The sequence below is a fragment of the Rattus norvegicus genome, chromosome 5 (assembly GCF_021556685.1).
Source record: "Rattus norvegicus strain SHRSP/BbbUtx chromosome 5, alternate assembly SHRSP_T2T, whole genome shotgun sequence".
Classification (NCBI taxonomy): domain Eukaryota; kingdom Metazoa; phylum Chordata; class Mammalia; order Rodentia; family Muridae; genus Rattus; species Rattus norvegicus.
In genome coordinates this window covers 153,601,301-153,671,766 of record NC_141538.1, presented here as the reverse complement: position 1 = coordinate 153,671,766, position 70,466 = coordinate 153,601,301, and the positions used below count along the sequence as shown (strand labels likewise).

General features: G+C 48.9%; 3 protein-coding genes and 1 long non-coding RNA gene across 70 annotated transcripts in view; all 4 read left to right on the top strand.

Annotated features, from left to right (window-relative positions):
• The window catches only part of Rcan3 (regulator of calcineurin 3), a 20,979-nt gene extending 12,579 nt beyond the window's left edge, over positions 1-8,400 (top strand). For 4 of the 15 annotated variants that reach the window (XR_015619909.1, XR_015619910.1, XR_015619907.1 and 1 more), the window contains 5 exons: positions 292-465; positions 2,535-2,706; positions 4,070-4,435; positions 6,111-6,357; positions 7,318-8,400. Coding sequence is in view for 4 of the 15 variants with exons in the window: in NM_001437117.1 (NP_001424046.1) it covers positions 292-465; positions 2,535-2,706; positions 4,070-4,248 (525 nt within the window). In the remaining 11 variants the exon portion in view is untranslated. 15 annotated transcript variants of the gene reach the window in all.
• A 13,241-nt stretch (positions 8,401-21,641) lies between these two features.
• LOC148006100 (uncharacterized) lies at positions 21,642-40,850 on the top strand. Its single transcript, XR_015621225.1, has 3 exons — positions 21,642-21,846; positions 22,017-22,180; positions 40,762-40,850. It is a non-coding gene; the product is annotated as an uncharacterized LOC148006100 (long non-coding RNA).
• On the top strand, positions 40,795-50,061 carry Ncmap (noncompact myelin associated protein). 4 transcript variants are annotated; one of them, NM_001253918.1, is given in 4 exon segments: positions 40,795-40,945; positions 44,099-44,181; positions 47,721-47,805; positions 48,736-48,926. In NM_001253918.1, coding segments are annotated over 3 exon segments (303 nt in total). In that variant the 5' UTR covers positions 40,795-40,945; positions 44,099-44,105; the 3' UTR covers positions 48,878-48,926.
• A 17,640-nt stretch (positions 50,062-67,701) lies between these two features.
• The window catches only part of Srrm1 (serine and arginine repetitive matrix 1), a 32,225-nt gene continuing 29,460 nt past the window's right edge, over positions 67,702-70,466 (top strand). For 20 of the 50 annotated variants that reach the window (XM_087549358.1, XM_087549356.1, XM_087549351.1 and 17 more), the window contains exon 1: positions 67,702-67,756. In XM_087549358.1, coding sequence (XP_087405484.1) covers positions 67,736-67,756 — 21 coding nt within the window. In that variant the 5' untranslated portion in view covers positions 67,702-67,735. Of the gene's footprint in view, positions 68,031-70,466 lie in introns of all 50 variants that reach the window. The other 30 variants (XM_087549370.1, XM_087549365.1, XM_087549362.1 and 27 more) reach the window with 4 other exon arrangements.

The window sequence follows — 70,466 nt, the reverse complement described above, 5'->3', positions numbered from 1 at the left end:
CCTTGACAACAGTCATGCCCCTGTTCTGTGTGCAGCTGTGTGGGTGCTGTCTTAGCCATCATAAATACTTCATCACCTTTGGGCCTGCAGTATCTATCAAGGCTAGCCATTGCAGACCGTAAGTGTGAGCACGTGAGTCACAGGGTATCAACTCTGAACTCGTGAGAACGGAGGAACCGCAGCGTATGACAGACGGGGTTTCTCCCAGCCTCGACTCCTTACCAGGTCACCCGTTAATAGGGATATTCTGTCTTCCCTCCCACTCTCTCGGCCATGCTGCTCACCGTGCAGGAGAGGTTCGAAGCCCTGTTCACCCTCTATGATGACCAGGTCACATTCCAGCTGTTCAAGAGCTTTCGCAGAGTGAGGATCAACTTCAGCAAGCCTGAGGCTGCGGCGAGAGCACGGATCGAGCTCCATGAGAGTGAATTCCATGGCCGGAAGCTGAAGCTTTACTTCGCACAGGCGAGTTCTGTGGCTGCACCCCCACGGCTGCCCCTCCATTCACAGCCTGTTACAGTTCCCCTTCCAACATGGGGTCAGAGGCTTGTAAAACCAGCAGTCAGGTGAGACAGGGATGCAATGCTTTTTTTTTCTTTTTTTTAGATTTATTTATTTAATGTATATGAGCACACTGTAGCTATCTTCAGACACACCAGAAGAGGCATCAGATCCCATTGCAGATGGTTGTGAGCCACCATGTGGTTGCTGGGAATTGAACTCAGGACCTCTGGAAGAGCAGTCAGTGCTCTTAACCACTGAGCCGTCTCTCCAGCCCGCAGTGTTTTGTTTTTTTGTTTGTTTGGGTTTTTTTGTTTTTTGTTTTTTGTTTTTTTTTTTACTTTACACGTATGTAATTTTGTTTTAGGAGCATACTACGCCTTCTGTCTTTGTTTCTCTGAGACTAATAGCTAAGGAATTCTTTTTTCTAGCAGTTTTGCTCAGCTAGGACTCTGCAGAGAAGGGCTGAACTTGGAGGTGGGTGGGTCACACATTCTGTGCATCTAAAATGGCACTGAGGGTGTGACATCCATGGGAAAGCAGAGAACAAACCCTTCAAGGGCCATCAAGATGGCCCAGAGGGTAAAGGTGCTTGCCACCAAACCTGAGGGCCTGAGTTGATCCCTGAAACTCATCCATGGTGGAAAGAAAGAACCTATCTGCGTCCTCTGACAACCACATACACAATTTTCTCTCTTCTGAGACAGGAGCTTGGCGGTGGGTGTGTTAGTCAGCCATTCCCAGTGAACTAGTTAGGGTCCCCATTACTGTGATGAAACTCCGTGACCAAAAGCACCCAGGAGACAAAAAGTTTATGTAGTTCATGTATCTTGAATCGCCATTCATTGTGGGAAGCCAAGGCAAGAACTCAACCTGGACAGGAACCTGGAGGCAGGAACTGATGCAGGGACCTGGAGGCGGGAGCTGATGCAGGGACCTGGAGGCGGGAGCTGATGCAGGGACCTGGAGGCGGGAGCTGATGCAGGGACCTGGAGGCGGGAGCTGATGCAGAGGCCATGGAGGGTGCTGCTTACTGGTTTGCTCCCCATGGCTTGCTCATCCTGCTTTCTTACAGCCCCCAGGACCAGCACCCAGGTTGGTATCATCACAGTGGGCAGGGCCCTCCCACAGCAGTCACTAAGAGAATGTTGTACAGGCCTGCCTGCAGTCAGATCTCCTGGAGGCATTTCCTCAGCTGAGGTCCCCGTCTCCTGATGACCAAAGCTAGCAGTAGGTTGACATGCACTAGCCAGTGCGCCCACTGTAACAACACCTGAGAGTCAAGTGTAAAGGACAGAGGTCTTGGCTCGTGGTTTGGAGGTTTCAGTCTGCATGCGACTGGGCCTGCAGTGGAGCAGCAGTGGGGGCAGAGCAAAGCTCTTCACCTCATTCATGGGAAACAGGAAGAGTAAGGGGCTAGGGTCCCACTGTCCCTTAGGGTGTGTCTCCATGACTAAAGGCCTCCCTGACTCCCAAAGGCTCCCAGTTTGACCTCTCAGGGAGCAAGCCTCTATCTACTATGTCGAGCCTGAGGGTCACTTAGAGCCCAGACCACTGCCGTCATCACTGCTATGTTTCTCTGTCCATCTGTCTATAATTTGTTCTTTCATTCACTTCACGATATCAAGAGTCCAGGACCTGTGGCCACTTCCAGTCCACCTGCTGGGAGATCACAGACAGTTTGAGAGACAGTTTTAGTCAGCACTCCAAGAACATAACAATTACCATAAAGTTGGAAATGAAAGCCCTGTGGTACACGCCTTTCATCCCAGACTCTGGAGGCAGAGAGAGCAGATCTGTGAGGTTGGTCTACAGTGAGTTCAGGACAGCCAGGGCTACACAGAGAAACTCTGCCTTAAAAAAAGCAAACCCAGGGGTTGGGGATTTAGCTCAGTGGTAGAGCGCTTGCCTAGCAAGCGCAAGGCCCTGAGTTCGGTCCCCAGCTCCGAAAAAAAGAAAAAGAAAAAAAAAAAAAAAAAAAAAAGCAAACCCAGAGAAAAGATGGATGCTCACAGGCCTGTCTTTCCCTGCAGGTGCAGGTGTCCGGGGAGGCTCGGGACAAGTCCTACTTACTGCCACCACAGCCCACCAAGCAGTTCCTCATCTCCCCTCCCGCCTCACCCCCCGTGGGGTGGAAGCAGAGTGAAGATGCCACGCCAGTGATCAACTATGACCTCCTCTGTGCCGTCTCCAAGCTGGGGCCAGGTAACGCATGCTTTAGCTCTCAGCGTCCCTGGACATCGCCGTTTTGAGTGCTGGAGACCGTGTTCAGTAGGGGTTATAGCACTGTCCAGTGGATGGTGTGGCCACACCAGTCTGGGTTCACACCGTGCATTTTCCAGCACTGTGGTCCTCAGCCAGAGCCTGGGTTATCTGAGTATGTTGGAAGGGTTGAACGCTCTCTGCAGTGTGACAATTTTAGCCGTTCAGCTAGGAGTTAATGCGGAGCAAACATACTCCCAGCTTTCTCTCCGCAAGCCAGCTCTGTGTCAGTGGCTGCTGCTTTGGGTTACAGTGATGACGACCTATCGCCCTTCTAATGTTCTTTCCTTTTTTCTTTTGTTCATTCCTCGCTTTCCCTTTCTTCTTGCTGTCTCTCTCATCTTAATAATTCCAGAAGCTGATTCCCCGCTGCTGAGGTCAGGGCATGTCTTCTAGGGCACTTCGGAGGCTTTTGAGAGGAGCGCTATGCTCCTGGACGTGAGAGGCCCTACACTAGACACTGCGCCCAGAGCCTAGCCAGTGCCTCCCATGGCCACGTAAAACCACTCTGAATGTAACTAACCCACCTTAGTTATTTGTACAACAGCAGTTAGCATTTATATTACGTTTTAATTAGTATTTATGCAATCTAATCAATGGGTTCTCATCTTAGCACAAAGCCAGATGAACGTAAGAGATAGGAAAGGTTTATCACCTACACAGGAGCTATTTCCAAAGCAAGGCCTCCCCAGTGAAGGAAGTGTGTATTCATGTAGTGGCAGGTGCATTCCTGAGCATGCTCAGTTGAAAGTCATGGAGACGGACATGGTGGGCAGGGCGTGCTTGTGCTCAGCTTGCACCATGATGTTTTATCTAAAAATAGGGAAAGGATAGTTTTAAGGTGTGTGCTAACAGGAGTCTGTCCTGAAGGTGCCTGCTGTGCTTGGGTTTAACTCCCAGGGCCCAGGACACAAGGGGCAGTGTCATTACAAATGGAATTTCTGAGGGCATGGTGGCACTCAACTTTAACAGCACTTGGGAGGCAGAGGCTGGCCACTCCCTGGGAGTTCCCGGGCCAGCCTGGGCTACATAGACTCCAGGGAGAGTTTTTGTTGTTGTTATTGTTGTTGGGGTTTTTTTTCCTTTTAATGCCAGCATTTGGGAGATAGAAGCAGACGAATCAGAGTTCAAGGTCAGCCTCAGCTACAGCAGCAAGCTTCTGACTGGCCCAGATTTCATGAGATACAGTCCAAAAAAGAGAGGGGGAAAAAAAATCGGCTACTAAATGACGTAGTAGAAGAGGAAGTTGGGAGATAGAAGAAATTAATTTCTTCCCCTGCAGTAAGGCTCCTTCCTGTGCTTGCAGGGGAGAAATACGAACTGCACGCAGGAACCGAGTCCACCCCCAGTGTGGTGGTGCACGTCTGTGAGAGCGAAACCGAAGAGGAAGAAGACACAAAAAATCCAAAACAGAAAATCACGCAGACGCGGCGCCCGGAAGCTCCCACGGCAGCACTGAGTGAGCGGCTGGACTGTGCACTGTGAGCGGCTGCTGCGCCTGCGCCTACCACTGCTACAGCCGCGCCTGCCTTGGAGCGCAGCCCAGCGATGCTGATGCATCCGTCCAGCTGCTGGGCCAGCCTCCCCGGGCCGGAACGTGGAATGAAGTGGCAGATTCAGCCAGCCGGTTCAGATTTCGAACAGTATTCTAAATGGCACTTTAAGTGACAAGGTTAGCCCTGACCGTGAGGCACCTGTCTCCTCCCCCAGAAATATTAGTTCCCTTGAACCTGTAGAGCATTGGGTACCGGAGGCCAGAGCCAGCGTCACCCAGTGCACTGCCATTTCTACAGACTTAAACGTTAGTCTCACTTCGGTGTGGGTATTTTTGTACAGGTGTGGCGGTGTCTAACAGATTGAGCAAAGGCTGAATGTAATTATTCAGTAGACATGACCTTTCTTTTTGCACGAGAAGAAACCTGAGATACAAAATCATTTGTAGAAGTCATTTTTTTTTTTCAAGTATTTTTTCACTAGCTTTAGGGATGAAAGGCCAAGTGACTGAGATTGTCAGGTCCAGATGGCGTGGGCAGATGCGCCCTTGGCTCTCCTGGCTGTCCATCTTACTTGGCAGTCAGTGAAAGTGGCGTGCAGAACCCTGCTCCCAGCGCAGCCCTCCCCAGCCTCAGCTCTCTGCAGGAGCCTTGCCTTTGCCAGCAGCCTGTGTCCCGGGAAGCCTGGCTGATGGCTTTATGGAGCTGGAGCCCCGGGCAGCTCTTCTGTTACTCTCTTGACCCTCCTAGTGCTGGCTGCTACTGCCTGAGGTTCCCTATGCTGTGTGCGTCGGCACGGATGTAGGTCGCTCTTAACTTCAGACGATAATGATGACTGTGCAGACCGATTTAAATTGGGGGAGCAGGTTCGTTTTGTTTTCTTTGAAGACAGGGTTTCACTTGGTAGCTCCCGGGCCTCAAATCCTCTGTGTTCCTCCTGCCTCAGCTTCCCAAGTGCTGGACTTACAGGGGAGCACCATGTACTTGAAAGTTCTCCGTTCAAGTATTTTAGCTGTTTGGAAAGAAAAATCACCTGCACTTTTCCCCTGCAGATTAGGGAGAGGAGTCATTCTTTTGGGGGTGGTTGAGCTTTTTTCTTTGTTTGTTTTTGTTGTTTTGAGACAAGGTTTCACACTGTAGCTCAGGCTAGCCTGTGACTCATTATGTAGCCCAAGCTGGCCTTGAGCCCAAGACCATTCTCTTTCCTTAGCCTCCTGAGTGTTGGGATTGCAGGCATGGGCATGCAGTTCATGCTTTCCTTTTTAGTGAACATTTCCACCTTCACTTGCAGTTGGTGTCCAGATAGAATTGCTTCTTACTCTTTTTTTGTTTTTTTGGTTTGTTTTGGTTTGGGTTTTTTTTTTTTTTTTTTTTTTTTTTTTTTTTTTCCGGAGCTGGGGACCAAACCCAGGGCCTTGCGCTCGCTAGGCAAGCGCTCTACCGCTGAGCTAAATCCCCAGCCCTGCTTCTTACTCTTGGCGTGTTGTTCCGTGGGTCACTCTGCATCTCTGGTGTGCTGAGCTGCAGTCCCTTGCTGAAGGCTGGCTCTCCTGCCTCGGGGTGCTGTGTTACAGACGCTCGAGTGGCTCCACTCATCCGACTGTTCTGTCGCACAAGCGTTCAGAACTGGCAGGAAGATGTGAAGGGGCACAGAACAGAAAGTAGCATAGCTGCTACTGCAAAGGAAGGAGCTTAGAGAAGTGACGCCATGAGAGCCGTCATGGGTGACATGTCAGGGCTGAGTCCCTTTTGTGGTAGAACTGATTTCATGAGCGCACACACAGAAACACACACACACACACACACAGAGACACACACACACACACACACCTGTTTTCTGTCTTATTAAAACAGGGTCTCACGTAGTCCAGGTTGATCTCAAACTTGCTGTGTCCCAAGGATGACTTTGAACTCCTGGTCCTCCTGCCTCTGTCTCCTAAGTGCTGGGACTGGAGGTGTGTGCCACCATCCCTATCAACAACAGAAGAGTGTCCCTTGCCTTCAGACACTGTCAGATGCTGAAGTCTGCATTTGCCATTGGGAAGCCTCGGTGCAGATTCAGTTGAAGATAACCATTCCATCCACACAAGTCATCTGCCAGGTAAAGGGATTATATGCATATATTTTGTTTTGAGGTGATGTCTCACAGTGTGGCCCAGGTTGGTCTCAAACTCCAGGCCTGTGGGTCTTCCAACTTGACTGGATCCAGGCACACGCCCTTGTCATCCTGGGACTTTAGAGTTGGATGCAGTAGATCAGGAATTCAAGGCCATCCTTGGCTACACTGTGCTTGGCCCTGCCAAGCTCAGCAGTTTGCTACTTCTGGTTGTAGGATAGACCCTAGCTGTCAGCAAGCATGTTTTCAACTGGGGAGGTTTTGTGTTCCTCATTATACAGTACATGCTCTGATTTTCTAAGTGATCATAACCCAGTTTTTAAATTTGTCTTGGCTTTCATTTTCTACCCACCAATTAAAGAACATCTATTGCTCTTTTTTAAGTCGAGACACTCAAATCTGTGTGCATCCTGTTACCTTGGTCACCAGCAGTTGTGTCAGCACCTTACGTGGGGTTCCCTGGATACTCACATTCATGGAATTAAAATGTAAACAGTGGTAACGGGGACCCAGGCTCAAAGAATGCATGGAGTTAAAGGTTTGCTGTGGGATGTCCCTCTCCCTCTGCTTAGAAAATCAGGTTCTATTCAAGACTCGTGGTGGGCCTGGGCTATATATTTTATGTAAACTATTTTTAGACTGGAGGATTTAGTTTTAAGAGGAAAGCTTTGAGCGCAATTAAACCATGGAGGTGTACCAGATTCTTCGATGCCTTGGGGTCACTCCTGCTTGCTTGCCTTCTATAAAGCCTCAGACCTCACCTGCAAGGTGAACTTGGTCACCCTCCACTTCCCTCTGTGTTCCCTAATGCATCTGTCTTAAAGGGAACATTGTCTGGGTGTGGTGTAATCTCAGCCTGCAGGAGGCTGAGGCAGGAGGATTGCCTGGGATACATGAGTAACCCCTCTCTCAGAATAAGGTATGTTCCTTTTCTCGCTGTGACAGTTCAGAGGAACAGTCCTGGAGAAATGTTTGCTTCTAGCCAAGAATCCTGCGTTCTAGAGACTCATTCTGCACAAAACTAAGTACATGGACCAAGTAAGATGTATGAACCTTGAGCAGCCACGTGACAAGTGACTACTGCTGTTTCGAACTCCCCTCGTTGTGTTCTCCAGGGCCATCTTCCTCCTCAAGAGTGCCACTGTCTCCCTCAGTCTTGGGCAGAGCACAATTCATAGTCAGGATTACCAAATGTATTCAGCGCGGTGGCATATCCCGTCATCTCAGCGCTTGGGAGGCAGAGGTATGAGGACTTTGCAAGTTAAAGGCCAGCCTGGGCCATGTACCACGACCCTGTCTCATCAACGAGGGGGCTCCTGGATGTCCAGGTGCCCCAGACAGATAGCAGTGACCGTGCATCTCTGGCTGTGGCTGGGGACTTATCTTCCTGGTAGCTTCTAGTCAAGGCTAGAAGTGATCTCAGATAAGTCAGCATGCAGACACCACTAACTGGCTTCATGTTCTCCTGGAAACCTGCAGTTCTTGAAGTGAGTCCTGAGACCTGGCAGGTCCTGCGTGGCCTGGACTGGATGTGCGTTCTTGACATGAGGAGGGTTTCTTATCTATCTATGCAGATAACGCGTGGTTTTCTGTACTGTTCCTTTTTGGTCTCCACTCTTCCAAAGTCAGACTGAGGACAAAGGGGGGACAGCAGGTGTCAGTCCCGCGCCGTGCCCTCTGCTGTCAGCCCGAGTATTTATTATGTCACTGTGTTACTGCACATTGATTTCATTACTGAACCGCAGCTGGATTTAGTCTCGAATCCGGCCTGTCCGCGGCCCCCCTGGTCCTGTGCACTGTAGTGAATCCTTGCTGCACTTGCAGAAACTGGTCAGTGAGCTTTGTCCCTGTGTCCCGTGATCTTAGTGTGCTTGACGTGATGGGCCATAGTTCATTATCAGCTTCAACTCTCCTGTGTCCTCAGGATTTCTAACATTCCTCGTCCTGTAAGGAGGTAACAAAGGCAGACATGTGATTACCTGTAACAGATTTTGATGTTGAACTAATAAAAACTTGTTTTGTAAGTCAGTTCATTGAGCCGTCTCTTCAGTGTGTATCCGAGGACTGACCGGACAGTAACAGAGGAGGCAGAGGAGCTCTGCTGTGAGCAGTGCTCCCTGGGCCACACTGGTGTGCTCACCAACAGCAGAGAGGCCAGCAGATAACCCTACTCCACCAGGGAACCCTCCACCCACATTACTCCTTAGCTAAGATGACTTATTGTGGGGGAAGACCAACAAATTAATAACTCCACATTCCAGCGTAAACCAGAAATGGCTGTGGAGTTACAATTCGGTTGTTTTCTTTGGCTTTTGACATAAGGTCTCAGCCCAGGCTACCCTACACTCTGTATGTAGCCTAGACTGGCCCGGAATTCCTAATCCTCCTACTTCCACCTCAGAGATGGCAGGATTAAAGGAGTGTCCTAAAATGCCCTGCTGCTAATACTGCTAATATCTGTCCATCCATCCATCCATGTGTATGAGTACTTTTTCCTCATGGCCCTCTGTGCACCACATGAATGCCTGATGGCTAGAGAGGCTGGAGGACACATTGAATCTCCTGAAGCTGGAGCTGAAGACCATGGTGAGTGGGTGCTGGGAACTGAACCTGGGTCCTCTGGAAGAACAGCCAGTGCTCTTAACTGCTGAGCCAGCCTGTAATACTTACTTTGAGCTATGCAAGTCTCTTTTCAGCTTTTTTTTTTTTTCTTTTCTTTTTTTCCGGAGCTGGGGACCGAACCCAGGGCCTTGCGCTTGCTAGGCAAGTGCTCTACCACTGAGCCAAATCCCCAACCCCTCTTTTCAGCTTATTTAACTGTGCTTTTATTTTTGCTCTTCCAGACAGGGTCTCATGTAGTAGTAGCCAAGGCTGGCCTCAAACTCGCTCGCTGTGTAGCCCAAGGTGACTTTGAACTCCAGATTCCACCCACGAGGTGCTGGGATTAAAGATGTTACACTATCATGCCCAGTTTTGGTTTTTTTTTTTTTTTTTTGCCTTGTTCCTTATAAATATATAAAATATATATTCTTATATATAAATCCTTATAAATATAAAATGTATTCTAGTGTTAAGGACTAGAGAAATGGTCTAGCGGTTAAGAGCACTGGCTGCTCTTCCAGAGGTCCAGGTTCCATTTCTAGCCACACACATGGCTGCTCACCACTGTAACTCCAGCTCCAAGGGATCCAGGGCACACAGCACACACATGGTGTACACAGCCTCATGCGGGCAAAACAGCCATGCATGTAAAACAAATCTCAAAATACTAAATCTTTAAAAATAGGAGCCAGGGGGCTGGAGAGATGGCTCAGTGGTTAAGAGCACTGACTGCTCTTTCAGAGGTCCTGAGTTCAATTCCCAGCAACCACATGGTGGCTCACAACCATCTGTAATAAAGTCTTAAAAAAAAATTTTTTTTAAATTATTAAAAAAAAATAGGAACCAGGCATAATGGCCCATGACTTTAATCCCAGGACCAGGGAAGCAGAGGCTAGTAGATCTCTGAGTTCAAGGCCAGCCTGGTCTACATAGTGAATTCCAGGACTGCCAGGGCAACATAACAAGACCCTGTGTCAATTAAAAGTAAACAGCTGCTCTATTTGGGGATGGAAAGGAACAGAACCCCCAAGAGGGGAGGGTAGCACCCCAAATCCCCATCCCCAACTCCCACCCTCACCCCACTCACCTTTAAGAGAAGACGCCAGAGGCAGTAGCCTGAGTTTCAGCTGGTCAAAATCAGCGTGTTACTAGACCGAACAGTTGCATCTTTTTTCTAATCCTCTGAGCTCTGTCTGGCCGAACTCTGTAATCCTTCTGGAAGTATGTCGGGACTCAAAGGTTCTTTATCCGGTTTTGAATAAAATAAACACAAAGGAAACCGGTGGTTCCACTTCACTGGTCGCCTCTCCAGGGTGTTCTGCGGGACTGCCACCAGGTGGCGCTGCGCTTCCAGGTTGGGGCCTTGAGCCCTGCTTAAGGTTCAAAAGGACCTTAGCAGATAGGTTTAGTGCTTAGTTAGCATGCATGGACCCCAGCCTTAATCCCCAGCATCCTGAGGACAACCTCCCAAATCCCTACCATCAGGATCAAATTTCATCTGCTTGATAACAGCAAGTTGAAAAAGCACTACAAACCAAAAAATAAAAAGCCATTTTTGAAAACACAGGCTAGAAGTCTGAGGCGTGACTCAACTGGCAGAGTGCTTTCCTAACTTGCACAAGACCCTGTGTTGGATCTCCACCCCCCATAACCGGGCACCATGGATGGCACAGGCCTATAATCCTAACATTTTGGGGGAAGGAAGATCAGGAGTGAAAGCTCATCCTCAGCTACACAGCAAGTTTGACGTCAGCCTGGGCTACAGGAAGCTGTGTCTCCAGATAACAAATCAGTACAGGATAGGACTCGGCATGGCCATACACATCTCAGTTCTTTGGATTTAAGAATCGGGAGAATCAGTTCAAAGTCACCCTCAACCATATACAAGTTTGAGGCTAGCCTGTGCTACATGAAACCCTGCCTCTAAAAGCCGTGAAGAGAGAAGCACAGGCTACAAAATAAAAGAACGAAGATCTAACTTCAAGTTACCCTCTTGAAAATAAGCTGACTTCAGAGCTCATCAGTGTGTGTGAGAGTTCTGTTCGCACCAGACACAGCCCATGTGTGGAGGCAGGAGGGTAAGGAGCTCAAGGTCATCCTGAGCATAGGAGACCCTGTCTAAAAACCAGTAATGCTCTGTAGCAAAGGTGGGTGTGAGAGCTGGAGGGATAGCTCAGTAGTTAAGAGCACCGACTGCCGGGTTGGGGATTTAGCTCAGTGGTAGAGCGCTTGCCTAGCAAACGTAAGGCCCTGGGTTCGGTCCCCAGCTCCGAAAAAAAGAAAAAAGAAGAAAAAAAAAAAAAAAAAAAAGAGTACCGACTGCTCTTTCAGAGGTCCTGAGTTCAATTCCCAGCAACCACATGGTGGCTCATAACCATCTGCAATGGGATCCAACGCCCTCTTGTGGTGTGTCTGAGGACAGCAACAGTGTGCAAATATACATAAATAAATAATGCTTTAAAAAAAAAGTGGGCATGAGTCACTTCTGCAGTCCCTGTATTTGGAAAATAAAACAGATAATGACAGATCTTGCATGAATAGAAAAACAGACAACTACTGTTTAATACCCATGGGCATCCCAAGAGCTGTGTGCCATGAACTGAAAAATCTTTTCTACTCTTAGGTTTCCCCAGACTTCCTATAGGACTTAAGAAACTGTTAACACGGGGCTGGAGAGATGGCTCAGTGAAGAACGGTGCTTGCTGCCAAACCTGATGACCTGAGTTCTATCCCCCAGCACCCATGGGGGATAGAGAGAACTTACCGCCACATGTCTGCTGTGGCATGTGTTCATATGCACATACACACATCATAATAATAATGAAGAAAAAAGGTTTTTAAAATTGTCCAAAATATGTGATTCCTGTGTGTGTGTGTGTGTGTGTGTGTGTCTACAGAGGTGTGTGTGTGTGTGTGTGCCTACAGAGGTGTATGTGTGTGTGTGTGTGCCTACAGAGGTGTGTGTGTATGTTTGTGTGTGCCTACAGAGTGTGTGTGTGCCTACAGAGGTGTGTGTGTATGTTTGTGTGTGCCTACAGAGGGGGGTGTGTGTGTATTTGTGTGTGCCTACAGAGGTGCATGTATGTGTGTGTGTGTGTGTGTGTGTGTGTGTGTGTGTGTGTGTGTCCTGGGACACTGAAGTCATTGTGTACACATACACACATGCTTCAGGAATTAAACCCAGGTCAGCAGGCTTGCCTGCTAGAGCATCTCACTGCTCCAAAACAACAAAATTTCTTTTCAAAACTCTTAATACATCTGCCTTCTTCCCTGCCTTGCCATTGTGCTAAGGCGAGTTAATGATTGCATGGTATTTTCTTTACTTCTGCAGTAAGAAAATATTTTGTTGTGATATATTTAGATGAAATACAGGGTGGTTTTTGTGTGTGTGTGTGTGTGTGTGACTTTTATGCCTTTTACTTGAGGATAAATATTTCAGAAAAATGCCCAGTGGTGCTTGGTCTGTGGCTAGCTGGGTGTGTATATATATATATATATATATATATATGGTTTTTTTTTCCAACTAAGGTTATCCAAATTCATTGTTAAATTTACTCCAAATGGTTGGAAAAACATACAGTATCACTCAGTCTTCTCTATGGATGGGTTGAACTGAGTCACCATTTCCCTGCAATTCAGAGAAGTAATCAGGTTAAGTCTGGTCTTGGCCCAGCGCCATCTTCCTTCAGCATCTTTTGAACAACTGAGACCTTTATTGGAGAGTTCTCTGTTCCTCCTGGCTACAGGATTGTCGAGCCCCCTCCCCCAAGAGGAAATGAGGGGGAAAAAGGGTGGGTGCCCTCTCAGTCTCTCATCAGCTGAGGTTTCTGCTATTGTCTTAGCTGATTTCCTGGGACACTGGAGTCATTGCTGAGTTGATTCCTAGCCCGTTAGAAATTTCTAGCAACCGCTGGTAAAGCTAGAATGGAGAGGGGTCTCTCTGCAGCTGAGAAGTGGTCTTAGAGTGTGAGGTGATTCTAGGCTCACTAGCAATTTCTCCTGGGAAAGGGCACACACATGCTCACACATGTGCATACACACACCCTTACACATATGCATGCATATATACACACATACTCACACATGTGCATGCATACACACACACATACACACACACACCTGCCCTCCTGCTCAGACTGCACCCGGAGCTGTCCATATAAAAATGGAGTACCCAAAATCATCTCTTCCTCAAAAGAGATTTGCTATGAGTTCACACTGAGCAAAATTAATAAAAATGCATCAAGGGATGTATTTGCCATCTACTGCCACACAAATGGTGCCCCAAGTTTTGAAGCTTAAAACAATAGAACACAGTCACCTTGGGCCTCACCGAGCCTTGACCAGTGCCTGGCCCACTATCCACTCTTGGCAGCTGTTTTCAGAATGAGTTACGCTTGTGCCTCCCAGAAAAGGTGACTTCCCATCTCATGAAACAAGATCAATGAAGATCAACGGTGTGCCAAGGGAAGGCTTGGTATAGGAAGACCCAGGTGGTGGCCGGCTCTGCAGAATCCGTCTTCTTTCTGAGAACAGCATCCAGACATCTAACAGGCTTCACCAGGGTTCCTCCACCACCACAGCTCACCCTGGTTCCTTGAGGCTATGACTGGTTCATGTCGACTTACAGAAAAGCTCTTGAGAAAGACTGAGATGAAGGCATGTGCCTTTAGTCCCAGCACTCAGGAGGCAGAGGCAGGCAGATCTCTAAGTCTGAGACTTCTCTGGTCTGCATAGTTAAGTTCTGGGACAGCCAGAGCTACACAAGGAGACCCTGTTGTTTCCCCGACTCTCCTAATCCCCAAAAAGCAGAAAGTTAGAAAAAAAAAATCTAACCATTGACCACTGAGTCGGTCAAAACCACCCTATGAGTGTCTCTATATTGGGACAGGAGGAGAGATGGCTCTGTGATTAAGAGTGCACACCTGTACCGTCAGCACTGAAAGGGGGAAGGATTGGAGGAGCTCAGGGACCTGCTCGCTGCCAGCCTCGTCAATAAACTCAAACTACCTGTTCAGGGAGAGACATTGCCTCAGAAACAAGATAGTGACAGAAGAATGCCTAACACCCTTTTCTTTTCTTTTTTTTTTTTTTTAAATTCTTTTTTTTTTTTTAAGATTTTATTTATTGTATATGAGTACACTGTAGCTGCCTTCAGACACACCAGAAGAGGGCATCAGATCCCATTACAGATGGTTGTGAGCCACCATGTGGTTGCTGGGATTTGAACTCAGGACCTCAGGAAGAGCAGTCGGTGCTCTTAACCACTGAGCCATCTCTCCAGCCCCTAACACCCTTTTCTAATCCTCAGACACACACACCATCACCACCACCACCACTACCACCACCACCACCACCACCACCACCACCACCACCATCATCATCTTACAGTCAATGAGGAAGGAAGTGGTGTTTCTGGACTTTTTATTTAAGCCAGTGAGCAGTGATCCCAGGAGTGCCAACTCTAAAGGCCACTTCATCGTACTAAGGAAGATGGAAAAGAGAAAACCAGAAGCCAGGCCTGAGGGAGGGCTGTGGCAGCAGGTTGGGGAAGCGGAGAGGAAAGCCTAAAATAAAAAAAAAAGTGGGGCTGGCAGGATTCCTCAGTGGTTAGGGCCACTTTCGGCTCTTGCAAAGGACTCAGATCTGGTTCTCAGCACCCACAAGATAGTTCACAACCGGGACTGGAGAGATGGCTCAGCGGTTAAGAGCACATACTCTGGACTGCTCTTCCAGAGGTCCTGAGTTCAATTCCCAGCAACCACATGGTGGCTCACAACCATCTGCAATGGGATCTGATGCCCTCTTCTGGTGTGTCTGAAGACAGCTGCAGTGTACTCGAATACATAAAATAAATAAATAAATCTTTAAAAGAAAAAAAAAGATAGTTCACAGCCACTGGATCCAGGGAATACAGTGCCCTCTTCTGTCCTCCATGGGCAGAGACACACATGTGGCCCACAGACATGCGTGCAGGAAAAACACGCATACACACAAAATATATCTTAACAAAACTCTTTTAACACATTTTCCTTTCTACTACCAGTTGTATGTTGGGGACCTGCGGCCTACCCTTGTAGCTGACACATATCATGTTGCCAGTCATTCCGTAGACCACTTTTGGTGTGTTATTTCTCCTCGGGATAGGTCCTCCGTGCTCTGGCTGCAGGCTTTGATACTGGACATCCATACACGAGACCTAGAAGGCAGGGATGACACTGTCTTAGCCACTCTGAGAGCTGTGGTTCTCCCTGAATTTAAACTTAGCTCCCCCTGTGGAACAGGAGAGAGGAGGACAGGAAGTTCTGCAATGTCCAGGCCAGTGAGTTCTGTCTTTAACAGCCGTTCTCACCTTCAGTTGGAGACAAAGCAACCAAAGCTAGGACCCCAGAAGCTTTGGATACTCCACAGAGACACGGCTTCCTTCCTGTTACCCTAGGTGGAGGAGTCTGGGTAGAAGAAAACCTACAGCTACATAGGGAGTGGTTCCCAACATCCTACAGCCTGAGATTGCTCCCCAAAGAGCTCTTTTAACTCCTCCCCAGCACTGTGTGGTGGTGACGGACACTGAAACAGAGCACTTGGAAGGCTCAGGAAGGAGGATAGCCCTGAGTTCAAGGCCAGCCTAGGCTATAGAGTGAGTTCTAAGATAGCCTTGGCTACAAAATAAAAATATGTGTGCATTGGGGTTGGGGATTTAGCTCAGCGGTAGAGCGCTTGCCTAGCAAGCACAAGGCCCTGGGTTCGGTCCCCAGCTCCGAAAAAAAGAAAAGGAAAAAAAAAATATGTGTGCATAAGTGGTGTGTGTGTGTGTGTGTGTGTGTGTGTGCATGCATGAGTGTGTCTGAGTGTGTGTGCACTTTGGGAAGGAGAAAGCAAAGCCAGTCACTGCTCTCCAGGAGTCGACAACAGCCATGGAGCCTAAACATCTAGTCAGGCAGAGAGAATGGAGGGCAGACAGATGGGGTGGGGCATTGTTGTGACTGACTCCTGGAGCTCCAGGGCAGGAATTGTGCACCTGTATGGATAGGTCACAGAGAGGTGACAGGTTGCAGACAGGTGACAGGTCGCAGACAGATGACAGATCACAGATAGGTAGACTGGCCCGGGTACTAGTGTTTAAGAAACAGGCGTGGCTCCCGGGCATGTATATGAGGAGGGTGGAGCCTAGGAGAAGCTGGAAAGGGAGGCTCCCTGAAAATGATATCTGGGGTGACTCCACCCAGCCAGCAGTGAGCAAAAGGTGGGGTCAGTGATGTCTCTGCTCAGGACTGTGCCCCCCAGAGCTGCCAGATCTTAATCTCCTTGCACAAGGCTCCTCCTGATTCTGCCCTACCACAATGCTAAGCAGTTTGGGAATTTTGTTTTTGATTTTTTAATTTTTTTGGTCAAGTCCAAAGCTCTGGGGCCAAGCTCTTGGAGTGACTTTGGGCAAGTTTAAGTCCTGTCTAAGCCTGGGTTTTCTCAGTTATAAATTGCACTAACAGTTACCTTCCCTACCGAATTGCCCAGACAGGTGAGTTCTATTCTATTCTATTCTATTCTATTCTATTCTATTCTATTCTATTCTATTCTATTCTATTCTATTCATTCATTTGCATTCTGTAAATCAGGCTGGCCTTGAACTCACAGAAATCGACCAGCCTCTGCCTGCCAAGTGCTGGGATTAAAACAGTCTATGCCACCATGCCCATCTGAGAAAAAAAACTCCTGCATTTATTTATTGTGTGTGGATACACTAGTGTACATGTGGAGAGCAAATCTCAATTTGTAGAAGCAGTTCTCTTCTTCCACCATGTAGGCTCCCAGGGATCAAACTCAAGTTATCAGCCTTAGCAGCAAGCACCTTTTCCTGCTGAACCATCTTGCCAACCCAAGGACTCAGGGGAGTCTGAGGTTTTAAAGGACAAGCAGGACTAAGGGCCTTGGGGTCCAAGATGATCAAGGTTACCTCGTTCAGTTCTTTCTCCCTGGATCACCCGGTCCACCCTGGACCTTTAGATGGAAACTGTAAATGTTCCCATTGGACACAATGTACATCTACAACCCTCTGCTGTTTCCTTTTGCATTGCCCACTACTGCAACAAAGTAACACTTTGGACTCCGCCACTCCTCCGTGGGCGGGGCAGGCAGACGTCATTTCCTCCGGATCACCTCCCACGTTTGATACCACTGGCCTGTTTATTTTTGTTGGTTCTTAGAGCAGAGAGAGGGTCAGCTTCAGAAGGCGCTGCCAACTCTTTGGTTCACCACAGGCATTCGACGAATATTGGTTGAATGGATAATGGAAGAAGAGCCTGAGGGCCAGAGAGGCTACGGGAGCCGACAGGTGTCATACGGCATATAGCTGCATTGCATCTACTCTGGGTCTGACTTGGGGTCCCAAGTGATACCCAGATTCAGCAGCCTGGGTGGCTTTGGATGGACTTAACTGCATCCAGTAAGAACTAGAATTCTCTAGACGTAGCCTCGGGTCCTCCAGGTGAGGAATCACCTTGGCGGGTGGCTGGAGGCTGAGCTTCATCTATGGCATCTCATTGTCATGGTGGGAATAGAAAAGCTTCCCTCTATTAAACCTGAGGCTAACTTATACAAAGCCCTAAAATGAAGCATTAAAAAAAAAATGAGGACGTTGTCAGGGGATTGCCTGAGCTGGTTGAAATGGTCAGGAAAATCAAGCTTACCTTTGAGGAGAGTCTAAGACACTACACAGTCCACACTCACACACACACACACACACACACACACACACAAACACACACACTACTAATAACAACACGCACACATACACACACTAACTCACACGCACTACTACTCACACGCACACACATGCACACACATTTGAACACACATTCACATATACACACAAACATGCACATACAACTAATAACATACATGCACACTCGCACATTCACACACATACACTCAAATGCACACATACTACTTACACACACAGGCATACACACACACATGCGCCCTCATACACGTACTCATACATTCACACACTCACAAACTCACACATACATACATATATACTACTGGTAGTGATAAATAATCTTACAAAGATTGTTTTTTAAAGGTGTCCTTTTTACTTTTGGGAGAGTGTTTTGCCTGCCTGTTTGTATGTGCACCGTGTCCATGCTTGGTGCTCAGAGGTTAGAAGAGAGCATTGGATCCCCTGGAACTGGAGTTATGGGTGGTTATGAACCACTGCGTGGGTGCTGGGACTAGAACCCAGGTCCTCTGCAAGAGTAACAAGTGCCCTGAACCTCTAAGCCATCTCTCCAGCCTAAAATAATTTCAAAATAAAAAAAAAATGGCCGGAGTTTTTGTCCCTCTGCTGCTGCTTCCGCCTCCTCCTCTGCTGAAAGGTAAAGAATTCGTTTCAAAAGCCATCAACCTGTGCCTAGCAAGCGCAAGGCCCTGGGTTCGGTCCCCAGCTCCGAAAAAAAAGAAAAGAAAAAAAAAAAAAGCCATCAACCTGGAAAGTTTGGCTCCCACGCTTCCTAGTCCTAGCTTAATCAATATACACTTAGGTGTCTCTGGATCTGCACTGAGACTACACTTTAATCCTGGACAACATGTGGCTGGTTTCCCCAGCAACCGTCATCAAAGCCATAAACAGCAGACCGAGGCTTTGAGAGAAGAGAGACTGGGCAGTCCTAACAGAGATAAAAACCCCAGGGCCAGGCTGGGGCTGGGGCTCCCTGGGAAGAGTGTTCTCCTAGTACTCACAAAGTCCTGGGCTCCATCCCTAGCACCAAACAAACGGTGAGACTGTGTCTCAAAACAGAACACCCCAGTGCTCAAGGACAGTGCCTCACTGAGGCATCCCATGCTAACAAGACTTGGAAGGAGCCTGCTGTGTTTGGGGGCTTTCCACTGAAAAGGGACATCCCTGCCCCCACTTTTCTCCTCTTCCTCTTCTTCCTCCTCCTTTTTGTTTGTTTAGAGTCTTTTGTTTTGAGACAAGGTCTCACTATGTAGCCCAGGCTGGCCTAAAACGCACTATGCAGACCAAGGCAATCTGGGTCTCTCCTCCTGCCTCAGGCTCTGTAGTTCTGGGACTATCGTCATCAACCACCACACCAGTACTGGACTCACTGTGCTGTGTTGCTTGGCTGGAACTCACAATGTAGACCAGGCTAGCCCCATACTCACAGAGAGCCACCTGTCCTGTTACCTACAAGTATTTCTATTCGACAGGCACACGAGTCACAGCCTTATTTTCCACTTCTCTAGCACAGACTCTGGGTGTGAACTCCTTTGGCCAGAAGAAGGGTCAAGATTCTGATGGTGTGGCTCAGTGGTGAGAACCTGCCTAGTTACCTGGTGTGCACAGGCCTTTGGGTTCTAGTCCCAGAAACCTCGAAAGCTGAGAACACGAATTGTTCCATCAGGGACCAGGCCACCACTACAGCCTGTCTTAGAATAGCATCAACCCCCTGCTGCCTTCCTCCAGATAAGCCCTTCACACACAGATACACACACACACACACACACACACACACACACACACACACACACACCAATTTCCAGCTGGACTTTTTCTCTCCCTTCCACCAGCTCCAATGATCTACTGAAACAAGGGTTAGACCAGTATGTGACCTTCCTTCTCACCCTCTCCTGGCTGCCCCCAACCTTAAAATGAAACGTGAGCTCCTCCCTCTGGCAGGATAAGGCCTCACCCCCTCTGACCTCAGCATTCCCCTCTGGGTCCCATCTTGGGTGACTTTCTGCTTATGGGCTCTGCACACACAGGACACAGCCCCAGCCTGCCTCGGTGCCCCTAAGAGGCTGTTTGCTTACCCCGTCTTGTGGAGAGGCCACTGCCTTCCCATCTGCAATGTTCTGAGTCAGAAGGTATTGTTTCCTCCACAGAACTTCTCCAGTTGACTCCCTTTAGTAGGATCATCTTGTACCCCTCTCCATAATCAGGGCGGGGCTTCTGTGGTGCTGCCCACCTCTCAAAGAGCCTAACCCACAATGAACATTCCAGGGGCTTTAATGCAGGACCAGAGTAGCCGATAAAGGACACCTTGAGTCTTCTATATGTGGGCTGCCTGGAGGCTTGGCTCGAGGGGCTGATCCTGGTAATGGTTGAAACTTGGAATAGTTTAGAGGGAAGGGAGTGATGATGGAGAGTTAGTTCAGTGTTAAAGGGACTCACTGTTCTGCCAGAGGACCTGGGCTCAAATCCCAGCACCCACATGGCAGCTCACAGCTACCTGTGACTCTCTCACAGAGACATGCATGCGGGCAAGACACCGACGTACGTAAAATAAAGGCAAATATATTTTTAAAAAAGCGGGGGTAGGGGGGAAGGGTCTGTCCCCACACCCCTTAATTATAGGAGTGTGAGAACTTGTTCTGATGTTAGGGGAGAACGGGTGAGATGGGCAGAGCCATGGAAGATAGGAGGACCATAAACAAATCAGAGGGAACCCCTCCCATGTGCATGCGTGCATGTGTATGCGCACATGTGCATGTGTGCGTACTTCTCGCCAACCTGCCCATCGCTTGAAGCCTCTCATTTCTAATCCTTGCCTTAGTAGCACCGAGCAGAGGACATGTAGCTACTCCTGCCTTGGAGTTAGTAAACCATGGAGCAGAATTTGAACCCAAGACCATCTGACTACTGACCTCTTGTCCCCATATCCAGAAGAGTTTCTGGAAACATCCTGGAATGTCCCCAAGATACCCTAGTCTAGGTCTCTGGGACTGGAGTTCAGAGCCAGGAGTGGGAGTGTCCCCTACCTTCCCCTCCTCCATCACGTGTGGCCACTCTGCTTAGTGTAGACTGGCTTGTGTCTTTGGTGAAGCAGTGAATCATGGTATTGTCAACAAACGCCATGGAGATTCCTACCAAAGTACAAGTAACTCTTTGCTCTGGGCACCATGGAGGAAAGACATTAGCTGGGGTGTGAGCAGCTCATGGTCACTTGGTCCAGGACCCAGTCACTTCCTGGATGTGGCTCTACTCCTGGCCTGTCACTTTACCTCCTGGGTGACCTGAGGCCCACCTTGTCTTCCTGGGTCTCAGTTTCCCTGTTAGAAGGATCTCTTAAATCTGGTTGTGAGTTCAGGGCCCCCAGGAGGCCGTGAAGAACCACAGTCTGATTGAAAATGGGGGTGCTGCTTTTTATTTTTGTTGGGGAAGCAAAAATTCTTTTTTTTTTTTTTAATTTTTGCCTGTGTGCGTGTGTTCATGTGGGAGGGACTGGAATTACAAGCAATTGTGAGCCGCCTGATGTGGGTGCTGGGAACCGAACCTCTGTTAAGCACATTTTTCTAGCCCCACCCACCCTCCGCACCGGCTTTAAGGTAGGACACAGGGAATTCCCCCACGCTTGCTGGTCAAGTTTACCCACTGGCTCACGCTAGAGGAAACGTGCTATGTTTTCGGAGCCAGCCCTGACCTCGCAGCAATCCCCTTGCCTGTGCCGCCTGCCTGTGTGCCGGGATGAGACAGTGTCACTAAAAGACTAGTTTCTAACCGCACAGGAGGAATTTCTGTCACCTGCCAACTGCCAGTCCTCTGATCCTCAGTTCCCACAGTCGGTCTACGCTCTCACTTCATCAGCTCGCTTCATCCGACGCCGCTCTATGCGGCTCTATGCGAGGTCCCTTCCTCCTCTTTTGCCTTCTCACAAATCCGACCTCGAAGAAGTGGGTGCCGGGGTGTCAGACCTGAAGTTCCCACTAGCGACGGGAGGAGAGAGCGACGTGGGGACACCGCGGGGCGGTGCCGGAACACTGGGCAGGTGATGGAGGTGGGGGTCACCAGCTGGGCGGGACGGGACCCGGAGGCGACAGCGGCAGCCACCCAGCTCCAGAAGCGCGGCCCGCAAGGGGCGGAGCTGGGGTGCAGATCAGGTAGCGCGCGGGGCAGGGAACGCCGGGGGTCGGGGGAATGGAAGGACAGCGCGCAGAGGCTCAAGCCCGGAGAAGATAGCTCGCGGGGCCCCCGGGGGTCCCCAGCCTGGCGCGCGCCTTGGCGGGAGCCGGTAGCCGAAAGGTCAGCAACACCTCCCGGTTGTCTGCAGACGCGGGTGCGCAAGAGGTGTTCAGGGTGCAAGCCTCGAAGCGCCCCAAAGCTGGCTGCATTTGGGGTGACATCTCTGGCATGCGGAAAGCTGGTGATTTCCTTATCCGCTCCGGTGAAGTCACCGGTAGCGACCTGGACTCCCGGAAGAGAAGCCTGCGAGAGGTAGGAGCCTTGATCCCCCTCCCTCAGGTCCTGGTCTGTGAACTGGGCATCCAGGAGTGCGCGCTCCTTCCGGGGCCACAGGAGCGCTGCAGCCCAGTGAGAGCAACACACGGAGGAGCCCGTGCTCCTACCAAAGTCAATAAGCGAGATATTGAATCAGCCGCTCCTTGATACCGGGGGATTCCAGTCCTGGGTGCCTTGATGGGGAAGGAAATGGCTGTGATTCCTGCCTCCAAAGGGGCTGGATTGGGAACTGAGGGAGCCCTGGGTGTGGGAGGAAGATTCTTCTTGGAAGAGGGGATGAGGGATTTGAGGAGTTGGAAAAGGAGCAAAGACGTGGAAGTGGTACCCAATCAGAGTCCCTGCCTTGGCCTGGCTGGCTGTCGTCTTGAGGCAGCCCCTTTTCTTACCAGTTCGGTTTCTTGTACCTAAGTGAAACTTTCTTGTATCTAAGTGAAAGTGGTTTTGACAGATTAAGTCATGGTTTTATGTAAACTTTTCCTTTCTGCCAGACTGGCTTCTTGGGGACCGGGACTGTGTCTGGTTCACCACTGCCTCACCAGCTCTTGCAAAGTGCTGGGCTCCTAGTAAACCAAGGGTTTAAGAGTGGCTGCCTCAGGTGACACTGGGCACCTCCTGGTGTGTGTGGTGAGCAGGCACAGGTGGCTGAGGTGGGCTTGAAGATAGATAGATAGGCTCGCCTGGCCTCTGTGGCTCTGACTGCCTTACCACCACCTAATCCCTAACTGGACTCACATCACCACCTAACTGTAGCTCAGGCTGGACCCAGGCTTGTGTGTGACAGCTTAGCACTGCCCAGGCCTTCGAGTTCTGCTGACCTCTAGCTGGTCATGATAGGCTTCTGTCACTCTGAGTTGACTAAAGTGATGTTCGTAGTGAGTGGCAAAGATCTGACGTGGAGGATTGTGACTGGAGGGAGTGCAGTATCCACAGGGACAGGAACACACTGCTCCCCAAAATGACAAGTTCAAGGCCTCTTGTGGCACTTAACTAGTGCTTAGGATTTTTACCTGGGTCTTGCCAGATGTGATAGCCTTCAGGACTCGGGAGGTTGAGGGAGGAGGCTTACCTCAAGTTCAAGGCCCGCCCAGGCCAGATAGTAAAACAATCCAAATAAACAAACAAATAAACAAACAAATAAATAGGGCTGGACAGATGGGTCAGAGGTTGAGGGCATTGATTGCTCTTCCAGAGGTCCTGAGTTCAATTCCCACAACCACATGATGGCTCACAACCATCTATAATGGGATCTGGTGCCCTCTTCTGGTGTTCAGGCATACATGCAGGCAGAACACTGTACATATATACATACATATGTACATACATACATACACATACTTACATACATACACATAATACATAGTGCATACATACATACGCACACACATACATACATACATACATACATACATACATACATACATACATAAAGAAAGCAAACCCACTTGTGTCTGACTGTGAACTCTAAGTGAACAGGGAGGAGTAAGGATGCTGGGTGCCCCCTCACTGTTCCCACCGCCCAGCACTGCAGGTGACAGGCAGAAGCTCGGGGAGTTTTCTGTGGACTGTGGACCTGTACTCTTGGCTTTGAGGCAGTCCTGGCAGAACTGTGATCTTCACTCTCAGATCCCATCTCCCCCCAGCTCAGGGGTGTACCCTCTCATTCATCTGTCACCTCTTGCTCCTCCCCATGCTAGTGGCTCCTCTCAGAGGACAGCCTTCTGCTGGATGTGAGCATATTCAAGAGAGGCCAGGGTGTGAGGTAGCCATGATGGCTCCACCCCACTGCTCCGGGACATGGGACAGGGTGGCAGGGAAGGCAGGAGACTCAGAAGTTTTAAAGTTGGCTGGCCGGGAGGTGGTGGTGTACCCCTTTAATTCCAGCACTCAGGAGGCAGAGACAGAGTTCAAGGCCAGCCTGGTTTACAAATCAAGTTCCAGGACAGGTAGGGCTACATAGAGAAACCCTGTCTCAAAAACAAACAAACAAACAAATAAACAAACAAAAGTCTAAGCTCATCTTTGGCTATGTAGCAAGTTAAAGGCCAGCCTGGGATACATAGTGTCTTTTCTCAAAAAAACAAACAGGAGACTGCAGAAACACCTGTGCTATGCTGCAGGTTTAGGGCCTCTGCACCCAGCTGCACGGGTCTTCCTAGCTGGCTTCCATGCCCCTGGCTTCCCCACCCCCCACCTCCAGCAGATTCCCCATCTGGATTCCATCTTTGCTCTAAGATCTGGTGGGTTAGGTTCTTTGTGCCCTGTCCTCAGATGAATTCCTGATCCACAGTGACGCTAGGCAGTCAGCAGATAGGAAATCAGGGAGGGGAGCGAGCTGAGTCACGTGCCTGGAGTGGGCTCCTATGCTCCCCAACTCCTGGGGACATAGGTGAAGGCGGAGCCGGCTGCAGGGAGGCAGGGCCAGAAGTTCTGTGGTCTGGAGCTCTTCCCACAACTTTACAGCTTGGTCTGAGGGTGGAAAGGAGGGTGTGTCTGTCTCTGAGACAAGGCTTGTTCTACAGCTAGGGGCCTGTGCCTGCCATGCCTGAGCTGATGGAGCCCTAAGCCAGGGTCCCAGTGGCAGCTGAGTGGGTGGTGTAAGAACGGGGCACCTCAGGGAAATCATGAGGGTCTAGAAACCCAGTTGGCCTTGTGCCAGAACTGAGAAGGGGAAAACCAGCATCGACTTTACCCCACACGGTGCCCTTGAGTCAGCACCTGGCTTATGTCTCTGAGCTGCCACTCCCTGATTTATTCATCAACCGCAATGACTTAATAATGCCATCATCCCCTTTCGGAGAAGCCTTGTGTCTAGGACCTGCTGTGACAACTTTTAGGGTACATGGACCTGGAATTTAAAAATTCTTCCTACTACTGGGTATAGTGGATCCTTTCACCCGGAACTTCTTGAGGAGGCCAGCCCTTCAGTCCTCTCCAACATGCTGGGAGCCTCACCTCAGCTTGCTTTCCAGTTGCAGCCCTGAAGGGTGCTCAGAGGACAAAGGCAGAGTCTTTGTTTCTCCCTAATCTGGCTGCAGGTGATCTCAGTGATTCTGAGATTAGCAGTTATTCTGTGAGCAGCTAGGGGGCCCGGCTTCATACTCCCTCGGCTCAGTTCCCCTGAAAGCCACGGGCATTCCACAGATGGGACATTCATCCCATCCCACCCAGTGGCACAGGCTTCAGAAGTATGAACATCCAGGAGGCGTTGCCAGGAATGGGCCTGAGTCTGTCACCCTACCTATGCCAGGCTGGCCTTGAACTCGCTACGGAGCCAAAGACGACCATGGGAGTTCAAGGACCCTTGTGGATACCAAGGCCTGTATGTAAGAGAGCGAAGCATAAGCACGATTTCTTCCATGCTTGTTTGCTTGTCGCATTGTGTTGTTTTGAGACAAGGTTTCTCTATGTAGCCCTGGCTGCCCTGGAACTTGCTCTGAGACCAGGTTGGCCTTGAACTCAGAAAGATCTGCCTGCCTCTGCCTCTCGAGTACAGGGATAAAAGACATGGGCCACCACCATCCAACTTGTTTAGACTTTTTTTCTCCATACTTTAAACCATCACAAGATCACTGCTGATCCTAAACACCTAAGACAACGTAAGCAAATGTGAAACTATTGTTTTGGGAATAGCAACCAGGTATGGGTCTGTCATTACATTCTTATTTATTTATACAGGGAGAGAGGCATGCCAGGGCATTCATGTGTGTAGGTCAGAGGACAACTTCTCTCCTACTACCATGTGGGTCCCCAGGGATCGAACTCAGGTAGTCAGGCTTGGCGGCAGGCCCCTTTACCCCATGAGCCATCTAGCCAGCCTAGTTCTGAATAGATTCAGCTGTGACTTACTGAACCCGCCCAGGCGCGTGGACCCTGAAGACCCGGAACAACTGACTTCAGAAGCTTTCAACAGGTCTCCTTGAAAGTAACCACTTGCTAGGAAGGAGGCAGGAGTGTGTGATGTTCCGGGTAGTTTAGAATGTCAGCCAGAGGTGGAATTCAGATTCTAATTTTTTTTTTTTTTTTAGAAGTTTAAAGACTTATTTATTTATTATATATAAGTACACTGTAGCTGTCTTCAGATACACCAGAAGAGGGCATCGGATCTCTTTACAGATGGTTGTGAGCCACCATGTGGTTGCTGGGAATTGAACTCATGACCTCTGGAAGAGCAGTCGGGTGCTCTTAACCGCTGAGCCATCTCTCCAGCCCCAGATTCTAATTTTTTTAAAAAAGCCTAAAGGGGTTGGGGATTTAGCTCAGTGGTAGAGCGCTTGCCTAGCAAGCGCAAGGCCCTAGGTTCGGTCCCCAGCTCCGGGAAAAAAAAAAAAAAAAAAAAAAGCCTAAAATGGTATGTATAATCAGGTAGTCAGTGTCTTCACATCTTATTACCAAGTTAGAGTCTCTTTGTTTATATTAATTAATTAATTAATTAATTATATATAAGTACACCGTAGCTGTCTTCAGACACATCAGAAGAGGGCATCAGATCCCATTACAGATGGTTGTGAGCCACCATGTAGTTGCTGGGATTTGAACTCAGGACCTCTGGAAGAGCAGTCAGCACTCTTAACCACTGAGCCATCTCTCCAGCCCTCGGTTTCTAATTTTTGACCAGGAAGAATTAGCTTTTCCATAATGGGCTTTAATAAAACCCCACTTCACTTGTGGTAATTTAAATCCGAAGGCAGGGGAAATAGGAGATGGAGTCCAACCTGGACCGTGAGGGAGGGAGGGGGAGGCGTCCATCTTCAGTAGCTTCTAGGGTTGTTAATATTTTTCTGGCTACTCAACCATGGAGAAGGGATGGCGGCACCATCTGTAGTGTTGGAGGCTTGAGGAGTAGTTCACTCCAAACCAGAGGTGGTTGTAACCTTCGTGGGCTACCTCAGAGACTTGCTGTCACCACCACGTGGACAACAGGAATTCACACATACTCGTAGGTTGTTCCAAAACCTCTCCAAAAAATGTCACCAGCTGGAGACCAGGGATGCGGTTTGAAAGATAATGAGTCCTGTATGCTCTTATGGTTAGGCTCAGTTGGTGGGGGGAGACCCCAGGAGATGACAGATATGCAAATACACAAAAGAGTCTTCATTGTTCGAGATTGGGATGCAACCTTCCCTGCTCTGCAGGCTAGGAATGCAGGGGTTCTGGTAAATATGGAAACTGCACAAGCTGGGGCTTTCAAGCCTTGGTGTTATATGATTGGATGAGGGGAAATGAATGCTCTCCTTCAGAACCAATAGCGTTTGTTCAGACAACAACTGTAAAAAAAAAAAAAAAAAAAAAAAAAAAAAAAAAAAACCTTTTTGACCTGGGAAGAAATAACTTACTCCATTATCAGAGGCTACTGTATTTTTTACAAGCCTGCCACAGCTGTCTGGGAACACTTGGTTGCCTCTTTCCCGTAGCTCAGTTCAAGGGCACTAATATTCTGCCTCCTTCAGCACTGAGGGGGAAGCCGCTGGCTTTTCGGCTTAGCAGGGAAGGGAATGCGAGATTCTGCACCAGGGGTTAATGAAGAGCCAAGGGCAGGCTGCCTTGTGTATTTGAATGCTTCATTTCCAGTTAGTGGAACTGTTTGGGAAGGATTAGGGGGTGTGGCCTTGTCGGAGTAGGTGTGTCACTGGGGATAGGCTTTGATGTTTCAAAAGCCCATGTCTCTGTGCCTCTCTCTCTCTCTCCCTCTCCCTCTCCTTCTCCCCCCCCCCCTCTTTCTCTCTCTCTTGGTTACTGCTCCAGTATGATACCTGCCTCCATGCTCCGCACCACGATGGTCATGAACTCACTCTCTGAAACGATGGTCATGAACTCACTCTCTGAAACGTAAGCCCCTGGTTAACTGCTCTATTCTGTAAGTTGCCTTGGTCACATGCACTAGATCAGTGACTGAAGCAGGGACATTTTAGACCCTGATATGACTTCTGTGAAAGACAATAATAGGGTTGGGGATTTGGCTCAGTGGTAGAGCACTTGCCTAGCAAGCGCAAGGCCCTGGGTTCGGCCCCCAGCTCCGAAAAAAAAGAAAAAAAAAAAAAAGACAATAATAATCCAGCCACGTGCAAAGCCACATCACAGAAGGAGACGTGGGTCCTCACACAGGAGAGGGGAGGCGCTGGGCATGACGCTGTGCATCTGTCACCCCTGTCCTTGGGAGGTGGAGGCAGGAGAATTGCAAGTTCGGGGTCATCCACAGATACATAGAGGGGTCGAAGCCAACCGGGCTATGTAAGAATCTGCCAAGGAGGGAAAAGGAAGAAAGAAAAGGAAAGAAACCCAAAAAGAGGTCAACAAGGAATTCACTGAGAAAGGAACTCAGGCTTAATATTCAAAAGTGACAGGAGAGCGCAGTGGCTCTTAACCTTCCACATGCCGGGACCCTTCATGATTTGGTGACCCCACCACCACCATAAAATTATTTTGTTATTTCATAACTGTAATTTAGCTACTGTTATGAATCGAAATGTAAATATCCAATATGCAGAATGTCTGATACAGGACCCCTGTGAAAGGGTAGTTCTACCCCAGGGGGTCAAGGCCCACAGGTGGAGAACAACTGGGGGACTCAGAATAACCAACGTTGAAATAGCCCTCCCACACACATAGACACCACAGTGAAGCTGAGGTTGAAAACATGAAGGACAGTCCTGAGGAATGGCTCAGCAGTTAAGAGAACTGGCAGCTCTTCCAGAGGACTCAGGTTCAAATCCCAGCACCCGAGGAGGAGTGGTGGCTCACAACCATCTGTAAGCCCAGTTCCAAGGGATCCAACATCCTCTTCTGGTCTCCATGCCTCTACAGAACGTAGGCTTTTTATTTATCTTTTTTTTTTTTATTTTTAAAGGGGGAAAGGCCAGGACGAGAGCAGAGAGCCAGCAAACCACTCGACTGATAAAGGAAGCGGAGGTGGCAGTGTCCTTGGAAGGGAAAGAAAGGGACCTTTCAATCTGTAGCCCTAAGGCCAGCCAACCTGTCCTCTAAACAGGAACTCACCGTGAAAGTATTCCTAAGCAAATAAACAAAGCCTCGGAAGGTGGGGCACAAAGACCCACAGAGGAGGAAATAGTTAACTATGAAAAGAAACAAAAAAAAGTCAATACTGGGGGCTGGGGATTTAGCTCAGTGGTAGAGCCCTTACCTAGGAAGCACAAGGCCCTGGGTTCGGTCCCCAGCTCCGAAAAAAAGAACCAAAAAAAAAAAAAAAAAAAAAAAAAAAAGTCAATACTGACCCGGCAGAGTGGGGAGCAGGGTGTAGGCAGGGCTCGGCCCTCTAGAGAGGAGGCTGTTTAGTTTTGTTTGAGACTGGGCCTTGAACCTCCTGCCTCCGCCTCCAGGGTGCTGGGGTTACAGACCTGCCCCACCACGCCAGCCATGCTTGGCAGGGCACTCTGCAGATTGAGCTACATACACAGATCTTTTTTCTTTGGTTTGAGACAGGCCTGTGTCTCACGGCACAGCCCAGGCAGACCTTGAACTTGAGGTCCTCTTGTGATCAGGGCTTCCTCTCAATACTGGAATGTCGGGTGTTTGGTGATCATTGAGAACGGGCTCACCTGGGAGCCTGGCAGCCTAAGCCACCCAGCGAGAAAGACAGGCCGCAGGAACTGCTAAGCCAAGGGCGAGCCATGGCCTGGTTCCATCCGGGGAGACTAAAGCACACTGTGCCAGTACTAACCTGGCTGCTAAGCCTCCCAGGGTCTCCAAAGCACTTGGCTTCTGTTTTGGTTTGCTTTTTGTTTGTTTGTCTTTGTTGTTTTTAATTTCTGTTTATTTGTTTGGTTTGGTTTGTTTGAGATGAGGTCTCACGTAGCCAAGGCTGGCCATTTAGCCAGGGATGACCTTGAATCTGTGGCCCTCCTATCTGCCACTAATAGGGTGATAGGAATTGAAACACACACCACCATGCCTCCTTCATTTCCCGGGGAAGTCATCCTTGAGGCTAGGCCTGCCAGCCAAGTGAGGTCCAGAGATTCTTATCTCTCTCTGCCTCCCCAGCACTGAGAGTGAAGCCGGGGCCACGCATGGCTTTTACCTGAGTTCTAGAGTGTGAACTCAGGTGAGCCCCTCACTGGCTGGGCCAGCTTCCCAGTACAGAATTCTGGTTGCCTTTGTTTGCTTAAGTTAGTTCCTTGACCGTTTCATGCTTATTTATGATACATTCTGGCTGGCCCCCTCCCCTTCTATTCCCCGTCCCCTCTTATCAGCCTCCAACCATCTCAGCCCTCACCCACCCCTGCCCTCCTCCCTGTCTGTCCTTTTCCCAGATTTATGACCTTTGGCTTTGTTCTGTGGCCCATCTAGTTTAGTGCCATCTGTGTGACTGTAGAATTGCAACTACACACCGAGCCCTTTCAAATGCAGTTTTGTTTTGTTTGTTGTTCTTGTTTTTGTTTAAAGATTTTATTTATTTCATGTACGTGAGTCCACTGTCGCTGTCTTCAGACACACCAGCAGAGGGCATCAGATCTCATTACAGATGGCTGTGAGCCACCATGTGGTTGCTGGGAATTGAACTCGGGACCTCTGGAAGAGCGGTCGGTGCTCTTAACCGCTGAGCCACCTCCCCAGCCCTGCAGTTTTGCTTTTAATGTTTTATCACTGTTATGTATTTTGGAGGGCCATACGCCATGGCACACATGTGGGGGGCTAGCGACCTCCTTCCATCTTGTGGGTTCTGGAGGTCGGACTCAGATTGTGAGGCTTACAGATTGTAAGACCTTACCCACCAGGCCACCTTGCCAGCCCCTGAAGCGTGATTTTTTTTTAAAGATTTGTTTATTTATTATATATGAGTACACTGTAGCTGTCTTCAGACACACCAGAAGAGGGCATCAGATCTCATTACAGATGGTTGTGAGCCACCATGTGGTTGCTGGGATTTGAACTCAGAACCTCTGGAAGAACAGTCAGTGCTCTTAACCGCTGAGCCATCTCTCCAGCCCACGTGATTTTTTTTAAGACAACTTCTCAGACTCACAATACAGCTGAGATGGGCTTTGAACTTCTGATCCTGCCGTCTCCGAGTCATGAGTGCTGGGGTCACGGTCATGCGCCACCCCACCCACCCCACCCAGCTCCCACATCCTGTTGTGTTGTTGTTTGCTTGTTCTTAGTTTGGTTTGGTTTTTCGAGTCAGGGTTTCTCTGTGTAGCCCTGGCTGCCCCAGAACTCTCTGTATACAAGGCTGGCCTCGATCTCAGAGATCCATCTGCCTCTGCCTCTCCTTCTCGAGTGCTGGGATTAAAGGTGTGTGCCACCACTGCCCAACCTCCAGTGTCCCTTTATGTTTTTTGCTTTGTTTTGACTTTGGTTTTGAGACAGAGTCTCACTATGGAGCTCTGGCTGTACTGGAAACTCACAGAGATCCACCCGCCTCTGCTCCCTGAGAGCTGGAATTAAAGACATGTGCCACCTGGGTTCTGATTGGAAAAATAAATTTGATCTGAGTCCAGGCAAAATAGAAGCTTCGGGTCGGAAGCTTGTGAGGTCCCACACTCCTGCACCTGGCTGTCACCCAAACTCACGGACTCACCCTTGTCAGACAAGTCCCTCCATGTCCATCACATGCCTCGATGCTCTGTACAGGCTGCCCCCCTTTACCCCTTCCAGAGCCTTCCAGAAGGCGGCTCCGGGTTGGATACTGCAAGACGGTGATGACTGAGGCAGTTTTGTTCTCCAAGAGCACTTTGAAGAACAAGCAAGACAGACAGACACATCCATGTGTCCACTGCAGCAAAAGGGGACTTGGGAGAGGCAGAGACAAGTCCCAGGGGAGAGACTCCCAACTGGAGTGAGCGTCTGGGACTTCTTCAGTGACCATGGCTGAGCTGGTAGGGGTCACTGCACCTGGCTAAGTGACTTAGGCGGCAAGACTCCTCCTGGGCCCCAGTGTCCATGCTAAGTCGTTGCCACTTGTTTTTGAGAGTTATCTCTGATGTGACAAGGTACAAGCCACCTGATGGAGATGGAGGGGTTTTGACCAGAATTCAAACCCAGGACCAGTTCCAAAGCTGTCCTTCCCATGACACACCAAGACATGGAGGACGGAAAGCAGGGCCATCCCATGCAAGACAAAGGTGACACCCTGTGGGGGAAACCGAGTGTTCCTGAAGAGTCCAGCTGTGGCGTGTGTGGAGTGTTTGGTGTGTGTGGAGCATGTGGTGTGTGTGGGTGATGGGTGGGTGGAGGAGCAGGAGAGGTGCCAGGCCTCCCCTTGTACTTGGGGCCGTGACTCTCAGCCTGGCTGCAGTCTCCTCATGCTCAGCTACCCAAGACCTATTAGGGCCCTGTCTGCCTCCTTCCAGGCAGGTTGGGCAACCCGAGCTCGGTCCTCACCTGATGGTTCCATGTCTGCCTCCCCACCCCGCCCCCGGGCTGCTGTCTATGCTCAGAATGGGGGCCTAGGGGCAGAGAAAACAGGATGCCTGGAGGACATGTAACTATGTCACTTATGTAACCATTAAGTCGACATGGCAAGAAGAAGGAGCAAATAAATGAAGTTAATCTCTTTTCTCTTAGTCTTGTACACATTTTGAGCGTGGATAGCTTGACATCCCTCGGGCTTCCTTTTCTCCCTTCCCTTAGAGCCCAACCTGGTTTTATTTTATTTTTCTGTGTGTGCATGCATGCGCGTGCTGAGGGTTGGGGCGCGTGTGGTGCATGCATACAAAGGTCAGAGGACAACCATGGGTGCTGATCCTCAAACACCTTCCAACTTACATTTAAGACGAGGTCTCCAATTGGCCTGAAACTTCACCACATGGGCAAGCTCTCAGTCCTAGCTGGCCTGGCTACTACTAGAGATCTACCTCCCTCTGCTCCCCAATTCCCTATCCCTGAATTTACTTACAGACAGAAAGACAGACAGACAGACAGACAGACAGACACGCCCCTCCACACCCAGCCTTTTTCCTTGGGTCCTCGTGCTTTTGAGGCAAGTGCTTGACCAAGCACCATGCACCCCCACCTGCCCCTCCCCCCATTACCCCACCCCCAGCTCTGATTTTTGTCTTGATCGGAATGCAAGCTGGGAGTAATGTGGAGACCTTCCAGCAGATTCGGGAGGGAAGCGAATCTGTCCAGTGCAGCTTTCTGACAGCTGGGAGTTTTTTGGTACATATTTCGTTTCACCCAAACAACAAACCCACACCGTCTCAGTTACTGTCCTGCTGCTATGATACAACGCCCCGATAAAAAGCCCCTTTGGAGGGTGGGCTGCCGAAGTCCTGAGTTCAATTCCCAGCAACCACATGGTGGCTCACGACCATCTGTCATGGGATCTGGTGCCCTCTTCTGACGTGTCTGAAGGTTGGACAGTGTACTCGCGTGCATAAATAAATCTTTTTTGTCTTTAAAGCAGCTCTAGGGAGAAAGGGCTTATTTTGGCTCATAGTTGAGGGGCACAGTCCATGACGGCCTGGGAGGCATGGTATGGAGGAAGCTGGTCGCACAGTCGGGAAGCAGAACGTGACAAATACCCAGAGCTCAGTTCTCTTTTGTCCAGAATCCCAGGCCAGGCGATCCCCTCCCCCTGCCTGAATGCTCCCACCCCCACCTTTTCCATTCCCACAGTTGAGCCCAGCCAGGTCCCTCTTTCTCTCTCTGCCTTGCAAATCTCTGTAAAGTAAACGATGCCTGTAAGCTCCCAACGTAAACTTTGGACCCAGGGCCTCCTGCCTTCACCCCTCTCCTCTATGACTCTGAGCTTCTCCCTCATAACTACTTAAAGGCCCCTGAATGGATGGAGTCCATGCCACAGTTCTGCAGCTCTCTGGTTTGTGGTAAACAGATGTGACTCTGGACTTCTTGGTAACGAAATGAAGTCCCTGCTGGCCTGTTTAGCAACAGCCCCTCCTGGCCAAGGTTCCCTGACACTCAGAGCCAGCTGGGGACACACAGTTCCCAGAAACCTGCAGTGACAGGGTACCTTCCCTGCTCACTGCCCTGGCATAGCCAGGGCATCTGTCCGGCCTCTTATATGCCCAATACACTTGTCTGATCTCTGCACACCTTAGAGTGTCTTCTACAGTCCCTCCAGCATGCTGAGGGAGACAGTGGGGCCTCTGGGAAGCACAAGGGATCTGGAGTCCTGCTCTGATACAGGTGACCCAGATGAGTTAGCTTCTCAGAATCTAAGGGTCCTTGCGTGTGAAGTGGAAAGGGTGTGATGGGGCTTCAGATGACAGCGTGAGACCTCAGACGTGGAGCCATTATGAGTGCTTGCCATCTGCCATCCCAGTTCTTGATCGGCTAAAACACACAGTGGCCTTGACCACAGCAGGATGCCCCACCCATGACTGAAGTTCCTGGGACCCAGTCAGCCTCTAGAAACAAAATATATACAGCCTCTGGGACCAAATATGTGCCACACAGAAAGGAAGACGTTTTTCACAAATCCAAGGCCCTGAGCTCAGCTCTGCAGTGAGGCATCAGGTCCCCAAACTCTGAGCTGTCGAGAATCCTCTGAGGTGAAGAGATGGGGTTTGGCAGATATGGAAGAGGATGCCCAGACAGACGGGCAGCTAGAGAATCCTGAACCCATGTGAGAGCCACCAGGTACTGCAGGGCGACCCACAATATTTTGAAGCCCCCCCCCCAGTGATATTATAGCTTATTTTAAATTCAAGGATAGGAAAGCCAGGCGGTGGTGGCACACGCCTTTAGTCCCAGCACTCAGGCAGGCAGATCTCTGAGTTCAAAGCCAGCCTGGTCTACAGAGTAAGTGAGTTCTGGGATAGCCAGGGCTACACAGAAAAACCCTGTCTCCAAAAACCAAACAAACTAATAAAAAAGTAAAATCAAATCAAATCAGGGACAGGGAATGGACAGTTGGTGGGGGCTCCCCTTTGGAATCTCAGAATTTAGGAGACTGGGGTGGGAGGATGGTGAATTTCAGGCTCACCTGGCCTATGACGTAAGGCTTTGTCTCAAAAAGGAAAGAAGAAATCAGGGAACGCATTTTAAGGTGAAAGAGACACCACCCCCAAATTAAAAAAATAAAAAGCCAATAGAGGTGTGGTGGGAAATATTAACTGTTGACTCCACAGGCTTCTTGGCCTGTCTGTGAGGACGGTCCTAGACCAGGATAAGTAGAGTGAGCAGACCCATCCGAAATTCTACCAGCACCACCGTGTACCCTGGGATGGCAAAGGAAAATGCCACCTAAGTGCCGGCACACTACTGACTCCTGACCAGTCTCCTTCCTCACTCCAGACGCAATGTGACCAGCCACCTCTCTGCCACCAGCCCTTCCCCACCATGACTGTTGTACCCTCAAACCGTGAGCCAAAGAAGCCCTTCCTTACGTTGACTTTGTCAAGGCTTTTGTCACAGCGGCAAGCAAGGGACTCATACTCTCTTTTGCTGAGATGGGGCCTCATGTAGCTGAGGGTGACCTTGAACTCCTGCCCCTTCTACATTACCCCCTGGGTGCCGGGATTACAGGTGTGCTCCGTCACCCCCAGTTTATGCTGTGCTGGGGATGGAACCTACAGCCTGTAGGTAAACACTACCAATTGAATTGCATCCCCCCCGCCTACAGGTAGCATTTTAGACCTAAGCCCATCTGGGTGCAAACTTTGTGGTCGTCACTATACCCCACTGGGTCCTCACTGGTGACTTTATTTGATAGAGGCAAGACCATCACCCCATTTTACAGCCAAGGAAGCCAAAACCTGGAGAGAAGGGGGTTCTGTGTCCAGTCTCTTGTCTAGTTAGTAAGGGAGTCCAGAACCATCCCTGGCCATGTTCAGAGCATTTCCTGTCTTCCACTGTGCCTTCCTTCTACCCTGTCTGTGACCCTCGACGTGACTCTGCACGAATGATGGTCTGCCTCTCTTCCCGAAGCTTCTAGCCCCACAGAGGGATCTGCACAGCCTACCCATCCCACCTCACAACCAAGCAGGAGCTGCTCCTGTAGCCCAGGAGGCTGTGGAGAAAAGAAGGTGGCTTGTCAAAGCAAGAGTGCAGGTTTACATGAGGCTTCAGGGCCCCGGACAAATGCCCCTCTGTATCTTGAGGCCCTATTGTGGCTGGCAGCCATCCAGCGCTCACCGCGGGCAGCTTCGGAAGCCGGGATTGGTCTCTCTGCTGTCCTCCCTGCAACCCAGCCCTGCCAGGTCCTGACTTGGGCAGGAAACAGGGGGTGTGCTCTTTCTGGAATGGAGGGTGTGGGAGGCAAGCCAGCTTGGGAGCGTGAGGGGGCCACGTCCTGAACCACTCAGGAAGCCCAAAGTCTTAAGGTAGTAAGCAGCTGGGAGGAAGGTCAGTGGGTCCCGGCTGGCCATTCCACAGGACAGAAAACTGCACTCTGGACAGAACGAGTGGCTTTGGAGCAATCCCACAGCAAAGCGAACAACAAAGGTAAGATTTAAATCCACATCCCCTCCCTCTCAAGCCAACGTTCCGTCTCTCGGGGTCTCCACCATCGTCCCATGAACAGGCGTAGTTGTGAGACCAGGAAAAATGGGCTCTCTGAAAGACTGGCCTGCCTAGACCATAGAGCTGGGTTCCTGGGACACCCTTGTCCAGCGCAGTGATTCTCAACCTTCCTATGCTGTGACCCTTTTTTTTTTTTTTTTTTTTTGGTTCTTTTTTTTCCGGAGCTGGGGACCGAACCCAGGGCCTTGCGCTTCCTAGGCAAGCGCTCTACCGCTGAGCTAAATCCCCAACCCCCAGCTGTGACCCTTTAATACAGTTCCTCATGCCGTGCTGACTCCAACCCTACAATTATTTCATTGCTACTTCATCACTGTAATTTCACTACGGTTATGAATCTCGAGGTAAATATCTGATGTGCAGGATGTCTGATATGAGACCCCCCTCCAAGGGGTCTCGACCCACAGGTTGAGAACCACTACTCTAGCGAGCTTTTCTTTGAGGTAAGCAATCCATGGTAAGCACTTGGAGCCTGCCGCATCCTTGGGAATGGCAGAGGGAGAAGCAGGAGCTCAAACCTAAACCATGTCACGTACTGTGCCCGGGGCTGTGACCCCAGCACTTGGGAAACTGAGGTGGGGGTGGAATGTAGAGCCAGCTTAGGTTACATAGTAAGACCAGTCTGAACTCAAACTTGTAGCAGTTCAGCCTGTAGAGTAACTGGGATTATCAGCTGGCCTTATTTCTCAAGACAAACAAAAACAGGCGGGAGAGATGGCTCAGCGGTCAAGAGCTCTGGTTACTCTTTCAGAGGACCCAGTTTTGATTACAGCCTCCACATGGTGGCTCCCAACCATCCATAACTCCAACTCTAGGAGATCCTACACCCTCTGCAGACCTCTGTGGGCACCAGGTAGCCTGGGGTGCATGAACAGTCAAAACTCTCACACACACATATGATAATAAAAAATCAATAAATCTAAAAACAATGGAGGGGATGCACTGGAGAGATGGCTCGGCCAATGAAGTGCTTTGCCTCACAAGCATGAGGACTTGAATTTGACTCCCTGCACCCACACAAGGTGCTAGGGAACATGGTAATGCCTTTCATTCCAGAGCTGGGAGTGGGGGGGGAGAGACAAAAGGATTCCTAGGGCTCGCTGGCCAGCCAGTCTAGCCTACGAGATGAACTGCAGGCCAGCAAGTGATCCTGTCTCATAAAACGTGGCTGGCACTTGAGGAATGACACCCAAGGTTAACCTCTGTCCTCCACATGCACACACAGATGTGACTGTTGGGGTAGGGAAAACATTATTATTATGTGTATGTATGATGTGTGTGTGCACACGTGTGTGTGTGTGTGTGTGTGTGTGTGCGCATATGAGAGAGAGAGAGAGATTGATTCAGGGGAGGGTCCCAGGGATCGAACTTGGGTCGTTCCACTTGTACTCCAAGCACTTTTACCTGCTGAGTTATCCTTTCTGCATCTTGCTTTCAGTAAGTGACTAGAAGTAACTCCGAGTTCTCAGTGCTTTATGGGAACAGTTTGGTCACGGCAGGGCATCCGACACGGGGCGGGGTTCTATGGAGGCCTGGTCGTGACTGATCGCCAGATAGTTATTTTATGCCTCTCTTTGCTGTTGTTGCACTCTCTGCTCTACACCTCCTCTCTGTGTGCATGCATCCCAGGGCTCTCTTGGTCCTCAGTTTCCCTGATTGTAGAGGAGAAGGCAGTGGACTCCAGTGTTCAGACTAGCAGCTGCCTCCTAGGGTTCTCACAGAGGATACAGAGGACAGAGGATGAGGGGGGTGAGGGGTGTATCCCTTGGCCTTGACGGGGAGCTTGGTTTCCAGTATAGCACATCTACTGAACCCCAGCAGATCAGTCACCTGTCTGTCCAGAGAGTGAGGAGTATACTGGTTTCATTGTGTTCTTGGCTAGCGGAATTCTCTCTCCCTACCCCGTTTTAGGTGACATCTCAACCCAGGTAGGTGACCTTGTCTCCTGATTCTCCTGCCTATAGCTCTGTCTGAGAGTGCTAGGTCACACATATGCCACTATACCCAGGGCATGAGCCACACCCCAGCCAGTTGTTTCTTTGTTTTTTTTCTATTTTTTTTTCCGGAGCTGGGGATCGAACCCAGTGTTTCTTTGTTTTTTGAGACACAGCCTTCTGCACTCCAGGCTGACTTCCAACTCATGATCCTCCCGAGGACTGGGGTACCTGGGTGTGTGTCACCACATCCAGCTATATTTCTAATCGAATCCCCACAAGACTAATGGAAAAGCTTTACTGAAACAGGTCCAAAAAGGAATTGTGAAAGACATTGGGTGAGGAGGTCAGGTTGTAATGACAGAATTCAGGCAGAGATCAGGGATATAAAAAAAAAAAAAAAAAAAAGTCATTCTGAGCCTAGCATGAGGGCAACAGGTCTTTAATCCCAGCACTTGGATGTCTGGGAATTTGAGACCAGTCTGGTCTATGTAAAAAGTCTGTGTTCCCCAGAAGAAAAAAATCCATTATACGTATCACAGGCTCCCTCTAGCCCACTTTAAGAACTGCTGAAATGGAAGATATTTAACCCACAGAAGAAGACTTCAGAGACCACAGAATTGCTTTTCCAGGGCAGAAAAATTCTTGGGTTTGGCAGGCCAATTACCAACTTACAGCTAACTGCTATTGCCACCTACTGGACACAGGTAGAATTGCCACCCCGCTACCCGCCGACCTAGTATCCATGAGGTTTCACACAAAGCAAGAGCTCCTGAACCAGACAGGGTTGGTATGGGGAAAAGGTGGCAGAAGGGAGTAGGACCAGCGGATGAAAACGACCAAGTGCTGAAGTGAGGGTCATTGTCTGTAGCTCCAATGAGCTCCAGTATTTCAGAAAGTCGAGACTTTCTTTAATCTCGTTTGTTTTTATTTATTTATTTTGTGTGTATGCATGTGTAGAGCTTAAAGTACAACTTGTACAAGTCCCCTCTATAAATCATGTGGGTCCTGGGGATTGGACTAGGATCATCAGGTTTGGCAGCAAACGCCCCGATTTTCTTTTTTTAATTTTGAGACAAGGGTCTCATGTAGCCCAGACTCAGACTCGATGGGCAGCCAGTGATGACCTTTAATTTCTGACCCTTCCAGGCTTTAGGTGTGCACACCGTTTATGCAGTGTTGAGGACAGAGCCTGAAGCTGCTTCATACATGTTAGGCAAGAGTGCTACCTACCAGGCTCTGTCCCACCCATGGAAGATGAATGGCTTTCACGGTTTACTGCAACACTGGGTTGTGGTTGGTTATTTGTGAGTTTGTCTGCTGGGGATTTGGTTTTCTTGTCTTATCCAGGGAGGAGCCTGGACAGAGGGCAAGAGCGGAGATGTTGTATTTGAGATGCTGGAGGGACAGCATTTAACCTCTTAGCATGTCTTACACTTGACCCCAGGGGTAATCAAAGGGGGATGAGTCAGTAAGTAAAGGGTCATGACCTCCCACTTCCCAGCCCAGCCCCCACACAGGACCAGTTAAGAGGCAGTTAACAACCGGCCCTTGTGGAGACTAGCGAGAATTAAGTCAGGCTGAAGGTGGATTCTGAGTCTGGTCAAGGGCGGGCAGAGCAGGAGCTGGGGTCAAAGGCCAGGGTAAGCCCTGTGGCTCCATGAGCAGAACCTGGAACCTTCCTTAGCCCTGGTGGGTTTCCGTCTATCTCAATGCTCACGAAGACCATCTCTTCTGTGTGTGTTCTCTGGGAAGCAATCTGAGGGGGATTCATGGAGACCAGCTGTGCCTTCCCAGAGCCCAGCCGCGTACAGCTTTTGCTAACAGCTACACTAGGTGAGGCTCCTGTCCACTCAGCCTCTGGTGCCTCCTCTGTACAATGGGCACGGTGGCTGCATATTCCTCTCCAGAATGAAGATGAGGGTGGGATGGGATCCTGCCAGTGAAGCCCAAGAGTCATGCTCATTACTGTAGTTGTGAAATTAGCCTTGGTCTGCAAAAGCCAGCCTTGCCCTCCCTAGAGTATCCCCAACGTCCCACAGCCATGGGCACACTCAGTAACTCAGTCCCCCCTGTCTTGGGTCTGGCTTCATTAACTACAGTTGCTGGGGCCCCCACACATGAAAACACCCACATCCTTGGCCACTGATGTTCACCGCCCTCCTCCCACCTTCTCTGATGTGGCAGGAACAGAGATGCCATTGAGAGCTCTCACTGCCGGGATGAGGCAAGATCGGCTCTGGGATCACTCACTGTTCTTCCTGAAGGAGGAGTGACTGGCCAGCGGCACCTGAACCTGGCGCCCCGGAGGTGAACCCAGACAGACCCGAGGAGGAGCCTGTGTCCTGTGCCCTTGGGAGGCTTCTCACTGGTTAGTGCGTGTGTTCGTGCGCGCGTGTGTGTGTATGTGTGTGTGCACGTGTATTTGTGCCTGTGTTTGTATGCGTGTGTGTGTGTGTGTGTATGTGTGTGTGTGTTCATGCTTGGATGTAACGATGTGAATAGGTATGAGGGTATATGTATGTATATGTGTTTATATGTTCATAAGTACATGTGTGTATTTGTGTGAATAGGAGAGTGGGTGGGAGTGGGTATGAGGTATATGTATGTGTGTATATGTTTATATGCGCATATCTACACGTGTGTGTATTTGTGTGACTAGTGGTGTGGGTGGGAGTGGGTATGTATATGCACGTGTGTGTATGTGTGCGTCTGTGTGTTATTACAGTGACCGGTCATCTCAGGGTAGAATGCCGGTGCTACAGTTGGCACAGTGATGTTCACATAGCGGCTCCATAGCTTTCAGGCTATGAACTTGGCAGTGCTGAGCCTCAGGTCCTGATTGGAAGCCATGGGAGAGGAAACCCTGTGTCCTGTGGCGTCTCGTATAGGAAGCCGTGGAGCTAGACAGAAGGTGTGGGCAAATGCATCTGAGCGCCTCTGCCTGGCTGTGGAGGCCAAGGCAGGGATCCTTCCTCAAGAACAGAGCAAGGAGCCTTCCATCCTGAATCTCATCCTTAGGCTGTTTTTTTGTTAGTTTATTTGTTTGTTTTGAGATATAGTATCTCACTTATCCTGGGCTAGCCTCCAGTCTTGTTTGTAGCTGAGGATAACCTTGAAATCCTGACCCTCTGGCCTGCTCCAGTGGCTGGGATTACAGATGTTACCACCATGACCAGGTCACTGAACTCCTAATAACACTTTCCAGACTTGAAATGTCACTCAGTAATCTGAGTTCTTGTCTAGCAAGCGTGAAGCCCTGGGTTCAGTGCACACACCTAGAATCCCAGCGCTGGAGACGTGGAGGCCAGAGGGTCAGTTCAGGTTCATCAGTAGCTATATAGTGGGTTCGAAGCCAACCTCGAATCCATGCTGTCTCAAAAAAAAAAAAAAAAAAAGTAGTGTTCACAGTTTGCTCTTAACCCTCGGCTCCCTTAGAGCCAGGCCCTTCATTCTGCAGCCAAGCAGAAGCCGGGAGGAATTCTGGGCCTTACTACAGTCTTCCCATCGGCAAGTGGAGATGATGTCTTATCTGGGGCAGGCAGACAGAGTTGACAAAGAACCAGACATGGCTGTTACTTCAAGGGGTGACAAGGAATGTGCAAAGCCAAGACAAGGACACTAGCTGTGCTTTCTGGTGCACAGTGGCTGTGGGGAGAGAGAGAGAGAGAGAGAGAGAGAGAGAGAGAGAGAGAGAGAGAGAGAGAGAGAGAGAGAGAGAGCGCGCGCAGTTTTGCTGACTCTGTCTGGGTGGGAGTCTTCAGGGAAGGGTGGCTGGCTTAAGGCTGTGTTCTTCCTGCTGGGGAGGAGCATGTGGCTGGCCCCAGCCAGTCTAAGGCAATCAGGTGACCAGAGCCAAGGACAGAAGACAGGTAAGCAAGGGGAGGGCTGTAGAGTCCTGGAGGTTTTCTGGAGGGGACGTCGAGCTGTGGGAAGTTCTGAAAAATCACTAGAGCCAGTGTGGGAGACAGGACCCTGGACTTGCTGAGACAGCAAAGGCAGAGTCTATCCTAGATGAACAGGACCAGGCCACTGAGAGCCTTCCTATGGAAGTAGCTACCAGAACCTCCAACTGTGAAGAGGGCCTCCCTCATGCCTCAGGCACGTCCCTGTTGCCATTATAGCTGGGGGAGGGGTGTCACAAGCTCTTGGGGAGGCTTATTGCAAAGCAGTGGTTCTCAACCTGTGGGTCTCGACCCTTTGCATGGGAGTCATCTATGAGATACCCCGCATGTTGGCTATTTACATCACGGTTCGTCATAGTCACCAAATTACAGTGCTGAAGTAGCAGTGAAGATAATTTTATGCTTGAGGATCACCATAGCATGAGGAACTGTGTTACAGTGTCACAGCGTTAGGATCACCATAGCATGAAGAACTGTGATACAGTGTCACAGCGTTAGGAAGGTTGAGAGCCACTGCTCTAGAGAGTAGAGCTGAGGCCTGAGGTAGCCAGAAAAGAAATGTGAGAAGAGGGCAGGTTCCTTGTTTCAGCAAATCCAGTGGAGCTGCTATGTATATGTCTGTCTGTCTGTCTGTCTATCTATCTATCTATCTATCTATCTATCTATCTATCTATCTATCTATCTATCTCTATATCCCTGGATTTATGATTAGAGATATATGGGGGTAGAACCCAGGGCTTCACTTCACATACGAATAGCATGCTAGATCCTTAGGCTCTAAAATAGTGACGTGAAACTTTACTTATTTCCCTTCTTTTCCTGAGCCCTGCAGTTCAAAACAACCATTTGTAACACCGCTCTGCTTCTGAGGCATTCTCTGTCGATCCTGGTATTCCCTCCCGGTGGTGAGACAGCTAACCATACACCATCCCACCCCGACCTTACTGGGTTGAGTTTGTCTTCCTAGCGGTGACCTAGGAGGAGTGTAATGAATTCACGCTGCTTTGAAAATCAAGTTCTAGGACTGAAGAGCACTGGCTGCTCTTCCAGAAGACCTGGGTTCTAGTCCCAGATTCCACGGGACGCTCACAGCCATCTGTAAATTCAGTCCCAAAAGGTCTTATGCCTTCTTCTGACTTCCACCACACTACACACACACATACATACATGCAGGTGAAAGGACTCATTTCCAAAGAATAAATAAATAAATAAATTAAGTAAGTAAGTCTAAATAAATAAAAAATATATTTTCAAAAGAAAAACCAAGTTCCAAGTTCCTTGCTGAGCACGGTGGTGCACATCTGTGATCCCAGTACTAGGGAGGTGGAATTCAAGGTCATCCTCAGCCATAGATGGAGTGAGGAGCCTGCCTAGGCTACATGAGACCCTATCAGAAGAAATGGAAGGAAGGGAGGGAGGGAGGGCAGCTCCTTATAATTCTGAGGCACTGTTTTCACTCGCATAGGTTTTAGGAATGGGCCTCATTTCTACTTGGTGCCAAAAGAAACTGTGTGTTTGAGAATTCTAGAGTCATCCAGGCAATGAGCAAAAGACACTTGGTACAGACACGGTAAGACTAATCCACGGTTTAAGCAAAAGTTCTCCTTCGCTCTCAGCAGGGTCGAGATGACCACAGCCACCACTCTGGGGGACGCCGTCTTCCCGCTGAACATGACCAGGGGAGAAGATATCCTGTATAAAAGTAAGGTGGACTTGGGGGAAGGTCGCCAGGGCCAGTTTTGGGGTCAGCTTCCTGGTCCCATCACTTGACAACCCTGTGCATGGCTTCTTGGCTTCTTCGTCCTGGGCCTCAGTTCCCTCCCTGCAGGAGGTTGTTGTGAGCGTGTAAGCGAGCCCTGGGGAGGGCCTGGTCCCTGTGGAAACGCTCGCTAAGCACACCATGTGCCCTGGCAAGTACCTCCACGATGTCTTCAACAAGTCCTAGAATCTTTCAAGATATTGAAATAGGTCTCCTTGAAAATTTAACTGCCTGCTAAGTTTGGTTGTGCACACCTCTAATTCCAAAACTGGGGAGGCAGAGGCAGGGGGATCTCTGTGAGTTCAAAGACCAGACAGGGCTACACAGAAAGAGATCCTGCCTTGAAGATAACAACAGCATTAAAGATTAAATGCTCGTATACCTTTTTTTTTTTGTTTTGTTTTGTTTTGAGAGTTTCTCTGTGTGGTGCTGGCTATTCTGGATCTAATTCTGAAGACTGGTTTGGCCTCACAGAGATCTGCCTGCCTCTGCCTCCAGAGTACAGGGATTAAAGGAGTGCACCACCACCATCCGGCTTACAAACTATTTTTTTTCTTTTCTTTTTTTCCGGAGCTGGGGACCGAACCCAGGGCCTTGCACTTGCTAGGCAAGCGCTCTACCACTGAGCTAAATCCCCAACCCCCAAACTATTTTTTTTTTAAGATTTATTTTATTTATATGATTACACTGTAGCTGTCTTCAGACACACCAGAAGAGGGCATCAGATCCCATTACAAATGGTTGTGAACCACCATGTGGTTGCTGGGAATTGAACTCAGGACCTCTGGAAGAGCAGTCAGTGCTCTTAACTACTGAGCCATCTCTCCAGCCCCCTACAAACTATTTTTAAAAGGCAAACATCCCTCCTACTTCTTAAGGGGCAAATGATTGAATGTGGGACTGAGTTAGTTCTGGGAAGTGTTTATTGAAGACCAGGGGTTTGTGGGATAAGAAAAGCTGACAGCTGCTCTTCAGAAAATCAGTCAGTTGGGACCAGAATGTAGCTCAGTTGGTAAAGGGCTTGCCTAGCAGGCATGAAGGCCTGGGTTCAATACCCAGCACTGGAGATGTGGAAGCAGGAAGATTGGGAGTTCAAGGTTCTCTTCAGCTACATAATAGGTTTGAGATCAACTTGAACTATATGAGACCCTGCATATTAATTTATGTCTCTGTTGCTGTGAGGATCACCATGACTAAAATCTACTTGGGGAGAAAAGCGTTTATTTTCGTTTACAGCCCATAGTCTATCATGGGAACCTGAGGTAAGCAGAGACCATGGAGGAGTGCTGCTTTCTGGCCTGCTCCCATGGCTTGCTCAGCCCGATTTCTGATACAGACCAGGATTTCTCAATCAATTATTATTATTATTTATTTTTTTGGTTCTTTTTTTCGGAGCTGGGGACCAAACCCAGGGCCTTGAGCTTCCTAGGTAAGCGCTCTACCACTGAGCTAAATCCCCAGCCCCTCTCACATCAATTATTATTCGGGATAACTTTTCTCAAAGTGCACTCACTGTGACATCGGAAAACAAGGAATACCAACGACTCCAAGGTCCTGTTCCCCAAAGGCGCCCCTGCCCCGGCCATATACTGATTAGTTATATATGGTCTTGGCTTCGTTTTATATGCATGAGTGTTTGGTCACATCTAAGTGCACAGTCTGTGTAGTGTCTTTGGAGGCCAGAAGAGGGCGACAGATACCCAGGAACTAGAGTCACAGAGGGTATGGATGCTGAGAATGGAACCTGGGCCCTCTGCAAGAGCAGCCTGTGCTTTTCACCACTGAGCCATCTCTCCAGCCCCGAGTGATGGTTTTAAAGATTTGTTCTTATTTTATGTGTATGGGTGTTTTGCCTACATAAGTGTGCACCAGGAGTGTATAGTACCCAAAAATGCCAGAGAAGGGCGTCAGGCCCTACAGATATTGGAGTCACAGAAGGGTGTAAGACATTGTGTGGGTTCTGGGAACTGAACTTGGGTCCTGTGTAGGAACAACCAGTGCTCTTAACTGCTGAGCCTTCTTCCTCCAACCCCTATTCCTAAAACCTTAACAGACTGTGGTACACTCACCCATGGCTGCATCAAGGTGAACCATGTGAACATGTGTAGATGACCAGTGAACATCCTCTCCCATGTTTCGCTTATTTTTGTGTTTTCAAAATCATCTGAAAAAAATCACATTAATCGCACATTATCAAAAAGAAGTGACCTGTTCTGCACACATTTAGAGCTGAGGAGACAGGCAGACACCATGGCACAGACCTGCAGATCCCTGCCCTTCAGAGACAGAGGAGGAGAATCAGGAGTTCAGTGCCATCACTGGCCAAGGTCATTCTGGGATACGTGAGACTCAGTTTCTTATTGATGTAACAAAATGCTGAAAAAAAATCAACTTAAAGATTTGTGTGGGCTCAGGTCTCAGTCCCCGCTCCTCCTCAGCTGTGGGCCTGAGCTGAGATGGCGTTGGGCAGAGAGGGTATGGTGAGCTGCCCACTCAGGATGCCGGGAGGCAGAGATTAGAAGAGACATGATAAGATGACCTTCAAGGGCCTCGAGTGCTCCTTCCTCCCACCCAGCCCCTCCTCCATACAGTTTCCGTCACCTCGAAATGGCACCATCAAACTATAAATTCAATGGCTAAATCTGATTAGAGTCAGTGATTAATAATACAGTCCAATAGCTGGGGAGCAAATCATTACTATGGGTTTTAGTATGAGAATTAGGCTGACATTTGTACCCAAACTATGCATGACAATGACGCATTGGGGCTACTCCCAATTTGTATATCAGCTCATGTCTTTACCATCTCTGTTCTCTCCTATTTTGAATTCATTTATCTTTTTGGTGTGTATGCGCGTGTGTGGGCGCACGTGTGTGCATACCCTCACTTATGGTTGCATTTGCTCATAAGTGTGCATAAGTGTGCCTGGCACACATGTGGAGGTCAGAGGATACCCTCAGTATCAGTCCTGCCCTTCTGACTTTTTTTTTTCTTTTTTCTTTTTTTCGGAGCTGGGGACCGAACCCAGGGCCTTGCGCTCGCTAGGCAAGCGCTCTACCGCTGAGCTAAATCCCCAACCCCCTGACTTTTTTTTTTTTAAGATTTATTTATTATATATAAGTACACTGTAGCTGTCTTCAGACACACCAGAAGAGGGCATCAGGTCTCATTACAGATAGTTGTGAGCCACCATGTGGTTTCCGGGACTTGAACTCAGGACCTCTGGAAGAACTGCCAGTGCTCTTAACTGCTGAGCCATCTCTCCAGCCCAGTCCTGGCCTTCTACTTTGCTTCCACAGAGCCTCTTTGTTATTTTCCCCACCATACTCCAACAAAAAGCAGGCTAGGGGGCCTCCAAATTTCTGGGGTGCTTCTGCCTCTGCCTGCCATGCTCACAGGAGCCCTGGGGTCACCACAAAGCTCACGTGGTTTCTGGGGACTCCTATGTGTCTGCCAAGGGCTTCTCCCCACTTTCTCTGCAGGTTCCGGAGCCATCGTGGCTGCCATCGTGGTGGTTGTCGTCATCATTGTCACCTTGGTGCTGATCTTGCTGAAGATGTACAACAGGTATGGGATGCCCAGAACTGTTTGGTTCCCCTCCCCCATACACAGACAGCTTACCCATTTCACGTGCGGAGTGTTAGCTCACCTACCATGCGTGTCTCTGCCCTCCTGACCTCTTTGTCAGAGTTGAGGTTCAAACCCAATCCACATGGTTTGGAAGAAACACATTCCCCCCATACCATGTAATACTAACAGGGGTGGGGATGTGGTTTGATGGGTGGAGTGTTTGTCTAGCTTATGCGAAGGCCTGGGTTTGATTCCCAGCACTGTATACATCAAGTGTGGGAGCACTCAGGAGATAAAGGCAGGAGCACCGAAAGGATGAATTTGAGGCCAGCCTGGGCTACATAAGACCCTGTCTCAAAACCAACAACAATAGTAGCATTTAGTGTTATTTTAAAGCCTTTGGAGTGTTACCATGGGAAACTATTGGAAGCATTGAACTCCAGCGTCTCCTAAGGAGTTAGGATCTATCAGTGGATGGAATATCACGTCAGAACTCATCATTGTTAACTACTGAATTTTATGGAACATAGAACCATAGACTATACAGTTTCTAGTTTGCTTGAGACAGTGTCTTCCTATGTAGCTCAGGCTGGCCTCAGCCTTGAAAGCCCTGGAATTGTAGACGGTTTAAGTCAGTTCTCTTCTCAATTACATAAGACGCTCTTAACTACTCCTAGCAAAACACTCAGCATGCGGAATTGTGCTGCAAACCTTGAATGGCTTCCTTTAGCCTGGGCTGCGGCCATGCTCGGATTCCATTCATCGTCAGATTGAAGTTTAGCAGTTTAGTTTAAACAGACAGTGAGCCACAGTGAGCCCAGCTGAGGCTGAAGGTCCTTCCCAATTGTAACCGTGGTTATTGGACAATGTGACCTCATGCTGAGCCATCCTCACAGAGCCCGTTTCCTCACCATCTCTTCCTTATAGGAGAATGAGGACCAGGCGGGAGCTGGAGCCCAAGAGCCCAAAGCCACCTGTCCCTCCTGCCCTGGACCCAAACAGCAATGGCAGCCAGCAGCCTGCCGCTGTGACCTCCGACCCTGCCGATGTCCCTGTGGAGACTCGGTGACCCTGCCTTGGTGCCATCCCTGCCTGTGCAAAGAGCTCGTATGACCTGAAAGTCCACTCTGCTGGCAGCTTCACCGAGTCCTTTCTGGTTGGGTAAACTGAGGCACGTTTCATACAGCCCCTGCAGCTTGAAGCCTTCCTCACCTACATTGTGCTCTGGCCATCCCAGCTTTGTCCGTGTTCCTGCTGCCACTCAACCAAAGCTCTGAGGACATTCTTTTGTTATCTGATGAGAAGCACTGTGCTGGGGAGACTGGTGTGAGTCTGGTTCTTGCCTCACAGGTGCTACAGCTCGACAGACAGACAGACAGACAGACAGACACCTGAGTCTTCTGGTCAGGGTCAGGAGTGTTAATGAGAGAATGTCACCCAAGGAGCCACTGGGAGCATCTCAGCTTAAGGGCATGTCCACAACTTCCTCAATCCCATAGCCAGGTGCAGGGAAACTAACTTGGGCTAACTAACCACAAAACCAACTTGGTAACGTCTAACTGTCCCAGTACTAGATGGCTGGTCAGCGTTCTCCCCCTTGAACAAAGGGTACAAGAGGCTGGACTTGGTGGCACATGCCTGCCATCACGGTGCTCAGTGAAAGCAGGAACGCTGTGATTACAAGACCATCTTTGACCACATTGCAAAGATGTTTCTTTAAAAAAAAATACAGAATAAACACTATTCTTCAAAACCTCTACTTCATTAGTAGTTAGAAAGAAGAGGTACCCCGAGGAGCAGAGGCTAGCTCAAAGATGAGAGGCAGAGGCTAGCTCAAGGATGAGAAGCAGAGGCTAGCTCAAGGATGAGGAGCAGAGGCTAGCTCAAGGATGAGAGGCAGAGGCTAGCTCAAGGATGAGAGGCAGAGGCTAGCTCAAGGATGAGGAGCAGAGGCTAGCTCAAGGATGAGGAGCAGAAGCTAGCTCAAAGATGAGGAGCAGAGGCTAGCTGAAGGATGAGAGGCAGAGGCTAGCTCAAGGATGAAAGGCAGAGGCTAGCTGTACGATAGGAATTGCTCCATTGCCCATGGGCCTGGGCTGTGGTAACTGCTCAGGACCCTTTCTGCTGCCCCAGGTGGACTACCCTGACCCCTCATTTTCTGGCTCCCTTTTATTTGGATGCTAAGCTTCCCTGGCAGTCCTCTTGCCTCTGGGGACAAGTATTTGGAACCCATTAAATCTTGTATTTCCTGCATGCCTCCTTGTCACCTTGCAGAGACGGTCAAAGCGCAACTCAGTCAACTGATTCTCTGTGACAGCTGACCCCTGATCCTGGGCCAGAAGACAATCCACAAACAAGGACAAACATTTTAGGATTAAGATTTACATCCGCTCTCCTTCCTGACTGACCTTGAAAAAACGATTAGGGGAGGGAGCTCAGGAGATGACTTAGCAGTCACATGCAGCCCAGCCTGACAACCTGGGTTCGATCCTTAGCCACACAGTGAAAGGACAGAACAGGCTCCAGGAAGTTATTCTTGCGTGGGGCCCTAAGGAGATGGCTCAGTGGCTAAGGGTGCTTGCACAAACAAAAGGACTGAGTTCGAAGCCCGAGAGCTGCATGAAGTAAGACTCGGCTGCAGCCCCAGCAGTGGGAGGAGGTAGACGCCAGCTTCAGCGCTGTAAGAAAGTGTAAGACAGAGAACAGGAGAGCAGGCCACTGGACTTCCTCGCCTGGCCTTTGGGGATGCGCATAAGGGAGCACAGGCCACACACATGCACGGCACACAGGCACACACAACTTCTTTGTGTGTTCTGGGGAAACAGCAGGGTCTTACTATGTAGCCCTAACTGGCCGGAAACTATGTAGACGAGGCTGACTTTGACTCAACCGAGATCCTCCTGCCTCTTATCTCCTGACTGCTGGCGTTAAAGGTGTGCACCACCACGCACACCCAGCTAAAGTATTTAAGGGTCTGGTGGCTCCACTTGGAATCCCAGCACTTAGAGGTAGACAGAGGATCAAGAGTTTATGGTCATCCTTGGCTACACAGAAAACTCAGGATCACCCAGGGCTACATGAAAGCCTCTCTCAACAAACAAACAGAACAAACAGAAGAAGGCTCCTTTGAGTAGCTGTGAAAAATACTAAGAAATTCTCATCATTCCTTGGCCATCTTTCCCTTCTGTATTAGACACCCATCACCCTCCAGGCACTGGGAGGGCATCTACTAAGTTATCTCTGAATTTCATTCTCTCCATGAGTCTGGGAGGCCATCTTTCTCCCCACTCTCAGATGAGAAGTTCCAATTCACAAAGGATAGGAGCCGGCAAGGCAGGAGTCATGTGCCTGGTGAGGTAGGGTAGGGTAGAGACAGGGCTCAGAGGAGGGTGGGTCCCAGCTCAGCAGGGACTTCTTCCCAGTGTGTCTTCTTTCTGCCCTTCCCAAAAGATGTCAGCTCCTCTGGGAATGGATGCAGAGCAAAGTGGTCTTGTCCCTGTCCTGTGTAGAGACAGCAATCTGGCTTCCTAGCTGAAGTCGGTGAAAGGCCACTCAGGTGGCCTCCTGTTGACTCTCATGACCATAGCAAGATGGTGTTCTCTTCCTCACCTGCACTCCAAGTGTCTTGCTTCATTTGCTTCCTGCATAGGCCTTGGAGAAGCCCTAATATACGATGCTTCCCTGAACACTTTCTGCTTTAAAAAGCAAAACAAAAACAAATAAATAAAGCCCTTATACCACTGGAGACGTGGATCCTCAAGGTTCCTCCCTCCATTCTAAGTACTGGGAAAAAAATCAGCCCAAACGTTCCAGCCATGAAACACCTCTCCTGCCACAGAAGGTCTTCTCCTGCTGATTGGTGCTTGGGAATAAGAAGGGGAGAGGTGGGCAGGACAGTCAGGGTGGGAGTAAGCGAGATGACTTTGTCATTCTGCTTCTCGGTAATGAGGATAACCTAGTAAGGCTCCCACTGTGGCTCTGTACAAGTTGAGGGGCTCCTCAGTACAGGGTACAGGACCCCCAGTTTCACCAGGGAATGGCACAGCCCTGTTTATTTCCCTCTCGCACCTGGGCAGGTTCTCCTTCAAGTGGCCATGGAAATCAATGAACGATGTTAAATGCATACGTTTTGAAACAAAAAGGTTTAACTCCAGTATGTCTTATTCATTTCAATTGCATGTGGTGTTAACAAACATGTTCATAAGGGAGCACATGCTACACACATGCAAGGCACACAGACACACACAATTTTTTTCTTGTGTTTTGGGGAAACAACAGGGTCTTACTACATAGCCCTAACTGGCCGGAAACTATGTAGACTATGTAGACGTTAATCCCAGCAGAGGCAGGCAGATCTCTGTGAGTGCAGGGCCAGGGCTACACAGAGACATCCTGTCCCAAACAAACAAACAGGCTGGATGCCTGGGTGCTTAAGAACACTGGCTGTAGGGGTTGGGGATTTAGCTCAGCGGTAGAGCACTTGCCTAGCAAGCGCAAGGCCCTGGGTTCGGTCCCCAGCTCCAAAAAACAAAAAACAAAAAACAAAACAAAACAAAACAAAAAAAAAGAACACTGGCTGCTGGGCTGGAGAGATGGCTCAGCGGTTAAGAGCACCTGACTACTCTTCCAGAGGTCCTGAGTTCGATTCCCAGCAACCACAACCATCTGTAAAGAGATCCGATGCCCTCTTCTGGTGTATCTGAAGACAGCTACAGTGTACTTATATATAATAAATGAATAAATAAATATTAAAAAAAGATTTGTTTAAAAAAAAAAAAGAACACTGGCTGCTCTTCCAGAGGACCTGACTTCAAATCCCAGCACCCACATGGCAGCTCACGACTGTCTGTAACTCCAGTTTCAGGGGATCTAACACCCTTGTAGACATGCAGTCAGAACACCAATGCACATAAAGTTTAATAAACCTTTAAAAAAAAAAGCAAGCAAACAAACAAAAACCAAATGCCTTTGCAAAGAACTCTTTGCAAGCTGAGCCTGGTGTCCCGTGCTTACAGTCCCAAAATTAAAGATTGCAAGTTCAAGGGTTGCCTAGGCTACATACTGAGCTGCTGCTAGTCATTTCTATGCGTTAGGAAACTTGCTGAGTTATTCAAATATGACAATATGAATTTTTGTAGCCTGAGGCTAAACACCAAAGGCTCTGAGGTGTCAAGGACCTAAACCACTGGGGTTGTAGGAGATTAAACCTCAGATTACCAGCAGTGATATTTACCATAAACTATGTTCCCACCACGTGCCAGACACACCACTGGCCACATGTACCCAACAGTCCCTCTGATCCTCTTCAGTCCCCATCTGAACCAGACACGCAGTGCGCACCTGCAATCCCAGCACTCAGGAAGCAGAGGCAGGAGGATTACAGGCTGTTGGCTGGGGATAGAGCTCACTTGGCGTGCTTGCCTAGGCATGCAGGAAACCCAGGGTTCCATCCCCAGCACCACATGGAACCTGGTGTCCAATATGGAATCCCAACATTTTGAAGTGGTGGCAGGTGGATTAGAAGTTCAAGGTCCAGGGGCAGAAACTTCTGCTGGGTGATCTGGAAAATCCACTCTACCTCTCCAAACTTCATTTTCTTCTATAAAATCCTGAAAAATGAGTGTAGTGTGTGTGTGTGTGTGTGCGTGTGTTGGTTTGTATGTTTTATGCATGTGTGCATTTACATATATAACATATAAATACATATGTAGGACATTCATGAATGAACTAGAAGATATCACACTAAGTGAGATAACACTAAACTAGGAACCATAAAAAAAAAAAAAAAAAAGAAGTTCAAGGTCATCTTCAACTAGCAAGTTTGAGGCCAGCCTAAAATACACAAGTCTCTGAGGCTGGGGAAATGGCCCAGTGGTTAAGAGGACTAGCTGCTCTTCAGAGGACCCAGGTTCAATTCCCAGCAACCACAGAGCAGGAAATCCAACACCCACAACTCCAGTTGCAGGGAATCCAACACCCTAACCCAGATATACATGCAGGCAAAACACCAATGCACATAAAGTAAAAGTAAAAGATTCATAAGACTGTGTCAGTGATAACAGTAAATAATTCTGGTTTCTCTGTACACCCCACAGCACAGGCTATTTTGAGGATCTCGAATTTTTAGTCATCTGATGTGTGTGCAATGAGCTTGCACTGTGGCTTTGACTCGTATTCCCTGATAACTAAATGGGGCCTCCCCCATTTGTTTGGCGGCCACTCTGAGTATCATTCTTGTAAAATTCCCTTTCAGTCTTGCAATCCACTCTTTTATTTAGTGCTTCCTCTTTCTGTATTGATTTGAAAGACTCTGACAGACACAAACCTTAAGTCATTTGCTATCCTGTGTCTTGCTTTTAAAAAGAAAAGATAGAGACTCTAAATGCAATCAAGCTGACTTAGAAGACTTCGGGTCTCCATGGCCTGCAGAGGTCACCTGCAGAGAAAAACCATACGCTAAACTGACCATCCCCGAGCTGGGAATGGTGGAAACAACTGTCATCCCAGAGCTCTGGAATCAGGGAGAAAAACTGCCACAAGCTGAGGCCACCCTGGGGTACAAGGAAGACACTGTTTCAGATAAAATCATCCTCACCATCACCATCATCTCCATTAGCCAATGACAGAAAATCTCTTATATACGTTGATCCTGGAGACAAAAGGTCCGATGTGGGCATTGTTACAAAAGTCAAGACTGAACCACAGTCCAGCTATGGTTTTTTCTGTTTCCTTTCTTCTCCCGTGTCTATACCTATACCTGTGTGTGTACCTGTGTGTGTACAAGCCTGTGCACCCACCAAGATAGTCCCCATGTCTATACATATAACTGTGTGTGTACAAGCATGTGCACCCACCAAGATAGTCCCCATGTCTATACCTATACCTGTGTGTGTACAAGCATGTGCACCCACCGAGATATCATGGTGATCAACTGTTCTGACATGGGACACTGACATTCTCCGTCCTCTCTGAGGCAGGATCTCACTGTCTGGAGCCCATCTTTCTGTTGGCTAGGCTGGTAGCCCGCAGGCTCCGGAGAGTCTCTTGTCTCCATCCTCCCCCAGTGCAGAGGTTCCAAGGGCGAGCCACAGCGCCCAGCCTTTAACACGGACACTGCACATCTGAGCACAAGCTCCCTTTATCCACTGAGCCTTTCTTCTTTTCCTTTAAGGTTTAACACAATGAGGCTGAGGAGGACTTTGAATTTCAGATCCTCCTGCCTCGGCCTCCGAGTGCCCGGATTACAGGGCTGCACACCTGTACCACCACGTACGTTTACTTTCTATGCAGTGAACCCAGGGCTCTACCCTACCAGCTGACTCTGTGTGTGTGTGTGTGTGTGTGTGTGTGTGTGTGTGTGTGTGTGCGCGCGCGCGCATCCTGTTCTCCCTACAGGAAATCGCTAGTCAGCCCAGCACCACTTGCTCTCTCTGCTTTACTGTGGTGCCACCTCAGAGGAACGGAGCGAGTGTATTTGTAACTTGGAGAGAAATTGTACTGGTCCCAGCAAAGAAAGAAAAGCAGAACAAACTCTGGGAGCTGGAGGACGCAGGGTCACCACCTGCTGCTTCTCACTTTCTTGCTCAATCTCCTGGGTACAAATCAACACTGGAGTCAAACAGCCATGGCCTGAAACGTTCTAGATCTCTCTCTCTCTCTCTCTCTCTCTCTCTCTCTCTCTCTCTCTCTCACTCACTCACACACACACACACACACACACACACACACACACACACACACACACACAGCACATCTGGAAGGCCCTTTGAGGTGCTGTCTGAAGATCTACCTGGAGCATTCAGCACGGCCTGGAGGCCCTTGGGCCTAGGTCTCAGGAAAGGCGCCCAGGTAGAAATAACAATGAAAGGAAGAATGAAAACTCGTCAAAGAGTGAGTCCTGGGGAGAATGGAGAGGGAGAGAGAGAGAGAGGAGGGGTTGGGGATTTAGCTCAGTGGTAGAGTGGTTGCCTAGCAAGCGCAAGGCCCTGGGTTCAGTCCCCAGCTCCGAAAAAGAGAGAGAGAGAGAGAGAGAGAGAGAGAGAGAGAGAGAGAGAGAGGCAGGATAGAGATATTTCCACTTAGCAAAATTCCAAGAGAAAAAGAGAAAGGAGGCAGCAGTGGGAAGGACTGCCTGTGCTTCGCTATTTAAAAGGTAGAAGGGAACTGTTGAAAATTCTTGAGCCCAAGGCTGGTGGGGTTGCCCAGTGGGTAGTCACTTGCTATCAAACCTGAAGACTTGGGTTCAAATCCCCAGGACCCATATGCGGAAGGAAAGAACTGCCCCAATGTTATCCTCTGGCATCGATAGGCAGGACACGGCATGCATGTACTTGCAGAAAAATGTAATAAAAAATTTAAGGGATGAAAATGCTGGACTGGAGAGAGGTCTCAGTGCTTCAGAGCCCACGGTGCTCTTTCTGAGGACCTGAGTGTGATTTCCAGCACCATGTCAGGTGATCAATACCGCCTGTAACCCCAGTTTTAGGAGATGTGATGTGTCTGGCCTCCAAAGGCATGGGGACACACCCATGGGGGAGATCAATTAAAAATAAAATAAAATCTTAAATAAACAGAAGTGCTTGACTCCAGACAACAGATGCCACTGTGTAGATCAGAGCTGCAAGTCCAGCCACAATGTGCAGAATGGGCCAGTGTGGGAGAGGCTGGAGGCGAAGGGAACAAGACAGAGTCTATTGCAAGGCATAGCAGGCACATCTGTGTATCTCCTGGCTTTTAAATGCCTGTTCTAAATAGCCCTCAAATTGTCCTCCCCACCCCTTTCTTTCTTTTTTAAGTAGCTATTTGTGGGTGTACAGCAACCCAACCAAAAATGTCTCCGAGAGTTGTCTGAAGCCCACTAGATGGGAGCACACACAGGGGCATTGTTCCAGCTCTGTAGTCCTTTGTCCTGATGCACCCGTCCCCTCCACAGCAATGTCCTGGCAAAGAAACAAATGGCAGCAGCTTAGCAGCTGCTGTTGCCCCAGACGCCAGCGGTCTGGGCACATCTGAGAGACACAGGTGGAAAGAGGCTGCCCTTCAGGCATTTGCGAGAAGGCCTTTTGTATCAGCCTGGGTATCGGGTTCAATCTTTCAAATGAGTAAGATGTACACGGGCCTCTCGATGCTTCCGTTTACTTGGGCTGGCGTCTTTCTGGATCACCCAGGTGACCTCACACCTCTGTGCTGCCCTGATTGCCCTCCAACTCTCCGTCTCCTCACCTCCTCATCAGTGGGTGACAGGCGTGTTCTCCTAGGCTTAGAGTCTCCCTGATGCTGCCTCACCTTAAGTGACCTCAGAGAAGCATACCAGCATTTTAAAGGTTTTTGAAAAGATTTATTTTATGTGTATGTGTTGTTCCCTCTCTAGCTGTTCAGTTCTTCTCTTGGAGGCACCATTGTAGGAGAATCTACAACCTAGAATGGAAAGTTGTGGCACTCGTGCTAGAGTTTAAAAGCCCTCCATAGGGGGCTGGGGATTTAGCTCAGTGGTAGAGCGCTTACCTAGGAAGCCCAAGGCCCTGGGTTCGGTCCCCAGCTCCGGGGGCGGGGGGGACCAAAAAGCCCTCCATAGGCTCTTGTGTTTGAATACTTAGTCCCCAGCTGCCAGGGCTATTCCGGAAGGCTGTGGAGCCTTGCTGGGCATGGGTTTTATGAGTTTATTGTGTGGTCTCACTTCATGATCTCTGCTTCCTGCTTCTGCCACCAAGTTCTCCAAATCATAATGGATTGTGTCTCCCCAGTTCCCCAGCGCTGCAAGCCGAAATAAGACCTTTCTCCTTCAAGTTGTCGTGTTGTTACAGCAATGGGAGAGCAACCAGGACAGTTTGTTCTCAGTAACAGATGTCAGGAAGGTCATGCCTGTTCCCTGTGCTGCACCTTTTTGTCTGTCCTTAGCCCATAGGGCACCACTGGGCTCTTCGATTCACCGTGCACGGTGCACTGTCGTCCTGGACCACTCTGGCCTCATAATTCCTCCCATCTCATCCTGAACTTCCTTCCTTGCTGTAGATTGCTCCTCTCGTGTGCTTAACGCGACTCACTGCAAACACGCTTGCAGCCAGGGTTGGCGCTGCACGTGTAGCAGCACTCACTTCCAAAGCAGAGGCCCAGGAGAATGAAGACCTTAAGGACAGCCTAGGCTGCAGATTGAGCCTAAAGCCAATCTGGGCCACATGAGACCTGGTCTTCAAAACCAACTCTGGTTGGTGTTTTGGGTTTTTTTGGGGGGGGTGGGGTGGGGTGGGGGTGAACAGGATTTGTCTGCATAACAGCTATGACTGTCCTGGAACTTACTCAATAGACCAGGCTGGCCTCAAACTCAAGAGATCCCTCTGCCTCTGCCTCCTGAGTGCTGGGTTTAAAGGCCTGTGCCACCACCGCCTGGCTCAAACTCTGTTTTGCTTTTTTTTTTTTTTTTTTAAATCAGCAAGCAAACAAGCTAGGCAACGGTATGTAGCCTCAGTAACCATCGGCAATCTCTCTCACCAGGCCCAGACTGCCCCATCCCCATCTCCCCGGTCACAGCCCACCACAGCCTCCGACTGCAACCCCTGCTCGGCCCCCAAAACAATGCCCTGACTTGTTCCTGTTCAAAAATGTAGTTCTTCTGTTTTTCAGCTCCAAGGTAGATGTCACTCTTACCATTAGTTCCCTGTTGCTGTGCAGCCATATTTTTATGGCCGCTTTTCTCATTTTATCTTTCTTTTACAAAAACTATTTTATGGGTGTGTGTTTGCTGGTATGTATGTATGTGCAGCGCATGCATGCCAGTGCTTACGGAAGCTACACGCGGCCCTCAGACGCCCAGAGATGGAGTTGCAGATGGCGTGAGTAGTCGTATGGGTGTTGAGAACTGAACTTGGGGTCTCCGTAAAAGCAACAAATGTGCTTAGTCACAGAGCCATCTGCCTGGCCCCTCACAGTTTCTCCCATCTTTGGTTTTCCACAGTTTGTAGAAGATCCGCCTCAGGGTGATCTTCTTTTTTTTTTTTTTTTTTTTTTTTGGTTCTTTTTTTCGGAGCTGGGGACCGAACCCAGGGCCTTGCGCTTCCTAGGCAAGAGCTCTACCACTGAGCTAAATCCCCAACCCCGGTGATCTTCTTAAAAACATTTTTTTAAAAAGATTTATTTTAGTTATATGAGTACACAGTTGCTGTCTTCAGACACACCAGAAGAGGGCATCCAATCCCATTACAGATGGTTGTGAGCCACCATGTGGTTGCTGGGATTTGAACTCAGGACCTTTGGAAGAGCAGTCGGTGCTCTTAACCACTGAGCCATCTCTCCAGCCCCCGGGACTTTTTTTTTAAGTAAAAACTAGCAATGTTTTGGGTAGTGCGTCTTTAAAAGCATTTTCCTTTTTATTCCTCTTCTCTCTAGGACTCCAAATACGGAAATGAGGGCTGGAGAGATGGCTCAGCAGTTAAGAGCACCGACTGCTCTTCCAGAGGTCCTGAGTTCAAATCCCAGCAACCACATGGTGGCTCACAACCATCTGTAATGGGATCCGATGCCCTTTTTTGGTGTGTCTGAGACAGCAACAGTGTACATATAATAAATAAATAAATAAATAAATAAATAAATAAATAAATAAATAAATAAATAAATAAGATGTTCAGCAAAGCGGAGAAATGACTCAGTGGTTAAAGGCCCTTGCTCTGGCAGAGGACCTGAGTTCAGTTCCCAGCGCCCACATCAGATAGCTCACAAATGGCCTGTAACTTCTGCTCCAGAAGATCCAATGACTTCTGCTTGCTTCCATGAGCATTGGACTCATGTGCACACACATAGACACATGCATTTACACATAATTAACAATAAAACCGAGTCTTAAACTAACAACAGCAGTTGACTGTAACCTGTCTGAAAGAGAAAGACAAGCCAAAAAGAAAGAGATCCACCAATGCTGAGGCCATTGGAGTCAGCAGGCAAAGAACTTAAGATAGCAACAATAAAGGTCTATAGGAAGACTGGGCTCACTGCGACAAGCCCTTAATCCCAGCACTTGGACATAGAGACCAGACGGTAGGAAATATGAGCTAGAGTAAGACCCTCTCTGGAAGCCAGGGAAATGAGGAGGGCCTGGAGAGATGGTCCAGTGGTTAAGGCTGGCTTCCAGAATCTGTCGGGCATCTCACAGACACCTGATACCTGCTCCAGGAGGTTTGATGCCCTCTCCTGGCCTCTGTAGGCCAGCTATGTGTTCACAGACTCATGTACGATTGAGTATAAATAAATATTGTTTTAAGAAGGGAAGCGATGGTTCAGCAGTTAAGAGCACTGCCAACTCTTGCAGAGGACCCAGGTTTGATTCCCAGCAACCACATGGTGACTCACAGCTATCTATAACTCCACTTCCAGGGGATCTAACAGTCTCCTGCCAAGCATGGTGACACACACACTTTTAAGTCCCATTTAATCCCAGCACTGGGAGGCAGAGGCAGGCAGATCTGAGTTCGGGTTAGTCTGGTCTACCAAGTGAGTTCCTGGACAGCTAGGGCTACACAGTGAAACCCTGTCTCAAAAGACAAAAGGTACATATATGCTGTTTTTGTGTGTTTTGTCTGTATGTATGAATCTGGTTACCTGTAGAGGCCAGAAGAGGACATGGGATCTCCTAGAATTGGAGTTACAGACACTTGCGACCCATTCCATGGGTGGAAATCGTACCTGGGTCCTCTGGAAAAGCAGCCAATGCTTTTGACTGCTGAGCCAGCTCTCTAGCTCCCCTTTTCATGGGGGTGGGGTGTTCTTTTTTGTTTGTTTACTTGTTTTGAAGACAGAGTTTCTCTGTGTAACCCTGGTTGGCCTTGAACTCACAGAGATCCTCCTGTCTCTGCCTCTGAGTGCTGGAATTAAAGGCACCACTTGGCTCCTTTTGTGACTCGTAACCAACCCTGCCTTCATAAGACAGCGTGAGAGAGTCAGTTCTCACTGTCCACCTTGTGGGCTCTGGGATTCGAACTCAAGTTATCAGGTTTTGTGGCAAACTCCTTTACCTGTTGAGCATCTCACTAACCCAATAAAACAGGGTGGTAAGGATCTTAACAAGCTAAAGATTTAGATGTGAAAGAAAAAAAGAGAAAAACCAGGACTAGAGAGATGTTCAGCATTCGGTCCCCAGCTCCGAAAAAAAGAACCAAGAAAGAGAAAAAAAAAAAAAGAGAGAGAGAGAGATGCTCAGCGGTTAAGAGCATTGACTGCTTGTCCAGAGGTCCTGAGTTCAATTCCCAGCAACCACATGGTGGCTCACAACCGTCTGTAATGGGATCTGATGCCCTCTTCTGGTGTGTCTGAAGACAATGACGATGTACTTATATATAATAAGTAAATCTTTAGAGAGAAAGAGAGAGAGAGAGAGAGACCAGAGTGGCAAGCACAGTGTGGTCCACTTTTTTTTTTTTTCGTTCTTTTTTTTTTGGAGCTGGGGACCGAACCCAGGGCCTTGTGCTTCCTAGGCAAGCGCTCTACCACTGAGCTAAACCCCCAACCCTGTGGTCCACTTTTAAATGAACTCAGATGATGTCACTGCTGGTTTATGGCTGCCACTGCAGGCAAGATATGGGAGCTTTTGGTCATTGGTGAAGGGACAAAACACAGCTCCACACTGTCAATCCCAGCAGCTTGAGGAAGGGTCTACCAAGACCAAACCAGCATTGATGTCTCAGAGGCATAAAAGAATTTTAGGCCTAGCTAGTTTGAAGCGTAGGTAGGAGACTCTACATACAAAGGGAAGGAGCAGGAATCCAGCCTATTACAACCCTGTTATTACTGTGTCCAAATTAGCTATGTATCCATTTACTTACCTAGTTATTTTTAATTTTTCAAATTACTTTTAATTATGGGTATGTCCATGTGTGGGTATGTGCACATGAGTGTCTGCAGAGGCCAGAGGCACTGGATACCCCTGGGATATAGTTTCAGGCAGTTGTGAGCTGCCCAAAATGGGTTGTGAGAACCAATCCTCTGCACGAGCAGTTCAAGAGCAGCTCTTAGCCACTGAGCCCTTTCTCTGGGCTCTCCACTTATTTTTGACCTAGAGTCTCACATAACGTAGGTTGACTTCAAACTTGGTATGTATTGAGTGTGACCTTGAACTCCTGATCCTCTTCCCTAGACCGCCCAAATGCTTGGGGGTTACCATGCCTGGCTCTGGCTGGTGTATTTAAAAGAGTAACATAGAGCTGCCTGTCTCATGCTAGCTAAACTGTAATTGCTGTTATGAGATAGTATAGAAAAGATACATCTGGCTGGGTGGGATGGCACGTAGGAGGCAGGGGCAGGTGGATCTCAGTGAGCTCCTGCCTAGAGATTGAGGGGAGAGGAGGGAGGAGTGGAAGGAGAAAGGGAAAGAGAGGAGGGAGGGGAATGGAGGGAAGATGGAAGGAGAGAGAATGCACAGACTGGAGGAGAGAATTCTTGACACATCTCCTGATTCCACCCCCTACACACACACACACACACACACACTGGTGTTCCTCTTACTTTTCCAGCCCTTATTTACTTATTATTGAAAAGGGATTTCAGTATACAGACATCCCTAGCTGGCCTGGGACTCGATATGTAGACCAGGCTGGCTTCAAACTCAGAAATCTGCCTGCTTCTGCCACGCCAGTGCTGGGATTAAAGGTGTGTGCCACTGTGCCCAGCTCAGCCCTTATTAGAAATATACGACACAGCTGAGTACCTGCCTGTAATCTTAGCATATGTGAGGTGGAAAACAGAAAACTCAGGGGTCATCCTAAGCTACAAAAAAAATTTAGAGGCTAGCCTGGACTATATGTAATGTCTCAAACACAAAACAAAACAGACCGACAATAAAAGACACAGGCAAACAACGTCTGCTTGTAATATGGTGGAGATCTTTAATGGAAGGAAAAACAAGAAACATAGTTACATTTTCCTTTGTGCCTGTTGCTACATTTTCCCAGCTGTCCTGTAAACTCCTTCTACTTCCTTTGTGTTCCTTTAAGAACACGTAGCAAGGGCCCAGCACACAAGGATCAAACCACTCATTTCTTCTCAGGAGCCCCACCTGCACAGAGGCCCGGTATCCCCAGAGGGAAGAGCGCCATCTAGTGACTCTTAGTATTTACTTACAGGTCGTTTTCACGTCTATTTTCAAATTTTACATTTATATTTACTTATTATTTGTATGCTGTGCGTATATGCTGTGTGTGTGTGTGTGTGTGTGTGTGTGTGTGTGTGTGTGTGTGTGTGTGTGTTCAGAAGACAACTTGCTGGAGTTCATCCTCTTGTTCCACCATATGGGTTCTGGCTGTACTCAGACAGACTTTGAACTCAGGCCGTTATCAGACTTGTCAGTGAGCACCCAGACGCCCAGAGCCAGTTTGACAGCCTTGTTAGGTTGTGGGTTTTTCAATTTTCCCCCCATTTTTTCTGTACCGAGGATTGAAGTAAGGGCCTTAGATCGGCCTTAGATATGCTTGGCAAACACTCTGTCACTAAGCTGTCTCTAGTCTTTTATTGTTGTTGTTGTTTTATTTTTTTGAGATAGGGTTTCTCTGTGTAGCCTTGGTTGTGTCCTGGAACTAACTCACTTTGTAGACCAGGCTGGCCTCAAACTCAGAGACCTACCTGGCTTCTGCTTCCAGAGTGCTGGGATTAAAGGCTTACTACCACCCTTGGCTCTTACTTACGTGTATGTCTGTGTGCCTGAGTTTATTCCCACCACGTGCATGCAGGTACCACAGAGCCCAGGTGCTTGTGTGCTACCAGATGTGGGTGCAAGAAAAGAAACCTGGGTCCTCAGGAAGACATGGACATACTTGAACCTGCTGAACCTCCAGCCTCTAACCATACTCCAGCCTGCAGCCACACCTCAGCCTGTAGCCATATCCCAGCCTGCAGTCATATCCCAGCCTGCAGCCACATCCCAGCTTTGTAGACCAAGCTGGCCTTGAACTCTTGAGTTCTGCCTGGCTCTGCCTTGTGTTGGCAGTAAATGAACCTGCCACCACCACTAAGAACGGACCAGTGAATCCCAACTAAGGGGACAGAATGTGTGGTCCATCACAGAGCAGAAGAAACTATTCTCCAGACCATGGAGTCACAGTGTACCTTTTCTTAAACGTTATTTCATGATAGTCTCTACACTGTCCAGGCCAGTCTGTTCCTCAGAATTCTCTCACCTGGGCCTTCCAAGAGGCTGCAACACAGGCTTGTATCCCATGCTCTCTTCTGCTATGCCCCATGTAGTCACTGTAACTAGTAGGATATCTTATGTGTCTTTTGAGGTCCTTTCGTGCTTGTGTTCTCTTTTGGAGCACCAGCTCTGGAGGAAAGCCACGTGGCAGTATCAGGATAATAACTCAGGAACAGCACAAAGAACCCAGGCCGCTTGCCAACGGTCATGTGGATCACAGCCAATATCCCAAGAGACCTAAGCCAGAGCCTTTCACCTAAGCAACTCCAGATTCCTGACCCACAGAGACTTCGAGGTGATGATTCATTGTTTTAAGTTTGGGGGACAATCAGCTATGTGTGATCCTTGCCGATGCTCACAGAACCTTTTAACTTTTATTTATGGCGCTGTGAATCGAATCTAGGGCAAGCACTCTACCACTAAGCTACATCCCAAGACCCACAGACAGGAAGAACTGCAGGTAGACGGGTGGGCCAGTCCAGATGTGGGGTGCCAGCCTAGAACCACATTTACTCAAGAAACTAAGGTGCTACTCCATATGTCCACTGGGCTAAAAATAAAAAAGCAAGTTTGGTCAGTCAGGGCAACTCTCTGACACCTCAGCTCATAGGGAAACTTAATTTTCAACAGGGTCTGGCTGTTCTCGAATGCTCAGAGATCCACCTGCCTCTGCCTTCAAGTGCTGGGGATAAAGTTGTGCATCACTACCCCCCGACTCAAGAGCATTTATTTAAAAAGGGGGCTGAGGATGAACCCCTATCTCGGTTTAGATGGTTTAGAGTGCTTGCCTGACTATACAAATACTGAGGCGTAAGGAAAATGAAAAGAAATACAGGGAGAAGTCAGTGAATGCGTAAACATGTAAATAGAATAACCGTGCCCACTAATCCATGTGGAGAGGGCATCTACCACTTTAGGAGGGCTGGCCAGAAAAGGACTTACAGAAATGGCATCTGAGTGGTGCTTTCTTTGAGACAGGGACACACGGAGTAGCACTGGCCAGCCTAGAACTCCCTGTGACTTCTTAGTCACTGTAGGCTTACAGACTTACAGGCTAAAAAAACTGCCGTTTCAAGTCTAACCTGTTCACAATCTGCAAACCTCTGTCGTTTAGAACAGCTTCAGGTTAAATGTCAGGGGTTGGGTGGGGGCGGGGATGGAGGAAGTGGCTGGGGATATAGCTCAAGTGTTACAGCCCAAAGCTCTGAGGGATGTGAAGAGAAGACTGTGCCCACGGAATGAAGATGGACGAGAGCCAGCGTACTCGGAATCATAAGGGCTTCGTCTGGAGGACAAGAGAAAGCCACTGCAGGGTTTTTAATTGAATGGGACAGGCTCTCGATAATTATCTTGGAAAATCACTTTGATGGTGGGTGGAATGAGAAATCAACCCTGAAGGCAAGGAAACTAGATAATGTGTTCTTACGCAGATCCGGACTGCAATCCAAAAGACCAGTATTAAAGACTGGGCTGGCAGTTACTTTTGTAGAGGACCCAGGTTCAGTTCTCAGCACCCACATGGTGACTTAACAGTTTGTAACTCCAGTTCCAGGAGACTCGATGCTCTATTCTGCCCTTCTTGGACACTGCATGCATATAGTATACCAGACATACATGCAGGCAACAGACCCACATACATAAAAATAAGTATTAAAAAAACACATCTAAGCTAGATAGTGGTGGTGCATGCCTTTTATCCCAGCACTCAGGAGGCATTAACTGGCAGTTTTTTAGGCTGTAATCTGTGAGTTCAAGGCCAGCTTGGTTTACAGAGATAGTTCTAGGACAGCCAGTGCTACACATTTGGAACAAGGTGTTACTATGTAGCTCTGGGTGTTCTGGAACTCATAGATTTCTTATAAGTGCCAGGGTTAAAGGCCTGAATCATCTTGTCCAGTGTTTTACCCAGGGTTTTCTGTTATAACCAGGACGGCCTCAGAATCAGAATCCTCAGACATCCTCTGCCACCCAGATGCTGGGATTTCAGGCTCACCTTACCACATCTACTATGAAATATTAAGAGAAGCAGAAGTCAAGATTTGGCAGCTGTAGGGTGTAAAGAGAATGACCAGAGGGCACCATTCTTCATGAGAAACAAAAGGTTGAGGTCAAGTCAAAACGAAACAAAACAACAACAAAATCCCCTAAGTATCGGGTGATAAAAGCTGGGGATGGAGGGTATGTAGGCCTCCTTCCTGAGGGACATTAGAGTGAAATTTGAGGATTGCCAAGTTACCTTGTGGTTGCCAATCCTGATCAGAGGTTTCATGCAGATCAGAGACAGGTACAAACCTTGGACAGCAGGAAATTCAGTGAGTGGGGTTGAGGTACAAGGGATCAAGGAAAGAGCAATTTTGACTTTTGGAGGGAAAAAATAAGAGAAACCACTGGAGACTTTTCAGCAGATGAATGCCTATTTTTTTTTTCTTCCTCCCTTTCTTTGTACTCTGAGACAGAGTTTTTCTATGTATCCTTGGCTGTCCTGGAACTTGCTCTGTAGACCAGACTGGCCTTGAACTCACAGATACCTATGGTTTTCAACAGCATCACTCTTCCAGCCTCGTTCAAAATGGATGCTGGGTGGAAAGGTCAGGAATTGGGATATCTGTTTCAGAGGTAATGTAGGAATTCAAGTCAGATAAGGGGCCTTGGGCCTCCATCATAGTGGCATGTGCATTTCCTGATGGCTTGGGAGTGGGATGTGCAGGAACGAGGACTTTCAACAGCAAGATTGGCCCTAAACAAAAGGAAAGACTACAGAGACTGAGAAGGCTCGACATGGCTTTCCCCCACTTTTTTGATTTGATGATTTTGATGGAGGGGACGAACCTAGTTATATCTGGTCTGCCAGCGTCCAAGTGGGAAACTCAACCCCTTATAAGTTTGAAACCCAGACCTTCGGGTGTTTACACTGACACTCCGACAAAGTCCACTTCCCGACTTTTCCATGAAAAAGCAGAGGAGGAGCGCGTGTCTGTGAAATATGCAATGATACAAAGTCGCCCCCGAAAAGCTTTTTCTGAGAAAGAGAAAAGGCGCTTGGTGGATATACTGCAGGGCCGCCCCTGGCTGTCTTCCACTTCCTGCCCTTCAGCGTGGTTTCGCAGCAGAAGTACAGAGAGGTGTCCAATGGACACCTCGAACACAAGCCAGATGCGACGCACATCCGGCTAAAACGCGGGCTTATTCGAGCTGACACTCCAGGATCAACTCCCCGCCCCCGCCCCCCCCTTCCCCCGCAACCTCCTAAAGCCCACTCAACTTTCACAATGACAACTAACTGGCGCACCAGGCTGCCGCATCAGCACCACCCCTATGCAATCATTCTCTTTTATGGCTACTCCATCCACCCCAGGACTGAGGCCTCCCCGACATCTCACCTCAACCCCTTCCCCCATCCTCCCACTACGGATCAAAGGAAGGATCAACTCAAATCGCGCGAACACCGCAGATCGTGCGCCACAAAAAAAAAAAAAAAAAGATCTGTAGGGTGGGGCGGCCCAAGAATTCGCCCTCCTATTTCCATTGGTTGCAGTCGCCGAGCTCACCTCCCCTCATTGCTGCTGCCCTGGTACGCTTGCGCATGCGTGTCGTCCTCGTGGCGTATTGAGCAGGCGCAGCTGCATGCCCGCCGGAGCGGGCGGGTGGAGAGGCGCGCGCAGCATCCCGGCGCTGGGCTCCCCTCTGCCGGTCCCGCCCTCCGTCGCGGCGGCGCGGTGCACACTGGGATAGGGAGCGATCTCCGAGCGAGGCAGCAAGATGGACGCGGGATTCTTCCGCGTAAGTAGTAGCGCGGGGATCTGGGTAGAGGCGAGAGGTTTGTTTGTAAGACCCGAGGGGGCGCTCAAAATTCGGGACAGGACGGCCCGTGGAGGGAGGCCTTAGAGACCCCGAGGGGGCTTGTGGCTAGCGCACCCTGTCCTCGGCGTTGCGGCCGAGACCGGTGTGCCCCTGCGCAGTCTCCTCCTCTGGGATCGTCCCCCCTACGCGGCGGTGGCGGTGGCCGGAAAATGGCGGCGGGAATGGGCTAGAGCCGAACCTCACCGGCCGTCTGGTGAGGCCTGCAGTCCGGACGCCGCGCCGGACGCCGGGGCTTGGGGCCTAGCGGAGCCCCAAGGAGGAAGTCACTAGGGGGAGGCCTCTGGGAAGCCTGAGGCGGCTGCGGGGTACCGGTTGTACGGTTTGGGGATACGTCCTGAGAGAGGTTTTTGAGAAGAGGGGCTTTTTTTTTTTTTTTTTTTAGCGGCAGCTTTGGAGAAAGCGAATGTCCCCCCAGCCCCCAATCCCTACGTACAGGGTCCACCCTCTGGGTCTTAAGCTTTCGCGGCGGCGCAGGGTCAGAGTTCGTGAGCGCTCCCGCCCAATTTGATAGTTCTTCGGGGAGGGGAATTTAAGATAATTTGTAGTTGGAACATTTGAATTGGAGGCTTTTAGAGCGAGCTGTGTCTGCGAAGGTGGAGGCAGATTACGGTGTGCGTCCACAGCGCTTCCCGCTCTTCGCTAGCACCCTTTCCCTACAGCCCATGTTTAGAGGCTGTTGATTCTACCCTAAGTCCAAGACAAGGGACGTTACCTTGGAGTTGGTATCCCACACTAAAGCAGTTTATTAGGTCCACTCTTGAAGGAAATTAGGTACAAGTCGAGATCTAGGTGTGTGGGAACGGGCACTTGTGAGATTACAAAGTAACAACGCTCCCTTTCGGGATCGCTGATTCTTTGAATCCAGAGTAGAACCTCATAGAGATTGCTTGGTAAAAGTCCCAAGTCCCAGCTCTCTCTCATCTCTCTCATGCGGTTTAGATTTTTTTTTTTTTTTTTTTTTTGCATTCCCTGGATCGAGCTAGTTTACAGTTTGTGTGCATTTTTTAAGGAAAAAAAAAAAAAGGAAGGTAGGAAGACCGAAGGAGATAATAAGGATGCCTCTTGGGACTGGGTATGTAGTTCATGAGAGCTTGTCTAACGTGAACAAGACACTGGGTTCTATCTCCAGCACCCCAAATATTTGCACTACAAACTAGGCACTTAATCTTTTGTAGTCAATACTCATGTCTTATGACATGGGCATTACACTTAAAAACAGTTAAAGGTTTTGGGGTTTTTTGTTTTTTGTTTTTTTTTTCACTTGTCGATTATTTTCTTTTTTCCTACCATTTTCATTTTGGGTTTTCAGGGCATGGTTTCTCGGTGTAGCCTTGGCCTGGCACACCCTGGAACTCTGTAGGCCAGGCTAACCTGAACTCAGAGATCTGCCTGTCTCTGGCTCCCAAATGATAGGATTAAAGGCATGTATTGCCAGTACCAGCCCCGTCAGTTATTTCTAGTGGAAAGGGGATTGAAGAAAGAAATCAAAGTAATATGTCAATTTTCAGGTGAAGTTGTCCTTTGAAATGGACAGAATCTGGAAAAGAACCCAGTTTTAAAAATATTCTTTTTACACTTTCCTAGATGAAGCAGTTTCATTGTCCCTGGGTTGGGTCTTATAGGGCAATTGAACTGTTTTGAAACTAGGTTCTCTAACAGACTAACCTTAGACCTAGAGCCCTGCCTTGACCTCCCAATTCTAGAGTTTCAGGCACATCTGGCAAAATGGGAGGAGTCAGGAGTATTTAAACTCTGGTGAGTTAGAAAAATTTAGATTGCCAGCCCATGTCTTTAATCTCAACACTCTGGGAGGGGAGGCAGAGACAGGCAGATCTGATTTTGAGGTCAGCCTGGTCTACAGAGTGAGTTCCAGGATGGCCAGGGCTATACAGAGAAACCCTGTCTCAAAAAAAAAAAAAAAGAAAGAAAAGAAAAAGAAAGAAAGAAAGGGGAGAATGGGGGGGGAATTTTAGATCAGTTATTTAGTACAACCTAATTTTGACTAGAATTAGATTTAAGAATTGGTGATAGTATTTACTGATCAACAGTCTTACAAGGTAAAATTCTTTCCTTCCTTCCTTTTTTTTTTTTTTTTTTTTTTGGCAGAGGTGAGACAAAATCATGATATGCAGACCAGACTGGCTTTGAACTCTTTAGAGGTGGCCTATCTCTAAAGATATAGGCTACCACTCTCAGCCCAAAACTTTTTACTTTTTTCTTTAAAACCTTTTTGGTTTTGCAGTCCTCAGGCCCATGCACAGGGCTTTTGTATATGCTAGCCAAGTGCTACTACTGAGTTGCAGCCTTTCTGGATCACTTTCCAGGTGATTTGAATAGGTTTGATCTTTTCACCAACATTAATAGTTACACATAATAATGCCATGTAATGATCAAATGAGTATAATTGGCATCCTATCATCCCAGATACCCATCTTTTTCTTTTATTGAATTTTTAAAAATTTACATTTTAAATGTTATCCTCTCCAGGTTTCCCTTCTAGAAACTCGCTATCCCATCCTACCTCCCCACCCCAACATTCCCCTACACTGGGGCATCGAACCTTGACAGGCCAATCTCTTCCCATTGATGCCCGATAAGGCCATCCTCTGCTACATATGCGACTGGAGCC

Coding starts and splice junctions, on each gene's coding strand:
- Ncmap (XM_087551211.1), top strand. CDS start 44,106: ATGACCACAGCCACCACTCTGGGGGACGCCGTCTTCCCGCTGAACATG. Junction 44,182..47,720: donor AGAAGATATCCTGTATAAAA/GTAAGGTGGACT, acceptor CTTTCTCTGCAG/GTTCCGGAGCCATCGTGGCT. Junction 47,806..48,735: donor TTGCTGAAGATGTACAACAG/GTATGGGATGCC, acceptor TCTTCCTTATAG/GAGAATGAGGACCAGGCGGG.